We start from the raw sequence: 72,089 nt of genomic DNA, 5'->3' as shown, positions 1-72,089 counted from the left end.
AATATTAACATGAAACAAACTAAGGTCTTTATAATCTTCTCTAAATGTATCTAGGAACTCTTTAACAGTGTTTACAGTCGTGTAGTTGACAATCCCTCGATCGTCAACAACATCTATATTGTCTAATACCGTGAATTTTAATTATTAAAATTAACCACGTAATAACATAAAAGAAAGTAATGTTTACCTACTTCAAGTATTTTTAACCAGATCAGCAAGATCGCTGTCAGATCTAATCCATACAGCTTTACCTCCATCCGATTTTTTAGCTAATATTTTACCACTGTTCACCCAGACGTACTTATAAACACCTCGCAAGCGGCTTTTGGCATTCCACAGCAGAGATCGGGCAGCATGGGTCAGGTCCTCATTTATATAGATGTTGCTCTTCATAGCTCCTCCGACAACACTATCGCTCGTGACATCCTTCAGCTGCCGCCGCTGAGCCAGCCACATATCACGGCTGCGGGTCCCCGCCGACTTGAACTCTACTATAATTGGTGCTGGCTTCCTGTCGGGCTTTGGAGGGAAGGCTCGTTTTACCAGCTCGATATCTTCGCAGGTGACATTAATCTGATTGCCAATCTTGGCAACTACATTCTCGACATTTTCGCCTGGCAACTGTTCCACACCGACAATCTCGATCCTATGTTTTCGAGTTGCTTGCTCGAATTGCTCAATTTTTTGTTGCAGCGCAATATTACATTTTTCTAAGTAAATGCACTTATTTTGCGTATTAGAAGTAATTTTCTCCAACGATGCTATCTTTTCTTTAGACTTTTCCTGTTCCGCCAACAAGGTGTCGTATTTATCAGAAAGGACGCTCATGCTATGTGCAATTTTATTTAACTCCTTCTTCAAGTCCGGTAACACGCTGACCTTTTTACACGACTGCCCAAACAAAAAGAGTGTATTGTTTTCAGCGTTCATGTTTGTATGTATGTGAGTTTCTTTATTCCACCTTAACTTCTGAATGCCTTATCCGATTTAGACGTATGATACATCATTAGAATCCTTACGTCATCCCGGGTAACATAGGCTATGTGACGTCATTATAAAAACAATATGGCGGACTTAATACGCCATATTACGCAACCTTTAGAAAAAAATATCGTGCAGACCTACCTATCGAGTAGGGTATCAAAATGAAGGGCTGAAAGCCGATTGATACTATATATGCAACATGTGGGTTTAAGTTTCATTTTGAGAAAGTAAGAATTGACAAAATATGTTAAGAGAAGCTAATCTCATAAAACCAAATATTATTATTGAATGGGATACTTATTAAAATAAAAGGAAAGGGTTTGACCGCTGATCATAAAAAAATATAATTAAGTATATTATATTAGGTAGGTACATACTACTCATAGTTTTTAAAACATGTTCGTAATTGCGCTTATGGAATCGAAAAGTTTAAAATATAACTTCTATTTATTAATCGATACGATACAGAGTCCGTCTAAGCTAACTCTGCACCGACTTTGGCAGAACAAATCGTGAAAGTATCATAATAACCGTATGGTTTGATTTAATTTTAACATTTATGATGATGATGACATTTTTTTTAAGGCCGAAGGGTGAGCTCCACGTAGGGCCTACGGCTCAGAGCGTAAGAAAGATGTGCGCTTCCTGCAACTTGTCCAAGTATATGCACTCGGTCCAAAGCCAGGCGCCAAAGACGCCCCCACACTAAAAGGGTCAGGCGTAGCCCGACGTACGTGACACGCTATACGCTTACCAAAGCCGGGCGCCTTCGGCGCCCTCATACTCAAAGCATCGGCCGTAGCCCGACATACGTGGCGCGTTGTACGCGTTCCAGAGCCGGGCGCCTTCGGCGCCCTCATACTAAAAGAGTCGGGCGTAGCCCGACGTACATACGTGGCGCACTGCGCGCGGTCTAAGGCCAGGCGACTTCTACTTTCTCATACTAAAAGTGTCGGGCGTAGTCCGACGTACGTGACACGCTGTACGCATACCAAAGCCGGGCACATTCGGCGCCCTCACACTTAAAGGTTTTGGCGTAGCCCGATGTACGTGGCGCGCTGCACGCAGTCCAAAGCCAGGCACCTTCAAATCTCTCATATTAAAAGTATTGGGTGTAGCGTGACACGCTGTATGATTACCAAAGCCGGCCTCATACTCAAAGCGTCGGGCGTAGCCCGACGTACGTGGCGCGCTGTACGCGTTCCAAAGCCGGGCGCCATCGGCGCCCTCATACTAAAAGAGTCGGGCGTAGCCCGACGTACGTGGCGTGCTGCGCGCGGTCCAAAGCCAGGCAACTTCTACTTTCTCATACTAAAAATGTCGGGCGCCTTCGGCGCCCTCTTACTCAAAGCGTCGGGCGTGTACGAGGCGCGTTGTACGCGTTCTAAAGCCGGGCGCCTTCGGCGCCCTAATGGTAAAAGAGTCGGATGTAGCCCGACGTACGTGGCGCGCTGCACGCGGTCCAAAGCCAGTCCCCTCAACATTCTCATCTCTGCACCGACTTTGGCAGAACAAATCGTGAAAGTATCATTATAACCGTATGGTTTGATTTAATTTTAACATTTATGATGATGATGACATTTTTTTTAAGGCCGAAGGGTGAGCTCCACGTAGGGCCTACGGCTCAGAGCGTAAGAAAGATGTGCGCTTCCTGCAACTTGTCCAAGTATATGCACTCGGTCCAAAGCCAGGCGCCAAAGACGCCCCCACACTAAAAGGGTCAGGCGTAGCCCGACGTACGTGACACGCTATACGCTTACCAAAGCCGGGCGCCTTCGGCGCCCTCATACTCAAAGCATCGGCCGTAGCCCGACATACGTGGCGCGTTGTACGCGTTCCAGAGCCGGGCGCCTTCGGCGCCCTCATACTAAAAGAGTCGGGCGTAGCCCGACGTACATACGTGGCGCACTGCGCGCGGTCTAAGGCCAGGCGACTTCTACTTTCTCATACTAAAAGTGTCGGGCGTAGTCCGACGTACGTGACACGCTGTACGCATACCAAAGCCGGGCACATTCGGCGCCCTCACACTTAAAGGTTTTGGCGTAGCCCGATGTACGTGGCGCGCTGCACGCAGTCCAAAGCCAGGCACCTTCAAATCTCTCATATTAAAAGTATTGGGTGTAGCGTGACACGCTGTATGATTACCAAAGCCGGCCTCATACTCAAAGCGTCGGGCGTAGCCCGACGTACGTGGCGCGCTGTACGCGTTCCAAAGCCGGGCGCCATCGGCGCCCTCATACTAAAAGAGTCGGGCGTAGCCCGACGTACGTGGCGCGCTGCGCGCGGTCCAAAGCCAGGCGACTTCTACTTTCTCATACTAAAAATGTCGGGCGCCTTCGGCGCCCTCTTACTCAAAGCGTCGGGCGTGTACGAGGCGCGTTGTACGCGTTCTAAAGCCGGGCGCCTTCGGCACCCTAATGGTAAAAGAGTCGGATGTAGCCCGACGTACGTGGCGCGCTGCACGCGGTCCAAAGCCAGTCCCCTCAACATTCTCATACTAAAAGTGTCGGGCGTAGCCCGACGTACGTGACACGCTGTACGCTTACCAAAGCCGGGCGCCTTCGGCGCCCTCTTACTCAAAGCGTCGGGCGTGTACGAGGCGCGTTGTACGCGTTCTAAAGCCGGGCGCCTTCGGCGCCCTAATGGTAAAAGAGTCGGATGTAGCCCGACGTACGTGGCGCGCTGCACTCGGTCCAAAGCCAGGCGCCTTCGACTCTCTCATACTAAGTGTCGGGCGTAGGCCCACATACGAGACACGCTATACCCTTACCAAGACGCCTTCAGTGCCCTCTTGCTCAAAGCGTCGGGCGTAGCCCGACGTTCGTGGCGCACTGTACGCGTTCCAAAGTAGTCGGGCGTAGCCCGATATATGCGGCGCTCTGCGTGCCTTTCTGTACTGAGGACGCCCTCGCAAAAGTAATATAAAGTGACTTCAAATGGTTATTAACGAAATCATGACCCCAAAATTAATTAAATAAATAAAAAATTAAAAAACACGACTGCGAAAAAGCGAACTGAAAAGACAAAAATAATTTTTAGTTGTGTTAGTTACTCAACTTAATGAATGTAAAAAATTATTAGAATATGAGTGTTTGGTGAAGGTTATAAACAACAAACGCAAAAGTTTTATGCTCATTTAGGATCGTGACTGTACCTGTGTATTTTATTTCAATTGCAGTCGGGGACCTTTTAAATGGGAAAATGTCAATACATCAAGGTCCCCGACTGCAATTGAAATAAAATACACAGGTACAGTCACGATTCTAAATGAGCATAAAACTTTTGCGTTTGTTGTTTATAACCTTCACTAAACACTCATATTCTAATATTTTTTTACATTCATTAAGTTGAGTAACTAACACAACTAAAAATTATTTTTGTCTTTTCAGTTCGCTTTTTCGCAGTCGTGTTTTTTAATTTTTAATTATTTAATTTTTTCAATATATCTTTGATAGCGGCGCCCGCGTCTGCAGGCACTTCTACGCTTTCCGGCTCGTCGTCCGACTCCTCTTCGCAGTTATTACAACATGACCTGTTTCTACCGGCCCGCATATCCGCCAACAGTCCCTTCACGCAGCTTCTGTGAAAGGTGCCTTGGCAGGCCCCTTGACATATAAAATGCGATCCTTTCTTTGAAAGTACTTTTTTACATTTTTGGCACTCCATAATTACGATACCGTTCACTTAAAAATCAACAATTAGGCTCGGTTGCACCAAACTGTTCGTATCGTTAAAGAGTTCGCTAAATTTGTATGTATGGAAAGTTTCATAGTAAAGTGCCTGGGGGCGCCGGCTGCCGTTGATCAGTCTGTCAAATATGGTTGGTGCAACTGGCCCTAACATAAGCACTTCAATCGGCTACGCGTCTCGCGGCAGGCGTAGCAGGAACCGTAGCAGTCGCCTACGCAGCTCGTAGAATGTTTCCGTCCCGCTCGCGATCCCCGCTAGGGGAGCACCAGGTATCTGCGTTCCGTAGGCTAGACAAGGAGGGTCCGAAACATCCCGAAAGGTTCTTATAAGTTCCCTCAACGACCGATGCTAAATAAATAGATAACAGTTTAGCTCCTGAGAGGTGCGCGTCCGCTTTCAACGGCTACGCGCGCGAGACTGAGTGACTGAGTGAGACTGAGTATAAGTGGCAATGAGACAGCTGATGCATTAGCAAAACAGGCATGCAGCGATGGCATTGAATTTCACTTGAAACATTATATGGGGGCAATAATGACTGTTTACATTTAGTCAAATTAAAGTGTCGCGAATTGTGGAAGGAATATTTCGACGAGAGATCTAGGGACAAAGGTATTTGGTATAAGACAATACAGCCACAACCCTTTAATTCTCCTTGGATTGATAATAGTGTGTTGTGTAGGCAGGATCTAGTTTTATTATCGAGATTGCGCTCTGGACACATTCCATTGAATAAGTTCGCCTACCTCATGCGTAAAGTGAATTCGGAATTATGCACCTTATGTAATCGCGTCGAGGATGTGTATCATATTTTAATGGAGTGTGTCCGAAATGAGCGACTTAGAAGACAGATATTTCATGACAATGACAGTTCCATTGGGTTATGTAATACCTACATTTCGAACCCCATGTCTGAGGTTGTTGAAAAGGTACTAAATATTGTTAAGTGCGGTCTGAGGGACAGAAATGTGTGATGTAATTAAACTAGATGTAGCTATTTACTTTCTTTTAACTTTGTTAATTAAGTCTGTTTTTTATGGGGTGACATATTCGTTCAATCGAAAAAGCCCCTTAATAAAGGAAAAAAAAAAATGTTCCGTGACATTTCGACCTTGTAATTTTTTAAGTAAATGTTTTTGTTTATCTATGAGGATCTCACTAGAATAGTATAATCAAGGTATGTTTATATTTGATGAATGAAATAGTAACGCAAAAAAAAATATATTTGTGTCTTATATTCCTGCCGAAGACTTTTATTTTACCTTTTCCTTCTACACAAGTTTGGCCAAGTAATAAGAATTTAGGGCACTCAATTTTATTTTGACTTCTACAACAGTAAAGCTACGAGGCCATGTTTTGGTATCGTTTTCGTATAAATTCGCAGTACCAAATTTAGTTAAGGTATCACATTGACACCATTCCGAAGTAAAAACATATAAACTTATTAAAATACTTTCTTTTAAACTCCTCTTCACGCTTAAACTGCTGAACAGTTTTAATTTAAATTTGGTACACATATATTTTGAGTCCCGAGACAGGATATAATAAGTTATCTCAAAAATCACCCTTTAAAGGTGTGAAATGAGGTGTAGGGGGGAATTCAGAATTGACTTCTTGAAGTTAATACTGTTTAAGTTTAGGTTTGAAGTCATGTTTTTTCATCATTTTTAACTAAATCAAAGATGTAGACCATCCCAAATTTCATATAAATCGGTTCAGCGGTTATTGATTTCCCGTACAAATTTCCACGCCACTTTTCACACCTTCAAAAGATAATTTTGGTTATAAGATCTATCCTATGTCCTGTTCCGGGACGCAAACTATTTCTATACCAAATTTCAACGAAATCGGTTCAGCGGTTAAGCGTCAAGAAGAGTTTCAAAAAAACCGGCCATGTGCGAGTCTGACTCGCGTATTAAGGGTTCCGTACATTAAGTCCGACTCGCGCTTGACTGCACATTTCTAATAGGTTTTCCTGTCATCTATAGGTAAAGAACTATTTTGTGTATTCAGACGGACATACATACAGACGCACGAGTGATCCTATAAGGGTTCCGTTTTTTCCTTTTGAGGTACGGAACCCTAAAAAGATTTATTTTTATTTTGTGGAATGGTGTCAATGTGATATCTTAAATGGATTCAGCACCCCAGATTTATACGAAAACGATACCAAACACGGCCTAGCACCTTCACTGATATAGATATATCAAGATAAAATTGAGAGCCCTAAATAAACTTTCAAGAGCGGATATCTCAAAAACTATTCAACATATCGAAAAAATTGACGGAATAAACTTGTAACAAATTAAATTAACTTTCATTTTGTATAAGTGGCCATGTCGCTGAGATGCATAGTTTCCGAGATATAATCGAAAAACGGGAAAATGGGACCTTCAAAGCCCCCTCTCTCCCCCCCGCTCAAGGGCTACGGCCGGGGACTTTTGATATGTTCACCTCCTAACTTGTCAAACCGAGTTACGGAGTCAAAAATTGTGTTCCGAGCATTTCCCTCTACAACTTTTGGAGCATTCGTTGCCTGACCTAAGTAGCTTATTGAATTTCTTTAAAAACTTTTCTGTAAAAGGTTGACGGGTGTTGGGTGTTTATATGGTTTCGGTCGATTATTATCATTTGCATTGCCCATGATGACTTACTAGAATTACGAGCACACGAGACACTAATAGTAGTTTGACAAACCTTGGTGTTGGAACGAAACGCAAGGCTTCAGCGGGGACTGCGGCGAGACGGAGGCGACCTCGGTCTTAATTTTCGATCTAGCTAACGGTGTGAAGTTGCAATTTTGAACATGTAACAAGCAACTGATTTTTCTATTTTTTTTATATGTACTTGTGTGGCAGAATACAGTACATTTCTATTTTTAAACAATTTTTTATTCTGCCTGGTCCTTCTACAATCCTGAACATGGTCCTTCGAGCCGGATAATTATTTGAATCAGCGAGCTACGAGATATTAAGGACTAAGGACCGCCATTACGGCTGAGACAAAGAAGAAACGCAACGTGTGGAATATTTCCTGCGCATCCAACATACCGGCTTTCCAGTGAGGAGTGCAGCTTGAAACATCCCGAGGCGGCTATATCTTCATCCATCAGCTACGAATTTATCAACTGTTCTACCGTTATTCCGGAATACTACAATCCGACGACGTCGATAAGGAGTGAACAGGTTAAGAGGAGCTAAAAGTGAGTCCGTTCCTTAATATCTTGCAATCATTTACGTAAGAAGCATTAATAGCTATTTTTCAATAATAGTCCTCTATTTGACACAATTTAGAAAGAAACTTATATTTAAAACCCTATATTAGGCCTTTAAACAATAACCGTAACCTAATTTAAAAACTACGATACAAATAAATCATACTTTAAAACTCAAATATATCTCAATTACATAATTGCATAATAAGTGCATCGGTCGAGCGCTGATAAACGTTTTTTTGCCATATCTAACGGTACGCCCGGCCGACATAGGTACTTATCGCCATAACTTAGCCGGCTTGCTTATAGTAAACAACATCGGAGTAATTAACATTAAATTCGTAAGAAAGTGTTTTAGTTTACGTTCTCTCGTGGTGCTGGTGTTGTTAGTGGAACAGAGTGTTGAAAGTGCTAAGAAGGTAAATACTAAGTGCAATTTAAAATGAATGAAGCCTTGATTAAAGAGTTAGTTAAGAAGAGGGGTCATATTAAGTCGCGATTAACTAAATTTTCAGGTTATATACGCGAGTTAGCCGAAAAAGCATTGTGTGCGGCTCAGGTGACGGAACTGCAACTTCGGATTGCTAAATTAGAATGTGTTTACAACACGTATGACGAGATTCAAACCAAGTTGGAGTATATGGTTGAGGATGACGAGGCCCAATTAGACGAGAGGTCTGACTTCGAGGATTTGTACTACTCGTCAGTCGCGGCGGCTAAGGAATTGGTAACCATGCATACCAAGGTCGCGCCTAGCGATGGGGGTTCCGATAACAATACACGGCGTCATCCACATGTAAAATGTAAGTTACCTACCATTTCTTTACCCAAATTTGGAGGCTCGTATGATACATGGCTTGAGTTTCGCGACACATTTGATAGTTTGATTAATAATGACGACTCCATCGATGATGTAAACAAGTTTCATTATTTGCGGGCTTCATTAGAAGGCAGTGCCGCAGTAATTGTTCAATCATTAGCATTGTCCAGTAGTAACTATAAAATAGCTTGGCAATTATTATGCGACAGATACAATAATAAGCGGTTATTAGTAAATAATCATATTAGGGCCATATTTAATATAAACCCAATTACCAAGGAGTCATCGACAGCTATTCGGCATCTTATAGACACGATATGCAAAAATATACGTGCGTTAGCGACCCTTGATGAACCAACCACCCATTGGGATACATTATTAGTGTATATAATATGTCAAAAACTTGACAATGTTACTAGACGTGAGTGGGAGGAGTTTGTGCCTAGTTGCGAAACAATTACTTTCGATGCTATCATACATTTCCTCAGCGATCGTGCGGATCTATTGGAAACCATGGCGATGGAGGGCCCCGGACGTCGCGCGTCCTGGCCGCTCGCCGCCGGCGCCGGCGCTGTCCCTGCGGCGCACGCGCGCTCCGCCGTGCGACGGGTAAAGGAAAAATGTTTCGTAGGACTAGATGAACGTGAAACCGATACTGTGAGTAGCCCACTTTTTACATATGAATGTCCGTCATGTAAGCGTGGTCATTGGTTATTTGAGTGCCCCGACTTTCTCGCGTTATCTAATAAAGAACGTGCTGATAAGGTTCAAGGGATGAAAGTATGTTTGAATTGCTTAAAACCCGGGCACATAGCGAAGTATTGTAGGCGTGGTCCGTGCAAGTCGTGTTCATTACGTCATAGCTCGCTTATACGTGTGGATAGGTTGCCGTCGGAGGCTCCAGTAGCAATGCCGGCGATACAAGTGACTCCCAGCAGTCCAAGCGAGCACGACGAGTCCGCATCTGAACCTGGCTGCAGTGCTAACCTAGACGTCTTGTTGCCGGCCCATCCTGCTTTACAGGGTCAAGTCATACTGTCTACTGCGCTAGTAGAAGTATATGATCGAGACGGTAAACCACATATGGCACGCGCATTTTTGGACAATGGGTCATCACCTAATTTTATTAGAGCTGACTTTTGCAAAAAACTTAAGTTACCTATTAGGGAGGTAAATGCGTCTTTAATTGGCATTCAAAATATTAAGTCAAACGTACATAAATTATGTGACGCAAGGTTTTCATCGTTGTTTGACAAAAGTTTCAGCATGAAAAGGTCATTTTACGTAGTTCCACAAGCTACATGCGACTTACCTTTACAAAAGGTAAATGTATCAATGCTAGGCATACCTGAACATTTAGTCTTGGCTGATCCTCAGTTCCACTCGCCGGCACCTATCGATATTCTTCTTGGTGCCGAGGTCTTTATGGAATTATTAGGTAGCAATAAAATTAAATTGGGACGAAACAAGCCCATAGTTTATGAGACCAAGCTAGGTTGGGTAGTGTCTGGTCGTAATGCGCATAACCTTAACTCTAAAAGCATTTGTTGTAATTTCGTTCAAATTAATAATCAAGATGATGAATTGACGCGTTTTTGGAAGTTAGACGAAGCAACAATAAAACCCGCGACGGCGCATTATACCAACGATGAACGGGCTTGCGAGGAACACTTTGTTAAAAATACCTCTCGGTTACCGGACGGTAGGTTTATGGTTAGGTACCCTTTAAAGCAGCCTGTATCTTCGTTGGGCGATTCTTACGAGCGGGCAAAACAATGTTTCCTGTCGTTAGAGCGCAGACTAGAACGGCAGCCACAATTGAAGTCTATGTACAAAGATTTTATGAACGAATACGAGACTTTGGGAGACATGTCCAAGGTTACTTCCAATGAGATAGTAGGAAACTTCTTGCCTTTTCACGGCGTGTTACGGCTGTCTAGTCTCACGACAAAGCTCCGGGTCGTGTTCAATGCTAGTGCGCGCACGTCTACCGGAGTCACGCTGAACGACATTCAGTACGTAGGACCTACTATTCAGGACAATCTCATAGCTATCTTGTTACGGTTTAGGCAATACCGTTTTGTGTACACGGCTGACGTGGAAAAAATGTATAGGAGGATAGTCGTGCACCCTGACGATAGGTATTTGCAACAAATCATTTGGCGCAATGATCCATCTGAACCTCTGTGCATATACAAATTAAATACGGTCACTTACGGTACGGCCAGCGCTCCGTTCTTAGCTGTTAGGTGCCTTAAACAGTTATCAATGGACTGCTCGGACCCTCGACTTACTGAAATCATTGCCCATGACTTTTACATGGATGACTTTTTGTCCGGGGCAGATACGGAGCAAGAAGCCACCAGCATTATAACTCAGGTCAGTGCAGTACTTAAAAGTGCTGGTATGAATTTACGCAAGTGGCGTTCAAATGAACCTAGGCTCATAAATGAACATAGTGACGATTCTAGAAATCTAAATTTAGGCAACTTGGACGAAAGCAAGACCCTAGGGCTAGGTTGGAAAAGTGGAGCCGATCTCTTGTATTTTACTATCGACTTAGGAAAAAACCCTGAAAAATTAACCAAGCGGGTTATCCTCTCCACGATAGCAAAAATATTCGACCCCTTAGGTCTTTTATCGCCGGTTGTCATTCAGGGTAAAATCTTGCTTCAGCTTCTATGGCTTTCACGAGTTTCTTGGGATGATGAAGTGCCTCAAGAGATTTCTCAAAAGTGGCATAGCATAACAATGTCTTTACCGGAATTAAACCATTTATGCATTCCGCGTAGTGTCGTAGGTATCCACGCGTCGCGAGTGGAATTCCACATTTTTACGGATGCGTCTCAATCTGCGTACGGAGCTTGCTTGTACGTACGTACTATCACTAACACAGGAGTAGTTACTCGGTTACTCATGGCAAAAAGTAGGGTAGCTCCACTTCGGCCGGTAACTATTCCCCGAATGGAATTATGCGGAGCTTTGATCGGAGCACAGCTTTACCAAAAAGGAATATCATCACTTCGCATGAAAGCAGACAGTTGTACATTTTGGACCGATTCCATGATCGTGTTAGGATGGCTTAGAATGCTACCAAACCAACTCAAGGTGTTCGTACGAAATCGCGTAGCTGATATACTCGAAATCACTGGCAGTTGGCCTTGGCGACACGTACCGACTAAGGACAATCCAGCGGATCTGGTCTCACGCGGAATTGATGCGGGTTCAATTGCTGCGGCTGATATTTGGTGGAATGGTCCAGCATTCCTACGTAATGACGAAGATGACTGGCCCAAAAATCACCACGCGAGCAGGGATAGTGATGAAGTTAAGGCTGAGATAATCACTGCTAATGTAGCGACCGACGCTACAATATCCCCTCTATCAGAATTGAATCTTACGAAGTTTTCCAATTTTACTAAACTCAAACGAGTCACCGCTTACGTTCTACGGTTTATCAATAACGCACGACCGGGTAGTGTCAGAAATTCGGGATTTCTTAACACTAAAGAACTTCATGCGGCTACGAATATTTTAGTAAAATTATCGCAGATAGAATCATTTTACTCATATGATGATGTTAAAAATAAAACCTTACTCAAAGCCAAAGACCCGCTTACAAAACTGAATCCTTTCGTGGATTCTGAAGGACTTATGCGTGTAGGCGGACGACTTAGAAACGGGCCTTTTAACTTTGATAAAAAGCATCCAGCTATCTTGCCGAAAGGGCATTTTATAACGGTGACATATTTCAATTCCGTTCACCTCATTTTGTTACACGCGGGACCTCAAGCCATGCTAGCATATGTAAAGTCTACCTATTGGCCAATCGGTGGTCGTACACAAGCTAGGTCAACGTATTACAAATGCGTCTTGTGCACTCGTATGCGCGGCGCAACTATAGCGCCACTTATGGGCAACTTACCCTCACCGCGAGTAACGCCAGGCTTTCCTTTCGAGGTTGTTGGCGTAGATTATGCCGGTCCTATACTGGCTGCGTCTCGAAAGGGTCGTGGTAGTCAAACCATAAAGGTATACATCGTGATCTTTGTGTGTTTTAAAACGAAGTGTGTACACCTTGAGCTATGTAGTGACTTGTCTGCAGAAGGTTACATGGCATCGTTGAAGCGATTCGTTAGTCGCCGCGGCTTACCTTCTGATATATACTCCGACAATGGAACCCAGTTTGTCGGGGCATACAATGAATTAAAGAGATTCCTTACCAGTCATGCAAGGACGTTATCTGAGTCTGCAGCCAATGACGGCATTAGGTTTCACTTTGTTCCACCATATTCACCACACTTTGGGGGTTTGTGGGAAGCCGGGGTGAAATCCACTAAACATCACTTAATTAGAGTCTTAGGTAACTGTCATCTAACCTTTGAAGAAATTTATTGCGCACTGTGTCAAATAGAGGCAATTTTAAATTCAAGGCCTCTTACTCCTTTAACCAGCGATCCTTCTGATCTGCTACCACTTACTCCAGGCCATTTTTTAATCGGACGGCCACTCACAGCTCTTCCGACTCCCTGTCTGACAGAGATTCCTCCTTTGAGACTTACACGGTACCAGAGGATCGAACAATTGAGGCAACACTACTGGGTTCGCTGGTATAAAGAATATGTTTCTGAACTTCAGGAGCGAACCAAATGGAGGCAAGCCAAGGGTCAACTTGCAACCGATACCATGGTCGTCGTCAAAGAAGACAACCTCCCTCCAATGAAATGGAAGCTCGGCAGAATCGTTAGCGTCATCCCTGGATCTGATGGCATCAATCGTGTGGCCGACATCCGGACGTCGTCTGGGATCATCCGTCGTGCGTTCAGCAAAATATGTCCACTACCAATCGAAAAGTAAATCTATTGTTGAAAGACCAACCTTTCAACGTGGGCGGGCATGTTGGAACGAAACGCAAGGCTTCAGCGGGGACTGCGGCGAGACGGAGGCGACCTCGGTCTTAATTTTCGATCTAGCTAACGGTGTGAAGTTGCAATTTTGAACATGTAACAAGCAACTGATTTTTCTATTTTTTTTATATGTACTTGTGTGGCAGAATACAGTACATTTCTATTTTTAAACAATTTTTTATTCTGCCTGGTCCTTCTACAATCCTGAACACTTGGTTTTCAAGAGGTATTTTATATTGACATTTGCTGTCACAAATTTGCTGTCAGATTTGGTCGCAAACCACACGCAAAGTGCACACAAATGTGTCGACACCTTGTTACGGAAAAGTGTAGACACGGCGACGACACTTTGTTTCGAAACAATTCTAGACACATTGTGTGGACTCTGTTACGACACATCTGACATTTAGTTACCACTTTGTGATTCTGCGACTGGAATGGTTATATGGGGTATTCCTAGATTGGATTTTGAGGCTGTTCCCCACAGCTGGATCCCATAAGTCCATATTGGTTTTAGTATGCACTTGTAAAGTAGTAGTTTGTTGTTTAGGCTGAGTTGAGATTTGCGTTCTAAAAGCCAGTACATCTTTCGCAGCTGCTGTCCGAGGGCTTTTCGTTTTGTAAAGATGTGTTTCGTCCAAGTTAGTCTCCTGTCCAAGTAGATTCCTAGGTATCGAACGTGGTCTGATTGGGGTATACATATGTTGTTAAGTTTTACTTCCGGGCACGTTTCACGTCTTAGCGCAAATGTTACTTGCATCGATTTTGTCTCATTCGCTTTAATTTTCCAGTCTTTAAGCCATTTCGATATATCGTCGAGACTGTTTTGAAGTTTTCCTGATGCACCGGCGGGAGTGTCGGCTACTGCTAGTATAGCAGTGTCATCGGCAAAAGTTCCTGTCAGAAAATTTTCGGCACTTGGGAGATCCGAGGTAGAGTAATGGGCCCATGACACTTCCTTGCGGCACACCGGCTTCTATCCCATGTAGGTTTGTCGTGCTACTGCCATAGCTTACATAGAAGTGTCGTTCGTTAAGGTACGAAGTGATCAATTTATAATAATTGATAGGAAGGTTTTTTAATATTTTTAATAAGAGTCCTTCATGCCAAACCCGGTCGAAAGCTTGGGATATGTCCAAAAACGCTGATGACACAAAGTTTTTGTTCAAACGAAAGGTTTATTTGCTCCACTAGCCTGTGAACCTGTTCCACAGTACCATGTCCTTGCCGGAATCCGAATTGGTGTAACGGGATCAAATCAGTCTTGGTAACTTCTGCTTTTATCCGTTTCATGAACAATATTTCTAAAACTTTTGAAGGTATTGGTAGCAGGCTAATCGGACGGTACGATTTTACTTCTGTGGGTTCTTTGCCAGGTTTTGGGATTAGAATTATTTCAGCAACTTTCCATTGTGGAGGGACAAAATTTCTCCAGTTTTCAAATCAAAGAAAAATGATGGCAGCGGTTTTCAAACAGTTACGAGTAGCTAGATTTAGACTTAATTACTTACTTTAAACATTTACGAAGTAGCTAAGGTAAACTACTATTGCAAATTGCTATTCAATAAAAGTCTGAAGTATTTAATCACCACTATAGAAATAGAAATATTTATTTGCTTTAACTATGATTATTGACTGTCTGTTTCTTTAGGTATTTATATAAAAGCAAACACACAATTTGTACATTTTCGGTAAGTTAGATACTTATAACATTTATTGGTTAACCAACCAAATACAAAACCGCCTGGATCAGTCACTGACTATGTATATAGTCATTACCTGACATTAACCTACATTATTTGGTCATGTAATGTTTTCATCTACCCTCAACTGGCTTAAGGAGCCATTCGAGGGTAGATTTTGTTTACTTTTATTTAAATACCTAAAGATACAGACTTATAGTTTGACTACAATATAACTTATATAACATAATATTAGTATCACACCTATCTATATATACTTCATTGCAGCTGTTATCGTGCAATTCCACTGGGCTACATATACTGTCGAACAATGCTCTAACTGCAATAAGACCCACTCGTGCCCAAACTTTGGGGATGAACTCGCTGGACAGTTCTCAACTCACTACATTGGTTTCCGTGCAAAATTGACGTAAGTGATTTTATTAGCAATCTGAGCAATCTGATATTCGATATTTCGTAATTGGATAGGTAAGGGTTTTTTATTCGTTATTCACAAGGCAAGACAGAGGCACTGGGCTATGCATATCTGTTCTTAAAATCCAATAAAATTGGTATGTATGTCAAACTGAACCAGTTTTACTGTGGAAACAACCCCAGAATGGCAACGTATACATAAAATAAATAAATTGTAAAAAATAAATTGTAAATTAGATATGGAAGAGCGGTGCCTCCCAGCACAGGTTATTTTGTAAATAACATACAGGGAGACACCAGACATTGTTAAAAATATGTAATGGTTTTTAATGAAATAAAGAATTTTGTATTTTTTTTTTGTATACAATACAACAAAATAGTTGCTCCATATTTTCCAAATTAGATTTTGAAGTAAGAACTATCTAAAGCAAGCAAGCAAGTACATTATTTTATAAATACTAGCTTCTGCCAGCGACTTCGAAGAGATAACTTCCAGTGATAACTGTCTGTCGTATGGTCCGTTTTTCGCAGAAAAAAATGTACTGAGAGCTTCGTCTATATATATTCCGTCGCTCGACATATTAATTAGCAGCGGTTGCATCAGCGTCGCTTCAAAATGTGTCATGAATAAAGAACTTCCTCACACCACCGAATAAATAATAGTACTAGGTCCAGAAAGTTCACTCTCTAACAAAACGCGTCTATTACGACAGATATGACCGCAAGGTGGCGCAAGCGCGAGCAGGCGTCCGTTCCATAGCGGTGCGCGGCAACTACTACCGCTAGACACCAAAATTGGTGTGGCCGCATGTACTTGTAGCGACGCGAGGAAATCGCGGAGTGAGCCACGCCTGCTCACACATGTGCATGACCGAAAGAGACAAACTTTACCGACGCTGAACGTAACACAGAGAAACACAATCGGAACTCCGAAACAGTTCATTGTGCACAGTGAACTTCCAATGATGGAAGTTACTTACTATGTAATTAGTGCTCGTAACGTATGCTAAGATCGTATACAATAACATTATTTACGTCCATCCATGCAATAAAGTTAAAACCCGCATAATATAAATGCTCTTAACTATCTTGAAATCAAACAAAAGTCATGTTTGTTGACATGTTTTTTTTCAAGATAGCACCGAGATTAACCTGATTTCTAGCAATGCATACCTAAAAATAAAATTATACTTAGGTATAATGTTACTTTTATGAGCACGATCTGTGCACTGGGGGAAATAATACGGTTACAGAAAAACATAAGCAGCCTGAGTCACAAATGATTTGTTGTTCGTTAGGAAAACATGCATTTCATGGTAGGAACCGGGATTGCTTATTTTGTATTACTAAACGGCCTCGCATGCGCTTCACTGTTAACGAAAGATCGACAACTATGTGCCCTGACCCGGCTTATAAGTGAACCCCCCTTGACCATCTCTGTATGCCGGGTATGCAGACCTTGCATGCAGGGGTGGACAACTATCTTTTCACATCACCCATTTGGAAAAGGGCTTTTTCTTCCCCGCTAGGAGGGATTAAAGTGGCACTTTTCCTCCCTGCTACGAGGGATCAATGTGGCACTTTTCTGTTCTAGGACACTGTTTATGTTATTTTCTGCATTCTTTTTTTAGCTTGAATAAAATTTTGAAACATAATAATTTCCTCATAGCTTAAGATTTTTTTATTTTCCTCATAGTTGATGTGAAAAGCAGTATGTGTCACACGGTATCAAAATTATTTCGTCTTGGGCGTTAACACTTGAATCCCTCATTACGCTCAGGATTCTACTTTAGAATCCCTCACTACGTTCGGGATTCTATTGTAGAATCCATCGCTTCATTCAGGATTCAATGTACGCCCTTGACGGAAATATATCATTTTGATCCCTTGTAACACAAACTACTATTGCAGCAGATGTATTTTATTGGACCATGCAGGATTGGTCCTGAGTACCTATTCCACAAATCACAATCAGTAATTCAGCCTCAGTTATATGGATAAATATAACTTCGCTCCCTTTGTCTCCAAGGAGCCACGAACAGCTAATTTAATTATGCGTTTGAAATCTCAAACTTGCTATACCTGTCGCACGTAATAACCGACCGGGACCGCACCAGTTCTCTTTGAGGTATACTATGTCAGCTATTTACTACCGATTAGCCTGGAATTCAGGCTATACTTCTTATTTTTGGTATTAGTAAAACGATTTCACTAGGCACTTTAGGTATAAGGAACTAATGGCGATATATCACTAATTATTTACTCAAAAACTTTACCGGTACACTCTATTATCCTAAAAAATAACAAGGTATGAAGGAGAAATTGATAGCAGAGCGGTAAGGCATTTGGGTTCTCCACGCTGGAGGTCATGGGTTCGAAGCCTGGACCGTACCAATAAGTTGCTCGGAATATATTTACGAAATATCAGATACTAGTTGAATTGGATAATATTCGTTAAAAAAAACATGAATTAAGTAAACGGGAATAATTCAAACAAGACCAAGTTTGTAGTTATCCGGTATTTGGAACTTTTGGAATGTCAGATTTCAGTAGTTTTGTAAAACAGCCTCGGTGGCAGTACCTAACCGCAAAAAAAAATGAACTTATTCTAATGATCGGTATGCAAATTTTACAAATATTCCACTCCATAAGCCATTTTTTTATCAAACTCAACCTTGTAACAATACACTTTCAGTCCAAGGAAGCCATTTATCTCCAAACTCATCTCTTAAATCAACAGCCTCGGATTCTGACAGTAGCGTCACACCTTTGACACTGTCATTTGTCAGTCGTAACTGGCAAAAAATGGCCGGTCGCGGGTGAAAAACGGGCGGGACGCCAGACGCCGTGACTGCCGTGCGGGAATGTCTCGAATTCACAGCGTTGGCATAGTGGTACCCGAAGTACAGCAGGATTGATGTGGTAGGCAAGGAAAAAAACGTGTATGTGAAGTATAAAGGTAAACAGTAACAAGCAAACATAGAAGTTAGAAGCGGGTTGTGTAACGAATATAACCTTAAGTTTTAACTTTTAGCCGCCCGAAGATCTATGAAAAGGTCTCTAATTCCATTCTAATGTTTTGTTTGTTTTGTCTCTGTGTTGGCGGGAAAGTACAAACGACAGGGTTGAGTGCAGGAAAGAAGGGGAGGCCTTTGCCCAGCAGTGGGACACTAAACTAGGCTAAACTATTCTAATTTTAATTTTGACAAATCAAAATTGCAGTTGTCTTGTCATGTTTTATTGTCTGGGCGGCTAGTAAATGGACATGTCTTAAGTTACCTTTGTAGACGCATTTGATCCCTCTAAGTATCCTGAGGCTATGTGACCTTCTTACCACCAGGCAGCTAGTAGTTTGACAGTTGATGTTGATGCACACAGAGTAGTTTCTCATATTTATGACTAGACATAGAGATTTTTCTAGCACGAGCGATTGCTAGTGACTTCCCTCCGACATTTAGTTTATTCTTGTTCATATATCACATATTTCCAAATGTGGCCTTTCTATATGAAACTTATAAGAGAGGTATCGATAAACTAAATATCGGAAGGAAGTCCCTAACGTTGCCTCGTTCGTGCTAGAATAATTTCTATGTCTATTTATGACACTGCTAGAAGTCAAGATGCTATAGCTGGCCTACTGTATGTATTTTCTCCAGACGCCCGCGACGGATGTTGGCTGCTTGTCGGACTATGACTGCGATTTTTCATCGGTGAATTTTTTATGCTCTCTCCTGGATTACTTGTAATAATTTTATGGACATTTTTCCTTGAATTTTGACTGTACAGTGCCGTTGATTTTGTGTTAAAAGGTGATAATTAGACATCGGTAACTCGTGGCATTAAGGTAGCACTTAAAAGATTAGTGATGAGCACACATCGGTAACTCGAGGCACTTATGTAGCACTTGACAGTTTCTAACAGACTAGTGATGTGACAATGTTCTTCCTATACGAGTCGAGAAAAAGAAACCACTAAAAAAAGGAATTAATCTTTTAAATGCCACGAGTTACCGATGTGTAGTGATAATTCTGTTACAAATTACTATGCTACTTGTTCAAGGATAAATAATAATATGTCTATAGTGAGAGTTCTCAAAAATCAAATACTTAATTAATTTTTCAACTTTGAGAACAAATTAATTTTGTTTATTGAATATTTGGATTTATGTTTTTAAGTAGTCACACTATAATAGTGACAAACCCCTCCAGTGGCGGAGGCCCTATTATGGCTCCTCTTCACGTTGGGCCAACGCCAACGCCAACGAGGGACGCATTTATGCGTTAGAGGGAGCAAGTGATATTGCTGTCTCATTCTACCGCATGGCTGCGTCCCTCGTTGGCGTTGTCGCTGGCCGTGACGTGACAACGTGAAGAGGAGCCATTAGAACCGGTGTCTTCAGCTTACGCGGCCAACGCCCTGAACCTATAGCATACCCCGTTTTTAGGGTTCCGTACCCAAAGGGTACAAACGGGACCCTATTACTAAGACTCCACTGTCCGTCTGCACGTCTGTCACCAGGCTGAAATTTTCACAGATGATGTATTTCTGTTGCCACTACAACAACAAATACTAAAAAGTGCGGAACCCTCGGTGGGCGAATCCGACTCGCACTTTTCCGGTTTTGTCTGTAGTATATGAAATCTATTTCAGACTATACTATATTAATTATTAATTAATTTTTATAAGCATTAAAATTTATTCAGTGATCAAAGCTTACCAATGTTATACAAATTTCAATTTTCACTACGGAACCCTAAAAAATATTTTGTGTATTTTATTTCAATTGCAGTCGGGGACCTTGATGTATTGACATTTTCCCATTTAAAAGGTCCCCGACTGCAATTGAAATAAAATACACAGGTACAGTCACGATCCTAAATGAGCATAAAACTTTTGCGTTTGTTGTTTATAACCTTCACTAAACACTCATATTCTAATAATTTTTTACATTCATTAAGTTGAGTAACTAACACAACTAAAAATTATTTTTGTCTTTTCAGTTCGCTTTTTCGCAGTCGACTTTTTTAATTTTTAATTAATTTATTTTATTTTATACTTTTTAGAATTTTTACATTCATTAAGTTGAGTAACTAACACAACTAAAAAATATTTTTATCTTTTCAGTTCGCTTTTTCGCAGTCGTGTTTTTTATTTTTTTATTTATTTAATTAATTTTGGGGTCATGATTTCGTTAATAATCATTTGAAGTCACTTTATATTACTTTTGCGAGGGCGTCCTCAGTACAGAAAGGCACGCAGAGCGCCGCATATATCGGGCTACGCCCGACTACTTTGGAACGCGTACAGTGCGCCACGAACGTCGGGCTACGCCCGACGCTTTGAGCAAGAGGGCACTGAAGGCGTCTTGGTAAGGGTACAGCGTGTCACGTATGTGGGCCTACGCCCGACACTTAGTATGAGAGAGTCAAAGGCGCCTGGCTTTGGACCGAGTGCAGCGCGCCACGTACGTCGGGCTACATCCGACTCTTTTACCATTAGGGCGCCGAAGGCGCCCGGCTTTAGAACGCGTACAACGCGCCTCGTACACGCCCGACGCTTTGAGTAAGAGGGCGCCGAAGGCGCCCCGGCTTTAGTAAGCGTACAGCGTGTCACGTACGTCGGGCTACGCCCGACACTTTTAGTATAGGAATGTTGAGGGGACTGGCTTTGGACCGCGTGCAGCGCGCCACGTACGTCGGGCTACGCCCGACGCTTTGAGTATGAGGCCGGCTTTGGTAATCATACAGCGTGTCACGCTACGCCCGATACTTTTAATATGAGAGAGTCGAAGGCGCCTGGCTTTGGACCGCTTGCAGCGCGCCACGTACATCGGGCTACGCCAGAACCTTTAAGTGTGAGGGCGCCGAAGGCGCCCGGCTTTGGTATGCGTACAGCGTGTCACGTACATCGGACTACGCCCGACGCTTTGAGCAAGAGGGCACTAAAGGCGTCTTGGTAAGGGTACAGCGTGTCACGTATGTGGGCCTACGCCCGACACTTAGTATGAGAGAGTCGAAGGCGCCTGGCTTTGGACCGAGTGCAGCGCGCCACGTACGTCGGGCTACATCCGACTCTTTTACCAATAGGGCGCCGAAGGCGCCCGGCTTTAGAACGCGTATAACGCGCCTCGTACACGCCCGACGCTTTGAGTAAGAGGGCGCCTTCGGCGCCCGACACTTTTAGTATGAGAAAGTAGAAGTCGCCTGGCTTTGGACCGCGCGCAGCGCGCCACGGACGTCCGGCTACGCCCGACTCTTTTAGTATGAGGGCGCCGAAGGCGCCCGGCTTTGGAACGCGTACAGCGCGCCACGTACGTCGGGCTACGCCCGACGCTTTGAGTATGAGGCCGGCTTTGGTAATCATACAGCGTGTCACGCTACACCCAATACTTTTAATATGAGAGATTTGAAGGTGCCTGGCTCTGGACTGCGTGTAGCGCGCCACGTACATCGGGCTACGCCAAAACCTTTAAGTGTGAGGGCGCCGAAGGTGCCCGGCTTTGGTATGCGTACAGCGTGTCACGTACGTCGGACTACGCCCGACACTTTTAGTATGAGAAAGTAGAAGTCGCCTGGCCTTGGACCGCGCGCATTGCGTCACGTATGTAAGGCTTTAGAACGCGTATAACGCGCCTCGTACACGCCCGACGCTTTGAGTAAGAGGGCGCCTTCGGCGTCCGACACTTTTAGTATGAGAAAGTAGAAGTCGCCTGGCTTTGGACCGCGCGCAGCGCGCCACGTACGTCGGGCTACGCCCGACTCTTTTAGTATGAGGGCGCCGAAGGCGCCCGGCTTTGGAACGCGTACAGCGCGCCACGTACATCGGGCTACGCCCGACGCTTTGAGTATGAGGCCGGCTTTGGTAATCGTACATCGGGCTACGCCAAAACCTTTAAGTGTGAGGGCGCCGAAGGTGCCCGGCTTTGGTATGCGTACAGCGTGTCACGTACGTCGGACTACGCCCGACACTTTTAGTATGAGAAAGTAGAAGTCGCCTGGCCTTGGACCGCGCGCAGTGCGCCACGTATGTAAGTCGGGCTACGCCCGACTCTTTTAGTATGAGGGCGCCGAAGGCGCCCGGCTTTGGAACGCGTAAAACGCGCCACGTATGTCGGGCTACGGCCGATGCTTTGAGTATGAGGGCGCCAAAGGCGCCCGGCTTTGGTAAGCGTATAGCGTGTCACGTACGTCGGGCTACGCCTGACCCTTTTAGTGTGGGGGCGTCTTTGGCGCCTGGCTTTGGACCGAGTGCATATACTTGGACAAGTTGCAGGAAGCGCACATCTTTCTTACGCTCTGAGCCGTAGGCCCTACGTGGAGCTCACCCTTCGGCCTTAAAAAAAAATGTCATCATCATCATAAATGTTAAAATTAAATCAAACCATACGGTTATAATGATACTTTCACGATTTGTTCTGCCAAAGTCGGTGCAGAGTTAGCTTAGACGGACTCTGTATCGTATCAATTAATAAATAGAAGTTATATTTTAAACTTTTCGATTCCATAAGTGCAATTACGAACATGTTTTAAAAACTAGGAGTAGTATGTACCTACCTAATATAATATAATTATATTTTTATATGATCAGCGGTCAAACCCTTTCCTTTTATTTTAATAAGTATCCCATTCAATAATAATATTTGGTTTTATGAGATTAGCTTCTCTTAACATATTTTGTCAATTCTTACTTTCTCAAAATGAAACTTAAACCCACATGTTGCATATATAGTATCAATCGGCTTTCAGCCCTTCATTTTGATACCCTACTCAATAGGTTTGCACGATATTTTTTTCTAAAGGTTGCGTAATATGGCGTATTAAGTCCGCCATATTGTTTTTATAATGACGTCACATAGCCTATGTTACCCGGGATGACGTAAGGATTCTAATGATGTATCATACGTCTAAATCGGTTAAGGCATTCAGAAGTTAAGGTGGAATAAAGAAACTCACATACATACAAACATGAACGCTGAAAACAATACACTCTTTTTGTTTGGGCAGTCGTGTAAAAATACGTCACTGCCAGTCATCCATAAATTACGTCGGAATGTAGGATAATAACAATATCAGCGAGTCAGAACGGAATAAATCGATTTCAAAGAGTATGCTTGCTATGCAGAGTGGTATACTTACAAATTTGGAACGTTTTATACCTACGAGCTAACTAAAGGCACAGTGTAAAACGTAACAGTGGACCGACGCCTTTGATGTTTGCGTAAATGTCAACACCGCACAAGAACACAGGGTTGTCACAGATTTTACACAACTGTCCAAAAAACTGCACATTTCAAATAAGACACGCTAGCCCTGTAAGTAGTACCGAGCTACTAACAATGGCGATGTATGCAGCTCGGGTGCGCGCGACCCATCCCTCGCCCTTCGCACCCCGCACGATCCTGTCTAGATGGCTTCATCGACTGTGACGTTACAATGACAGCTGCATCTGTAGGGCTAAGATGGTCACCTCTTTATCGTCTGTTACCATTCCTGACACTTTCTAATAAATAAATAAAAATAAATAAAATAAATATTGGGGACATCTTACACAGATCAAACCTAGCCCCAAACTAAGCAAAGCTTGTACTATGGGTGCTAGGCGACGATATACATACTTATATAGATAAATACATACTTATATACATAGAAAACAACCATGACTCAGGAACAAATATTAGTGTTCATCACACAAATAAATGCCCTTACTGGGATTCGAACCCAGGACCATCGGTTTAGCAGACAGGGTCACTATCCACTAGGCCAGACCGGTCGTCAAAAATAAGTAATAAGTGGGTAAGTGCGAAAGTGAGGCGATAAAAACTACTACGCCGTAGCACACCGTGCTCGTAGTGGGTACGTAGTAACTGTGTAGCTTAAGGGCCAGCATAAGCTACGCGCTACGAGCGTAGCCCGCCTAGCGGGTATACTCGTAACTAAAATTTTTAACTAGAGTTAGATCAAGAAAATCTGCAGCGATTTTGATAGCCCACGCAGTGCAAGTGTTATTTACTAGGTCTTTTCTAGGTCTAACTCTAGTGTCATGTCTACATTTCAGTCATTTCATCGCTCCCAAATCCGAGCGGCTGTGTAATTAAATTGCTAAATGATTGGCCCATCGGGTATAATTGTGCGCGTAATTGTGCTCTGCTTTTTAATGTACAGATTAGGATTAGTCAGCTTTATGGCCTGGAAATGGATTGCCTATGTTCGGTAGGTAATAAGCATGGATTACTCTGCCATATTTATCACCGTGTTTTTTCGGAAACGTTCGTATTTGTCATGCTACTTCAGGCTTCAGTCAACCTCAATGTTTTGTACTGACACTGACTGAAATAACATAACACGTTGGAGTTGAAACTCTAGGTCCATGGGGTCCCAGCGCGCATAAGTTGTTCGCAGAAATCGCGAAGCGTCTGGTTGACGTAACTGGTGACCGAAGAGCTAGCGGCTACCTCGCACAACGTATCAGCATTGCGGTACAGCGAGGAAATGCCGCCAGCATCCTTGGTACAATGCCTCAAGGGCCTATTTTAGATTTAAGCTAGTTATTAATTTCGTTTAGTAGTACCAAAGACATATGTAACTTCGTATAAGACGAATAAAGTCTAAGGAAAAAACGTGCCTTGGAATTCAAGTAAAAGACATTCTCGAATAGATGCCGCACACACCTTTAGCCTATCCTCGGCTAGATGGCGTGACGACACCGTTTCATATTTAACAATTTTAACACATAGATATCAGTGAATGAACATGGATCAAAATAATAAAATCATTTATCCATATATATACATTTTTTGATCACTTTATACGTTTTTATTTTGAGTTTTAGTCGTGTGTCGATAGATGGCAGTAAATTTACAGTGACTACAAAATTTACAATGACAGGACCCCTCTATACTATCTATTCTTTTTGGTAGTACCACTGTATATATATTGTATGTAAATAAATGATTTATTGACACGTTCATGTGTTTATATGAAAATACTGTATTGTTATGTAAGATATATATAAGTAAGAAAAGGAAGAAAGTTACGCAACGTTTGCGAATATGTCAGTTTAACACTGCTAAGGCAATCGTGGTAAAGCTAGGTGAAAAATGTAGAAAGGTATTTTTATTGACATTTTGAACAAAATTCATTTAATATTTCAATTTTACACCGAGCATAAAACCAAATTTTATTCAGGCAGTGTCAATTACTGCATGTTGCATTATTTTTGTCTTATATTTACTAATAAATTACCTCAACCAATCAGGCGCGACTAAACCCGTTTTAAACCCGATCCGTGGCGCCGACAGGCCTCACTCGCGCATCGCCGGCAACCGGCTTAAAAACGTTCACGCTCAAACTAATTGAACCAATTTCGACAGTTGAGTGCGTATGCGAGATCAAGGGAAACATTCAAAGCTCACAAACCGTTGTTTATGAGTTTCGAATGTTTATACACACACACGATTAATGAATTGCGAATTTGACACGATTGACGTCACGATGCGGGGCAAAATACGTAATAGAATTGGATAAAGTTGGTTAGGTAAAGGACCGTGTCGTACCGCTTTGGACCGACCAAGGTGGAGACAACTTCATCACGCTGCACCGACAAGAGCCCAGCTCTTAAGTTGAAGAAGAGTTGGATGATACAGAGGGCCTACCGCAAACCACGTTCGACGTATTGGCTCCCTGTCACACTTACGTACGAATTTTCAAGTGCGACAGAGACGCAACACGTCGAACGTGGTTCGCGGTATAGGCCCTCACAAAGTATGGTTTTCTTTCGACATTCATCAAATCATCATCATCTTCCTGGAGTTGGCCCGGCTTTTTGCAATGGTTCATGGGAGCCTGCATGGAATCCGCTTGGCAAGTAATCCTAAGAATTGGCGTAGGCACTAGTTTATACGAAAAGGACTGTCATCCGACCTTCCAGAGGAAATACCTTCTTAAATACAACAAAATAATCCTTTATTCCTTAAAAACAAACCGGTACGAAATCACTTTTAGATAAACATCCCCAAAGGCACCAATTAGTAATGGACCCGTGTCGGATTCGAGAAAAAGGGCACAAGTGCGGGTTTAGAATTCCTCGTGTAATTGCTTCGCGTTTAGTGAGACAAAGAATAGATAGGGACAGAAGATTATCGATAAAACTAACCAAAAAGTTCACCAGTCTGACTGCAGCATGGAAGTTAATTGTGACAACGAGCATGAGCCCCGGATTGAGACGGTTATTGGGGTTAGTCCGCGGTTTCTTCACATATCACTTCACTGAAGCTGGTAAACATGATGGTAAGCTGGTGGCACAAGGGGCTGCAGACCGCAGTCTGCGCCGGTCCGTCACCGTCAACGCAAGTTCCTAATGACACTCCTCCGCTCGGTGTCAGGCCAGGGTTAGATCGGAATATTATTAGGAACTAGGGTTACAATTCATTTAGAACTTGCTCATGCCTGGGACTTTTTCTGCGTAGTATAATGATTATCATCATACTTTATTTTGTATTTCGTAGTTTCGCAATGCCTTAGTTTGCCTGTAATGCTGATGTGAATCTAAATTGCATAATTATGTATGTATTACTATTGTACTATTTATTGCATGTACCTATTTATGTCCTTCCTCGGGACTCAAACGACTTCCATATCAAATTTCATCTAAATCGGTCAGTGGTTTACCGTGAAGAGGTAACAGACAGATAAAGTTACTTACACATTCCTATAATATTATACATAGTAGGAATAATGTTAGAACGTCGTTTTGCTATAGATTATACAGGGTGGCTAAAACATAAGCGCGATTTCGAGGTTGGTCCCATAGTAAAAGTTGCTCAGTATAATCCCAAAACCTCCCTGGCAACGGGAATGCAGTTATTTGTTAGCCACCCTGTAAGATCCAAGGCAGCATTGGTGAACCGACACAATATTGCCCCATCTGTGCATTTTATTTAATCTTTACCCAATCGAAGGTTTGCTTTAAGCCTTTGTTTCTATCATAAAATAATCAAAGAGAGCAAACCCGTCAGCCAACCCTTTGAAGGCGCTCATTAAAGAAATGTTTCGTTTAGTTTTACCAGTGTAACTCTGGTTACAATTTGCGGTAGAAACTTAAGATTTTACAGATTTACTCGTACTGCTCTTGCTGGAGCCAGCAGCATTAAGGATGACTCACGTTAGACCGGGCCGTGTCCGGGCCGGATATTCCGGCGCATCATTTTCTATGGAAAGCATCACGTGATCACCTGTCATGTCATAGAAAAGGAAGCCCCGGAAGCTCCGGCCCGGATACGGCCCGGTCTAACGTGAGTCATCCTTTACTGCTGTAGCAGTATCTGTACACACCGGAAAATGGGTTCAATGTAATGAAATTATGCGAAGGATTTAACGTCTAATCGGGACAGCAAAGCGGCAACGACGGGACCACAATTTACCAAGGAAATTGTTATCCCGCGACTGCAAAGTTACACCAGCGACGCTGCAAAAGTATCGCTGCTTCAGTCGCCATCCAAATCTAACCTTAAAAGTGGAAATAACATTTTGCAAATTTCGTAAAATATTTTTTTATGTCTATATACGTCCCACTACTGGACACAGGCCTCCTCTCATGCGCGAGAGGGCTAGGGCTAATAGTCCCCACGCTAGCCCGATGCGGATTGGAGAATTCACATAGGTACACTTTTGAATTTCTTCGCAGATGTAGCTATGCAAGTTTCCTCACGATGTTTTCCTTCACCGAAAAGCTACTTCGTAGATAAATTCCGAAAAACTCATTGGTACGAGCCAGGATTTGAACCCGCGACCTCCGGATTGAAAGTCGGACGTCATATACTCAACCACTACTGCTTCATGTCTTTCATCATCATCATCATCATCATATCAGCCAGAGGACGTCCACTGCTGGACATAGGCCTCCCCCAAAGAGTGCCACAATGACCGGTCTTGCGCCACCCGCAACATCATTCATTTGCGTTCATGTCTTTAGTGACATGTTATTGTAAGAACCTAATCAAACAGTAGAAAAAGAACGTACACGTCACACTAAGACGTTAACAACCTGAATTAGCAAGGAACATGATACAATAATCACCGGACCGGAACGAACTAGAGTTAATTAGTTTTCCAAAGGGGTTTTTTCCTTTGCTTTCTTTTAAGACCTTCCGAGCGTATGTAAGTTCTTAAGGTCTATAATATGACCGTTTTTAATGGTTTAGGTCATCTGTGATTCAAAATACGTTAGTCAGAAAGAATCACAGATATTCGTTTTACTCAGGTCTGATTTGGATCCCTAGTTTTTGACACTCAAGCACAATAAAATGTACTACAACAAATGTACTCACAATTGAAACTGTCGTAAAATCTATGTTTGAATGCGGAAGGGAATCTTTGCGTCTCTTACTAACTCGTACCTACGTTTATACATTTTGGAAATCTGCATGTTTGTAAAAAAGCATATGTATTTATTTACAACAGCTGAAAGCGCCTCTACTAGAATTCAACGGGATCCTGGAAGGCTGGTTCATAACTGTGTTCCCAGGACAGCACTATATTCTAATCACTGTTTCGTTATGTGCATGAAACTTTTTAACAAGCTACCAAAAACGTTAAGAGAACTACCTGTACATAAATTTAGAAATAAATTGATAAAGCTATTGACTGATAAAAGCTATTACAGTGTAAAAGATTTCCTCTCTGAAGATATACAGCCAGATTTGTAGTAGTTTTAAGATTTTTGCATGCTAGTACAATCTGTATAGTACAAATAGCAGAATAAGCAACCAATTGTCACTTACCACCTAAGACACTATTGTACCTACTTATTCTTTGCAAATAAATACTTATATACTTATTATACTATACTATCGTAAGACCTGACTTTTTCGCTTTCTAAACTATCGGCCCGATTTGAACTTCAAGATACGTCAATTAATAGATCTAGAAACAATATGGATTAGATATTATGTCAACTTCGAGCAACACGGAAGGGAGGCGGCATTCGCACTATTTCCCCTCTGCCTAGGTACAAGATCAACTGATCTAGCGCGGGTAATAAAACTAGTTGCTCTCGGATTTATCACTAGACCGAGTCCAGACGCCCGCGTGAACACAGCCGCAGAAAAAATGCCTAATAGCTCGGTTTTTTGTTGTAATAAGAGGTCGGAGACATCAATTTACAAAAAGAAGGTGTTACATTTCACATGTAATATTATTTTTTACATATCATACGTTTAATTACCTACCTACATTTAAACACAATTATTATATTTTAGTCTCATGTAATTGTTGGATTTATCGATTTTGCTCGCCCAGTACAAATTGCGGATCGGTCGAGCGACAAATCCGACTTCTCATCTCTCAGAATACATATACGAAAACGTGTTAGTGTGCGTGTTGTGACACTTGTGACTCATCCGTACACAAAAAAAGATCGAGGTTTGCAAGATTTGTCTTTGACGTGTGTCATTTTCTATGTATTTGTGTCGTCATTACAGATTGGATATTGTATGTAAGTGTGGGAGAAGTGCGACTGTGTGCACCTTTCCCCCGCAAAAAATGGCAGAAAGATTTGTACGGTAAGATATCGTTTGGGCCCCTCCTATCCCTTCCGACGTGTCGGAAGCCGGTGTTGCTCGAAGTATGTCAGCGTCCAATGTGACGTTTCTTCAAACAATAACGTCACTTTTGACACTGACACATCTAATCCATATCGTTTCAAGATCTATTATTAAAGTTCGAATAGGGCAGTGTCTCAACTACGCTCGGAGCAGACACGAACAGAGCGCGCCAGAAAAAATAATTGATAGGTATACCATCGGTTCAAGTACCTATCATGTATGCTAAGTATCGTTGTTTTGTATCATGTATGTCATAAACAATTTTCGATGGACACAGCAGCGTTAGCTACGAAGTATATTGACGAGAACATGTCGCTAACTTTCTAAGTGCCGGCCCGGCCCATATCGGACAATGGCGATCGTTCGTCACTAGCAGACCTATGCGGTCTCCGAATAAAGTAGTATTTAGAATCATAGTAGTGTATCTGCTGCATAAAAACTAGAAATGCGTAAATAATTTGCAACTGATCGAGGAAATTTGATTGGGTTGGATTATTTTGATTTTATTTTTTATTTTATTTTTTGCATGCATTTTATTTTTAAGTGACATTTATTGTAAATTTCGTTTTTTTTTTCTTTTTGAGTATGCGACAAGAAAGTCAGTCAAGCGCAGGTCGGCCCAAAAATATTTTGTCAAAAAATTGGAGGAATACATCGTTTGTCATTGAAAATTAAAACTGCAATCATTTAACTGAAACGATGTGTAATATCTTCAACATATTCTCCTTTAGCTTTAATAAACAAACGCAAAAGTTTGTTAAAATAACAAAAATATGCCGCAGTAAAAATTATTTCAAATATTTTCGTACATTATCAAAAAAGTGGCCCAACCAGACATAATCTTGATGAATATATAAATCACTGTGCCAATATAATTATAATCGTTGCTTTTTTATCAATCGCGAGGTTACAGTAAGGTAGAAGTACTAGTGCTCGACGTTGCACTAGTATTGGACATGGGCACTTTATGTCAAAGTAATATAGGTTAAATTTGAACGGCGAAGATTTTTCTGTATTCAAATTTAATCCTTGTCACTTTGACATAAAGTGCCCATGTCGAAAACTAGTGCAGCGTCGAGCACTAGTACTTTTACCTTAATACTGGTTTTCCTCGGTCGCGGTGTTGTTAGTATACTCGACGTGAATAACAGCCAAGTGCAAGGTAACTAGATTATTGCCCCGCATCCGGCGAGCCTACGAAGTTAGCCCTTTGCCATTTTGCCGATACTATCAAAAAGTATTAGTAGCAAGTCGGTAGGAAGTTAATTATGGTTTTATTTGAAACAAACATACACAAGAATATGTATAACGTTAGTTAAATATAGTGGCGGATTTGTCCTAAAGCCAAGTAGGCTCGGGCCTAATAGAGCGGCAAGATATTAGGGGCGGCCACAAGGCGGCAGTCTATAATAGATGGGTGCTGAGAAAGGGGCGGCTAGTAGTTACTACAGGGCCTGGGGCCTAGGGCGGCCAACACTGCAAATCCGCCACTGTGCGTTAAATATCTAACTATCAAACTTAAAATCTTAATCAAAAGAAAATTTGCATTGGATAGAGAAAGTAAAATATAAAAGATGTTTGACAGACTATAGATATTTACGTGTAAAGCAGGTACCAAGTTTCAAAAATTTCTAAATCATAGGTACCCTTGAAGCAGTTGTCCATCGCGGTTTAACGTGGCAAGACGGCGATCGTTATGGGCACCTTTGCGTCTGTAGGGGTGCGGGGTGGGTTTTGCGTACCTAGTTAGTTAATGTTTGGATATTAGTTTATTTACATAGGTTATAAATACTTCATAATGTAGAGAAGATTCCACATTTTTATTTTTATTTTAGACGATCTATTCCCTGCATATCTTTCTCAACTGCAGAATATTTTAAAGTGAAAACAAACGCACCCGCGTAAATTTACGAGTAGTATATCTCCTTCCACGCTTTCAATTTTCTCCCGCGCATATTTCACAGGCTAACAAGGCAGAGGGATTGGTTAAAAATTGCCTGCATGTTCGCTATAAATTAAGAGCTTTGGGCTTGCTGCGTTAGATGGACTTTGCGTGTTACTCTGGCCGGGGGGTGTTTTGAGTTAATGTTAATTAAATCAAAACTATAAGGGCGACCGTTTCTTAAACTAACTAACTTCTAGCCTAGCGTTATCCCGGCCTTTGCCAGGGTCCGCTTTCCTACTTCCTTTCCTCCACTTGGCGCGATCCTGGGCGTCGTCTCGTGTGAGCCCGTTCACGCTCATATCTGCTTTCACGACATCAAGCCATCGCTTTTTTGGTCTGCCTTGGGGTCGGGGGCCGTCAACTAACTAACTAACTATTTTGGCTCAGCGATCCAAAGAGAATCTTGGCCTCCGAAATGAGAGCATGCCACCTGCCCCGATCCTGCACAACTTACTACCAGTTACTGATGCGAAACTGAAGCAGATCTGCCGTCACACTGTCTCCCCAGCGATACCTGGGCCGACCCACCGGACGGTCGTCCCAAGAACGCCCTCTTGACAGCCCGATCCTCTCCCATTCTGAGTAGGTGACCGAACCAGCGAAATCTATGCACTTTCCTTTCGCCGACGATATTGAGTTCGGCCACTAACTCCTCGATCTTTCATAAACTACTGTGTCATAATTCTCAATGTCGATTTATCAAAATGATATCAAAAACGTATTGATTTCATCTACAGCAGCCACTTGTTTGCAAGCGCGAAGCACTGATACCATATTGAATTTGCGTTGAATTTCCGTTTCTGAATACCCCTGGATACGTTTCATTTCCGGCCCAGCACACAACGGATATTATGGAAATGCAACCGATATCGTCATGCTAGGAGGGATATTCTGGTTTTACAATTTGATTTGATATTGTTTTGGGAAATATAATTGGCGAGATCAAAGCCACACGACTCCGCTGGCTTGGTCACCTGGAGAGGATGGGAGAGGATCGTGCTGCGAGAAGAGCGTATGTGGGGCACCCGGGCGGAAAACGTTCGTCTGGGCGCCCCAGATATCGCTGGAGTGACGAAGCCCTAAAAAAACCTGTCCGCCCTGTAACATGGCAAACCTGCATGTACAGCCACCGCGCGCACTGGCCGGTTGGAAATAAAAAACTAAGGGTTTCGCCGTCTTTTGTTTTTTCTTCGTAAATTTTTCCTTTGGAGATGTTGTCGGATATAGCACAATTCTGTAATTATTATTTTAATGCGACTGTAATGGTTATAATTAGTGATAAAGTTTAATACTAGGGCTGCCACTAATGCAGGTAAAGTTTGTATAATTGTATATATAGCATTAAGTTTAGGTTTATGTTGAAATTAAACCTAATCCAAGTCTTATTTGTACGAAATGTACGTCACTGGTTCTCGTAACGGAATAAGGCTTGGGTTAGGTTTCGACTACAAGTCTAAGAACGTACGATTGTTCCAGCCCTTCCTTCTACCTTTAAATTGAAGAGCTACTTATTACTGTTGCTGCTTATTATTTGGACGTTTGCTGCTGAAGCTTTTCTTTACCCACGGACCTCGCTGAGCCTGCGTTGCCAAAGCTGATTCCCGCACCCGCGGCCTAAGTTGATCGTACGGTTCGACAAAAAATGGGATTCAAGAACGTTAAGGCCAGTGACGATATTTTATTGGTTTAGATTCAAGTACTGACAGAAATTAGTTTATTTTATTGTACATATTTTCATATTATATTATTTACTATAAAGAACCTAGTTTTCATTTACCGCTCTAGCTAGCCGGTTACAGCCCTTGGAATGCCAAACTGGCGTGAAGTGGCGCAGAATAGGGCAGCGTGGCGCTCTCTTGTGTCTGAGGCCAAGATCCTTTTTGGGTCTCTGAGCCAGTGAAGAAGAAGATTGTTAGATTAGATATAGATGGAATGACTAAAAGTTAGTTCGCTAAATACGAAAAATCCCGCCCACTCGCACAGTGTCATTGACCGCCCGCATCATCGGCGGGACAACAATATACTCGTATAATTATGCGAGTGCGATAAAGATATGAGATGGCGGGCGGGTCAAGGTACGAAATAATTCGTGCTTAGCATCCTTACTTTCATAGTGCATCTCACGGACACCATAAGTTTTAAGATATATTCTATAATAAGTATGCTAGTTTTAAGGTATTAATCTATGGGCCAATAGTTGCCTGAAAATAAATATTTTCATTAATTTCATAGGTAGGTACATAAATGCTAGCCAGATGATTAACTCCATCACAAAATTCGGTACATCATGAAATTTGCATGTGAAATGCAATAAATAAATACAATACAATACATTAATAAGCGCGAGCGATCATTTCAATATCAAATTCATAACAGATTTTAAATTTTAAATACCGCTCTAGGACGCCGTGGAATCATTTATTTAGTTTTATTTCAGGATGTGGGTACTGGTGTAACGGGCGCCATGTTTAAATTTGTTATTTGTTTAGTTTTTGGACGTGCATTCAGAATTCAATTCAGTAGAAGGTGGTTTTTACTCAAATCATTAATGTTTTAAATAATAATTGATTTATTCATCATCATTGGGCACATCATCTGTTGTAGATGCTTGTTGTGGCTCTTATGGGGTCCCGCATCGCCGTTGATGGCTACATGTAAAGTCCTATAGCAGCGCGGCATTTCTTGCCACATCGAACGCACACAAAACGCGAATCCGAAGGAGGTGGTAGAGCACGACGAAGACTTTTCTGCTTTTCCTATTCTAACGTAGGCGATTCACACACCTAAAGGGAAGTGCCATATGTAGGAAGGAACTACGTACCCTGATATCGCGATTTGCCACAGTGAGTGGCGCAATAGATTTAATAAAAAAAACTGCCACATCAATTTGTCATAATGCTTCATGCAGCGAAGCATCTCGTGATCGCCTGTCATGTAATAGAAAAGTAAACGCCGTAATCTCCGACCTGTACGGTTACCATCAGTTTGTCACTGACATAAACGCCGTCGAGAACGTAATTTACTTTCTATACATCCCGTTTGCACTAATATGCGAGTGCGAGCGAGATGTATAGAAAGTAAATTACGTTCTCGACGGCGTTTATGTCAGTGACAAACTGATGGTAACCGTACTGGACACGGCCCGGTCTATCGTGAGTCATCCTTTCTCAGCTCAGCTCTATCTCCTGTAACTCAGCCTTTGGCCTGGCACGGAAGTGTAAGCTGTTCAAGTGTTCATGTAGGCGGACTGAAGCGCGGGCTGGTAGCATGGCATCATCTCTCTCTCGTGGTAGTTTAACCCTTAAACAGGCCTGACGCATTTTTTACTTTTGATTACTGATTGGAGTAGGTAATAGCTTAAAATGAAAAGTAATTTCTTGATTTTTTCTTATTACTTCTAATTCGATAAAAAAAAACCCGGTGGTTTTTATATGCCCACTGCTCGTCACCAATGGTGCTACGTGGTCCTTATATGGCCACTGCCTTGTTAGCCATACAGAGTAGTTTTAAGGGCAAGTCATGTGCACATCACATTTACATTTGCGTCACAAAATGCACTAACTGCCGGCACTTTCCTGGCTCGCATGGATGTCGTGGCTCGTAAGATTGACCGTTGAATAAATATTTAATTTAAAAACCAAAGGAAAATATATTACTTTTGTACTATGAGGGTTCATTCATAATAATTAATCTTACCCTTAAATGTCATGTAAACTCCCTGCAGGGCAGAGGCCACTTATAAACCACTCGAACGTGCCCCAGACGGGCAGAGGGTTCATACGAACCACAAACTTTTAGATCGAATATTTTATCAGAAAACAATAACTAAGGTAAGTTATGACTTACTACACATACATTATCTAATAATCTACCATAAAAATACAAAACAAAATACTTACAGTACTTTTTTACGGCGTAGCGCACTTATACAGCGGGAGAAACGTACAAAAACTGCCATTTGCTGTCGATTTGAACTTGACAACTAAATTTTCAAAGAAATTTGTTTTGACACCTGTCATTTTTAGGGTTCCGTACCCAAAGGGTAAAACGGGACCCTATTACTAAGACTTCGCTGTCCGTCCGTCCGTCCGTCCGTCTGTCACCAGGCTGTATCTCACGAACCGTGATAGCTAGACAGTTGAAATTTTCACAGATGATGTATTTCTGTTGCCGCTATAACAACAAATACTAAAAACAGAATAAAATAAAGATTTAAATGTGGCTCCCATACAACAAACGTGATTTTTGACCAAAGTTAAGCAACGTCGGGAGTGGTCAGTACTTGGATGGGTGACCGTTTTTTTTTTGCTTTTTTTTCGTTTTTGTTTTTGCATTATGGTACGGAACCCTTCGTGCGCGAGTCCGACTCGCACTTGCCCGGTTTTATTTTACGTTGCGATATAACCCACTTAATAGACTTTACGGCAATGACATTTTGCGGTCCTTGTATTTACTCAGCTCGCCAAAAAAAATCTTTTGCTATGTGGTACTTATAGATACACAACCTGTTTAAGGGTTAAGTAAAAGTTTTTTTCTTCTAAACAATGATATCAAAATAGCACACATAGTCACCTAGACACCAACGAACTGATAGGATTTAATTAATATACATTAAACAGACATTTCTAAAACAGACAGACCCATGTAAGAACCGTGCGTGGAAACAGAGGAAACAACAGAATACATTTTTCTGGACTTTAAGTAGGTAGAAGTTAGTATGTATATAGAAACAGGTACTAGGGTCTCCACTAAGTTTCGTGGAGGAGCTGGGATGGGTAGATTAGCGCTACCTCGTTTTTCACGCAAAATAGGCACAATGCCCCAGTAGAGTCTGTGCGGAAAGAGAAGAGTCGTGGAATGTATTGGTTCCCAATGTTCCCATACATTTCACGATTCTTCTCTTTCCGCGCGGACTCTAAAACGAACAAATTATAACCAATATATTAAATTATTTTATTTTATTTTATTAACCAATACCTAAACATACTAAATCATTAAATTAATAAATTACATTAAAATTAACTTGAAACTAAACTAAATTTTAACTATGTTAACAACGTCACAACTAAGAACTTAGTCAAAGAACCCGTCCCACGCCCTTCCAGACGCAAAGGTGCCCATCACGCTCGCCGCGTTGCCACGCTGGACCGCGATAGACAGCCTCTGCATCAGGAATAACCCGGAACGAGGGTCATGACATCCCTTCCTCAAACGCTGCCCCAATTCGCTGAAGAAAATATATTAACCAATTACCACAAACCCGGGGTTATCCGGTTAAACCTGGAGTTAACGGTTTAACCGGCAAACCCTGGGTTAGTGGGATCGTGCAAGTGGCGCTTATAAGTCCGAATCTGCAAAATGTACCTACTTCTTTACCACCTCGCCATAAAAAAGCCCTGCAAGCCGATGAAGTCCGGTTCGATTTCCGCCGGACGTCGCGCCTCCACCCGCATCGATAAATATTTAGCCCCCAACATAAATAACTCTAATGGATTCCTTTGCAAAGCCATTTTCAGCTCCGGAATGTAAGATTGGCTAGCTAATGTTTCATAAAAATTATAGACATATTTATAGTAGCCACTAACGCTGTTTCCCCATAAAATAATTCCGTAGTGCAACTTAGAATACGCATATGCGTAGTATAATAATACAATATGAATACAATGCTGTTTAATTAAGTCTCCGATCTTCGCCACGTAAAAGGGTAACTACCCTAGAGTATACTTTGGTTGTACATTATAAATGAACGTGTTGTCATTTCATTAATATCATACTTCAGAACTACTATAATGTTTTGTAACGAATTCACACAAACGGAATGCTTTTGATAGATTATAATGCGCGGGATATTGAATGACTGAAGCGGGTTCGTTGGAGCGAATCGTCCGCTATTGTATCATTTTCATTTGTATCTATTTTCAGTCTGAATTTCAGCGACCTATTATTTATTGTTTCCCGCTGCAAAGTCAATGTGTGAAGTCAATTTGATACATTTTATATCCGAAAGTGACGTCTTTGAAAAGCATTGTTCTTTGTCCCTCTGATTGCACATTTCGCTAACGCGAAATTTAAGACAGCCATGTTTTTTTTTATTCATTTTCAAACGTCAATCCCAGGGTCGTTTGGCTATCTACTCCCAAGGACTCCCCTCTCCCCCCCCAAATGTCTAACCATTAATGAATAGGTGCCTACTTTAATTTCAATTTACTTAACGCATTCACTGCTGTGCATTGCTAGCGCGAGTTACACGCGCGATACGATTGTTACCGATATATGTAGGTACGATTGTTACGATATAGGTACTATGCGTTTTTTCCGCTTTGTAGCGAAAAGCGCCTACAAACGGAGAACCCGCCAGGGGTAGCTGTTAGTGAATGTGTTCTATCAAATACTACGAGTTATTATTTCAACACTACATGTCATACATTTTTAATAAAGACAATACCTACCATTACTCTAAAATTCATCACACATTGTCATTTATATTAATCCATCCAATAAAGTCCTAATAAGCACAAAAATCTCTTTCAAACTCCCATATTAAACTCCCGTCCCTGTCAGAACATCCCCAATCTACAGACGGCACGGAATAGTGTGAAAATTAAAAAGATAAAAAATGAATCCAGATTCCCGGTTGATTCAGACGACGAGATGAAAATTGGATTTGCCCCTGATTGGTTTTTTATTTACTTAAGACAAGAAAAATTCTCCAGGCGACGTCTTTATAAATGATTTACTGGGACCCCTTCGTAACTGTGAACGCTGGAACTCTATAGTCGATTTCACAAGCATACTATCCCTTTCTCTCTACGGTTATGAATGAAGAGTGGGAATAGGACAGGGTTAGATGGTTTCGATGCCCGCTTTGGTGAGGATAAACTCAAGACTGATTAACGAATGGGTTTTAGAGTGATCAAATAAAAGTTCGAGCTGTGAGATAAAGGAGCGTCGGAAGACGTTGTCAGTATTACAATCTACTCCAGTGGAATAATGTAGGTATTTTCAGTCTCTTTGAAAGTCTGATCGTAGGTAGTTTGGTTACATTTTTTAACTTGGTTAACGTAGGTAAGTTGAACGCGTTAATAAATTCGATAAAATCGTTATTTACGTATCATACTGCTGAGCAAAAACCTCTCCTCTTCCGACGTTCGTTACGAAACCGTGATTCCAACTCATAGCAAAAAAAATTGTTCGATGAATTACTTAAATAAGTTTTTAGTTGCATTAGGGATGAAGATGGAAACTGACTGGCATATGACTCGAATATGACCGAACATGTACATATTATTTGTGGTGTCTTAGTTACAAAAAACAAAAACATCATTATCTACACACTACGAAATTCTTACATTCAACTTGGAACACACCTTGTCTGCTGGCTAGCGGAACATTCCGACATTTCGAGGTTTTTTTCGATTTTCGATAGTTTTTTCCTACAACCTACATACCTCACATTGAGTTAAGGATGACTAACGCTAGACTGGGCCGCGCCCGGGCTGATGCGTCTAACACGTCATTTTCTATGACGGCTGATTGGTGATCACGCAGTGCTTTCAATAGAAAACGAAGCGCCGGAAGCTCCGGCCTGGCCCCGGCCCGGTCTAGCGTAAGTCATCCTTAAGCATAGTTCAGGTACATTAATGGTCATGTTTTAAGTTCTAACATCAGCAGTTTCGAGGTATACACAAATACAACCTACCTCCATGAGTTAAACACAAAAAATATCTGCATAAAAATCTGCGCGTAACTCCGCAAATGACCCGGTCTCTAGGGCAAGAGTTGGCAGCACATTTCAATTGAGCGTACCGAAGTGCATTCTGGGGCCACAGTACACTGAATTCAAAAGTTTGTTTACACTTTTTCATTACTGAAGTTATGTCTTACTGGTATTTCAAAAGTATAAGTTAGATTCTGATAAGTAGGAGGAAAGTAGTTTAATTCCTTTCATGCAGTCAGTTATATTTAGCTTAGCATATTTGCAAAGGCGTTTCTAAATAAGTTTGAGTAGGGGCAGCAACGCGCGTGTAACTCCATTAGAGTTGCAAGCGCCTATAGGCTGCGGTGACTGCTTAACATCAGGCGGGCCGCATGCCTATTTGCCACTGTCTTGATATAAAAAAGAAGTCAGTAGTCACCCTGCCTACGAAGTAGGAGGTCCCGGGTTCGAATCCCTATAGCTATGGATGTTTTCTATGTATATAATTTAAATATATGTATATCGTCGTCTACTACCCAGAACACAAGCCTCATTGAGCTTATTGAGGGACTAGTTCGATCTGTTTAAAATTGTCCTAAAATATTTATCATAGTGTATTCAGTAAGTAACTACCGTCAAGATGATATTTCCATATTACAATACTTTAATTATTGTTTACAAACTGTCTACTACGCAATGACCCGCGGGATCCCGGACCACGTCACGTCAAATTTAATAACCATAACTTGCTCTTAAGCCCAAGTCGGGCAAAATGTTTAGACGGGCTGGACCAAACATTTTAAGTGACGTCACAACAGATAAGTGACATTATTTGAACGACGCCCATGGCCGATCTAGGTAGAATGACGCTTAAGGTGACAGTCCATTTCCAACGACAGCAGCACTACCATTCATTTTACTATGGAAATTGACAATAACACTGATGAGTTCGTACTAATAGTGCAGCTGCGGTCAGAAATGGAATGTTACCCTTAAGGTGACAGTCAATTTCCAACGACATCAGCACTACCATTCATTTTACTATGGAAATTGACAATAACACTGACGCGTTCGTACTAGTAGTGCAGCTGCGGTCAGAAATGGAATGTTACCCTTACGTTTCATAAATTTTATTGATGTGTGCAAAAGGGATTAAAGTGAGCAAAGTGCAAAGGGGAATTTTTAAGCACTTATCATTCTAGATCTGTGCCAATGGCACATAAAGGAAAAACCATTTTATTGAGCTTATTTTGTCAGTGTAAAGTACCTAATTATTTCTTGTTTACCACATAAAAACTGGATAAAAAAACTACTTTGATCTCTTCGTATCACCAAAGAAACATTTTTTTGTATTTTCATGGTGCAATAAAAGTCACATTTAAAAAGTGTCCAATAAAATCGAGGTACGAAAAAAAAATACGAGGAGCGTTAGGAGCGTATCAATATCAGAAGATTAGCCGTGTTTCAGCAGACCCGTCAAAAGGGTGGAAAATGCGCGTGAATTTGTTGAAAATTTCAGTACTTATCTTTCCTACCTCGTATCTCACAAAGTTTTCACGGAAAAACGAACTCTTTCTCATTAACTCCAAGGACGTTATTTGCAGAAAACACTACAGAGAAATACGCGTTTGTGTGAATGGATAGTCGATATTCTCCCCGACTTCTGAATTCTATGAATACATTGCGGACGAATAAAACGTGAGGTTAATCATGGTTTGAATATATTTTGTGAGGGATTAAAAGTGTTTTTCGTGGTTCGTTACCTCGGATGTTACTTTGTTGGCGTACGTAAGGGTGCATTTTAAAAGCCTTCGTAAATGTTTAATACAAAGTCTACTATTATTTATTTTCAATCAAATGATACATTTTGTGTGTATAATCATTAAGAAATTGTAAGGTAAATCACATTTTAAGTTTCGTTCCTATTCACCCCAGCTATCCCTATTCATCCCGGTTGACGGTAACTACAAAGCTGAAGCTGTTACAAGTCCTTATTTTTGAGTTCATGTAAAATACTTTGCCCTTGAATTGTTTCGAGCGATATGTACGCAACCCTTCGGCAACGTCCAAAATTCTGGACATAGCCTTTGGCTCTCTTTTTAACCGACTTCAATTTCATAGAAGGAGGAGGTTCTGTATTCGGTTGTGGCTATTTTTTTTTCTATGTACGTTCACCGATTACTCCGACATCCGTAGTCCGATTTGAGTAATTCTTTTTTTGTTTGAAAGGAGCTACCTCCGAGTTGGTCCCATTTTAATTTGGTTCTGTTCTGATGATGGGATCCATGAGGAATTGAGGGAACTCCTCAATTTTTAAAGGCACATGCATGGTGTTTTGGGCGTTTTCTTAAGCAACTCGAGCATTTTCTCCCGAAAACCACTAATTTGATGAAGTAGACCTGATGATGATGATTATTTTGATGATAATGATGATGATTTCCTTAAATGTAAGTATGTTCACCGATTACTCCGGCACCTGTGATCCGATTTGAGTAATTATTTTTTTGTTTGGAAGAAGTTACCTCCAAGGTGTTTCCGTATTATTTTTGGTTCTGGTCTGATGATGGAATCCATGAGGAATTGAGGGAACTCCTCAATTTTTAAAGGCACGTGTTAAGTGATTTCGGGGTTTTCTAAAGTAACTCGAGCATTTGCTTCCGAAAACCACCAATTTGATGTACTGCAACTGTAGCCTTACCACGAGTTTGACATTGACATATTCGCTAACGTCTTATGCATCTAAATGTAACTTTTTATGCATCTCGCTCACACTAAGGTTAGTACGAGCGAGATGCATAGGAAGTAAGTTACACACATGCTAGCGAATATATCAATGTCAAACTCGTGGTAAGCTGGTAAGGCTACTGATCGGGGGTTAGGGTTAGGAGTTAAGGGGTCAGAGATTAACGGGTCGGGGAATGGCGGTTGAAGGGTTGCTGGTTCAGGATCGAGGGGTTCCTGGATCAGGGGTTGATGTGCTGTGAGGTTGAGTGATCGGGGGGCTGAGGGATTGGGTCAGTGGCGGGGCGGGCGGATGGATTTAGTTGACAGGAATTATAATTTCCCAGACGGACTCGAGAAAATTCCTGGTTCAGGGTCGAGGGGTTCCTGGATCAGGGGTTGATGCGCTGTGAGGTTGAGTGATCGGGGCGTTGAGGGATTGGGCCAGTGGCGGGGCGGAGGATGGATTTAGTGTAGTAGTGACAGGAATTATAATTTCCCAGACGGACTCGAGAAAATTCCTGATTACATACATATTTATTAAAGTAATAGGTACACGAATTTAGTGTTAAACATGATCTTGTTTTTCATTCATGCGTCGCGCTCTTAACAATGCGTTAAAACTAAAAATGGAAAAATAAAAACTTTTTACAAAAAAAAGCAAACCGACTTCAAAAAGGATGAAATAAAATATTATCCTTTTTGAAGTCTATGCGTTACCAACTGATATGTTTGAAGTCGGTGCCAAGCCAAGTAGTAACAATACCAGTCAAAATAATCAGCTTTATGGCTATAAATCCCATTAGAACTGCACTAATAACTATTACAAATGTGTAAGTAATTTTGTCTGCCTCTTTGTCGCCTTTTCAAGGCTAAACAACTGAACCGCTTTAGGTGAAATTTGGCAAGAAGGTAAATTTCTTAAATTGTTTTATATTTTGAAATGTGGACTACATTTCAAAATATAAAACAATTTCATCTGGATAAGGGACGGGAAATTACTCAGTCCCAATCTCACACTTGCGTGCTATAGACTGTTCGAGCATTAGTAAGAAATGCTCTTTAAAAAATACGACGAAAAAAAATGCATTGGATTTCCACTAATGTGCCGACAAACATGGTACAGACTGCGCCAAGAAGGTTTGATCGTGTGTTCTGAGGTGTGTTCTTAAGCCTCCTCCACACTCGTGCGCGAATCCTGAACGCAGACCTGCGAAATCGACTCCACACTCGCGTTCGCGGCTTCGCCCGCGATTCACGCGCATAGTCTGGAGGGGGCTTTAGATACAATCGACGTCAAAGATATATTTACATTTTTGCACCTTACTCCTTTGTAATAAGGCGAAAAGTGTAAACATATTTTTAACGTCGACTGTACCTACAGAAAGTACGTTCATTGTCGTCGTGTAAGGCAATCCAACGGAGGTACATCCTTATCGAATCGCACCAAAATCATGGTATGCTTCAAAATTTGGCTTGGCACCGACTTCAAACATATCAGTTGGTAACGCATAGACTTCAAAAAGGATAATATTTTATTTCATCCTTTTTGAAGTCGGTTTGCTTTTTTTTGTAAAAAGTTTTTATTAACCGACTTCAATTTCATAGAAGGAGGAGGTTCTGTATTCGGTTGTGGCTATTTTTTTTTTCTATGTACGTTCACCGATTACTCCGACATCCGTAGTCCGATTTGAGTAATTCTTTTTTTGTATGAAAGGAGCTACCTCCGAGTTGGTCCCATTTTAATTTGGTTCTGTTCTGATGATGGGATCCATGAGGAATTGAGGGAACTCCTCAATTTTTAAAGGCACATGCATGGTGTTTTGGGCGTTTTCTTAAGCAACTCGAGCATTTTCTCCCGAAAACCACCAATTTGATGAAGTAGACCTGATGATGATTATTATTTTGATGATAATGATGATGATTTCTTTAAATGTAAGTATGTTCAGCGATTACTCCGGCACCTGTGATCCGATTTGAGTCATTATTTTTTTGTTTGGAAGAAGTTACCTCCAAGGTGTTTCCGTATTATTTTTGGTTCTGGTCTGATGATGGAATCCATGAGGAATTGAGGGAACTCCTCAATTTTTAAAGGCACGTGTTAAGTGATTTCGGGGTTTTCTAAAGTAACTCGAGCATTTGCTTCCGAAAACCATCAATTTGATGTACTGCAACTGTAGCCTTACCACGAGTTTGACATTGACATATTCGCTAACGTCTTATGCATCTAACTGTAACTTTTTATGCATCTCGCTCACACTAAGGTTAGTACGAGCGAGATGCATAAGAAGTAAGTTATACACATGCTAGCGAATATATCAATGTCAAAATCGTGGTAAGCTGGTAAGGCTACTGATCGGGGGTTAGCGTTAGGAGTTAAGGGGTCAGGGACCCCTTAGGTCGGGGAATGGCGGTTGAAGGGTTGCTGGTTCAGGATCGAGGGGTTCCTGGATCAGGGGTTGATGTGCTGTGAGTTTGAGTGATCGGGGGGCTGAGGGATTGGGTCAGTGGCGGGGCGGGCGGATGGATTTAGTTGACAGGAATTATAATTTCCCAGACGGACTCGAGAAAATTCCTGGTTCAGGGTCGAGGGGTTCCTAGATCAGGGGTTGATGCGCTGTGAGGATGAGTGATCGGGGCGTTGAGGGATTGGGTCAGTGGCGGGGCGGAAGATGGAGGCGGATTTAGTGTAGTAGTGACAGGAATTATAATTTCCCAGACGGACTCGAGAAAATTCCTGATTACATATTTATTAAATTAATAGGTACACGAATTTAGTGTTAAACATGATCTTGTTTTTCATTCATGCGTCGCGCTCTTAACAATGCGTTAAAACTAAAAATGGAAAAATACAAACTTTTTACAAAAAAAAACCAAACCGACTTCAAAAAGGATGAAATAAAATATTATCCTCTTTGAAGTCTATGCGTTACCAATTGATATGTTTGAAGTCGGTGCCAAGCCAAGTAGTAACAATACCAGTCAAAAATAATCAGCTTTATTGGTATAAATCCCATTAGAACTGTACTAATAACTATTACAAATGTGTAAGTAATTCTGTCTGCCTCTTTGTCGCCTTTTCATGGCTAAACAACTGAACCGCTTTTGGTGAAATTTGGCAAGAAGGTAAATTTCTTGAATTGTTCTATATTTTGAAATGTAGTCCTCTGGATAAGGGACGGGAAATTACTCAGTCCCAATCTCACACTTGCGTGCTATAGACTGTTCGAGCATGTAAGAAATGCTCTTTAAAATATACGACGGAAAAAAAATGCATTGGATTTCCACTAATGTGCCGACAAACATGGTACCTACAGACTGCGCCAAGAAGGTTTGATCGTATGTTCTGAGGTGTGTTCTTAGATACAATCGACGTCAAAGATATGTTTACACTTTTGCACCTTACTCCTTTGTAATAAGGCGAAAAGTGTAAACATATTTTTTTTAACGTCGACTGTACCTATAGAAAGTACGTTCATTGTCGTCGTGTAAGGCAATCCAACGTAGGTACATCCTTATCGAATCGCACCGAAATCATGGTATGCTTCAAAATTTGACTTGGCACCGACTTCAAACGCATAGACTTAAAAAAGGATAATATTTTATTTCATCCTTTTTGAAGTCGGTTTGCTTTTTTTTGTAAAAAGTTTTTATTGTATTTATGAACCAGAATCATTGCTACTATTGTAAATCCTTGCTACATCAGTCCACGCAGACGAAGTTAGTATTAAGAAGCTAGTAGGAAATAAAACACAATATATTTTAGTTATAAAATCTATAATACCACGTCACAATTAACTTGTTGAAATTGTATTGGAACAATATCAAGCCAAAGCAAGCTTTATGCCAAAATCGCAGATAACTTTTTGTATGAAGACCGTCGAAAAGAACTGAGACTGTGTGAGCAGAGCTTCGGTGGCGAAAGTTGCCAAATTGGCCCTCATGAAGGCAAAAGTGTTCGGCACCACTGGATCTGAAACCATAATATTGTAAATCAGTTAGTTACCTACTCAAAATATTAGGGCGAGTACGGGAGACTTGCTCAGGTGAGTGACTTGAACCATGTTTTTAAAAAGTTTTAAAATCAAAATAAATATTTTCACCACACCTGCTGATAAAGGCTCTCTTGATTGTTCAACAACTGATAAGAAAGTTGCATTTTATTCACATGTGAAGCAAAGTAATCAAATGCAAATTTTGAGTTGTTCTCGTATGTTTGCTGGTAGAAGTGACTTTTAAATGATAAATATTTAATAACGTTCACTTTGAATCGTATTGCTTTGATTTTGTTTGATATATTCTGCCCTCTTAAGCTAAAAAGCCGTATTTGCATTCAGTTTTCATACAAATTGACTGCAAATACGGTTTTTTAGCTTAGGAGGGCAGTATTACAGTTAGTATTTTCCTTGTGTTGGTGTGGTGAAAAAATTTGTTTGTCACTCGGTGACAAAATTTGTTTAACCCTCGTGCCTTAAACCCTCGCAACGCTCAAAATTCCATTTTTCGAACCACTCGCTAATACCCTCGTGGTTTTGGAGTATTTCGCTTGCTCGGGTATGAGCACGAAAGGTTAAACAATAACTTTGCCCCCTTTTAAATCAAATAACTATTTTATCAGCGCTCCAATATGACCTAACGTAAAATCATAAAGCGGCCCGGTCTAGCGTGAGTCATCCTTAAGCCTGACGATATAAAGACGCCAGCATCTTCCAGAAACGGGTGACTTTGGTTAGGTATTTTATATTTAGTTGAGTGTATGTGCAGTCGCCATCAGATATATCGGAGCGGTCAAGGCGCTCATAAATATCTGAACACGCCTGTGTTGTCAAGGCGTTAGAGTGCGTGTTCAGATATTGTAAACACCTTACCTTGGCGACTGTACCTATAAGTTGGGCGTATAATTAACCTATTGTTTTTCCAGGGTCTTACCTGAGCTCTCTCCCAATCTAGGGTCCATATCAACATTAGGTATTGCGTTAGCGTAGGCGAAGTTGTCCGACTTCTCAAACAGAAGGTCGTTCACTTGGGGTATTGTCACGGTCAGGAAGATGGACGCTAAAAAAAACAAATGTATGATACGAGTAAGGTTGACGAAATATAAAGTGAGCCGATCTCTCGAACAAGTTTGAACAAGATCGGCTCACTTTATATTTCGTCAAGATAAGTTACCTAAGCTATCATTAGAGTCTGACCACGGATCTAGATTCTAGAATAACGCTTATGCTTAAAGATAATCGAAGTGTGCAAAAGGAAAGCCATCAAGTATATGAACATTTCATGAGTGTGAAAGGCAGACTACAAATGAAACAATACACGTTTTGCACGGAACACTAAAAACGTAAAAACCACTTCTGAGCTTCATAGCGGCCGCTAACGGCCGCTTGAATGTACAAAAACGTAGGGTACATTGAATTCCGTTTTGGGCGAGGTGGAGCATGTCCATTTATTTCTTTGACAAAAGCTTGTAAAACCGGACAAGTGCGAGTCGGCCTGGTGACAGACAGACGGACAGGAGTCCTAGTTGGTACGGAACCCGAAGTCCCCTTTGGGTACGGAACCCTAAAAATTACATACGGTATTGTATCACGGTGTATCCATAGGTGATGATCGGTTCCCTGGCCCTCCTGTGGTACCTCAGGAATGTGTCTCTGGATTTCACCGTCAAGTTGGTGAACTCTATAGTGACGACAACCTTGTCTGTTTGTCTGTTAACACTGAAATCATAGTTTACATTATTCGCCGTCAACCATAATAGGAGGCTCCTATTATGCAGCCTCCTATAGTTCATGCACGCCCTCTATTGACTTAAAACTAGTAATATACCCATATATACTGTTCTACTGCTGGGCAAAGGCCTCCCGCCTAAACTTCCAATCCTCTCGATTGAGTGCAACTTCTGGCGAGTCAATAACAAAAAAATAAATCTATAATCTAAACATCTAATCTTTTTATTTGCATTGTTTTTTTATATACTATATAACCACCCAACTATAGCCCATAAGCTCCCAACTGGGTTCTTCGTTCAGGTGAGACTATTATTTCAATGAAGTTCTTTAAAACTCAGACAAAACTAAAATAAAAAATAACCTTGGTGTTTAGACTTAATTAAATAAATAAATAATAAATATTATAGGACATTTTTACGCAAATTGACTAAGCCCCACGGTAAGCTCAAGAAAGCTTGTGTTGTGGGTACTCAGACAATATATATAATATATAAATACTTAAATACATAGAAAACAACCATGACTCAGGAACAAATATCTGCATCATCATACAAATAAATGCCCTTACCAGGATTCGAACCAGGGACCATCGGCTTCATAGGCAGGGTCACTACCCACTAGGCCAGACCGGTCGACAAAGTATTGTATTAAGTATTGTATAATTATCATTGTATAATTTATTAGTAGGTACTGGGCTATAGTTTGATAGTTTTATTAACATAGCCATAAACAATTATTCTACTTACTAGAGGTCCTGTACCCTTCCCGTATTGAATCCAGTATAGTAACCGTTCACAGTAGTCAGCGTAGTGTTGAAAGCTGGGAAGAACGTGTTGGAAAGGGGATGCAAGTAAGGTTCAGGGACTTTCCCCAGTGGCTTCTTGCAGTGGGAGTGGTCCTTGAAGAAGTAGCGGACGCATTGTAAGTCGTAACGGCGACAAGGGCGGTTCACGTTGTTAGGAGGACCTGCAATAATACTTGACATTCAATTCACTATAGGCACAGCGTCCTGAGTAGCGCATGAGAAAGTGCGCGATTTCGAGAAGCAACGTAAAATTGACCTCGACGCTAAACGCGACGAGCTGAAAGCACGCCAGCCTGCTTCCTTTCACTACCACTATGTGGCTGGTGTTCTCACGTGCCCTCAATGTGCGCGGGGGTTCACCTTAAAGATCGGCTACGTTAGCCATATTCGGGCGCACGAGCGCCGAGTTAACTAGGAGTCGAAGTGGTCGTCTTGGTCGAAATCGGCCGAAAAGAGTATAGAAATGACTTAGAGCCGTAACGCACTGTCGACTAGTCGCCGGCGACTTGGTCTCTCGGCGACCAAAACATAGGCAACTAGGGCCAGGAAACCAAGCCGAGCGCAGGCATCACTAAAACATGTGTTCTTCACAACTATGTTCGAGAGAGAGGCGGAGACAAATTTGTCGCCTCGACAGTTGCTCGCAGTGTGAACGCTTCCATCTGAACCCTTGTTCTTAGTGGTCGCCGGCAACCAGCAGCAGTGGCTTGTGCGTCGCCACTACGCAGCGAGTCGCCGAGTTGGCCGGGCGACCGGCGACTAAAAGTGCGTAAACACTTTTTTACCTAAACTATAAAAAGTCACAGTCGCCGGCGACTGAAATATCAAAAATACTCCAAATTTTCTCATAAATCTTCCAAAATTACTGCTACCATATACAAAACCTGGATAAGTGAGACTTCAAGGGACGAGCAGAGTTGTCTCACTTAAAGAGGTATTCCACTTATCCAGGCTCTCAGTTAGCCAGGTACAAATAAATTTCTGTCTCATTTACAGAGGGTCCCATTAATAGAGGTGAGAGTAGAGGATATATCTCAGTTATAGAAGTGGTTAATAAGGTATTTTGTAATTATCTTTAAATGTTTAGGTAAAGTAATCCTTGTCCCTAAATATTTTTTAAGTCTGTTTAAATATTTATTTGAGTTTATTTTGAATGATTTTCCAAAGGATAGATTCTTTTAATTAAATTTGATACGGACTTCATTGCGTCTTAGAAATTTATTAAATGAAAATTTGTTTATGTTGATGTTTGATGTTTAGACACAATTAAGCAAATGCGGAATTTGTGAATAGACTAAGAGTTAGTAAGAATACGGAAATAGATCAATAAAGTCCAAGTTAGAGAGGTTATAGATTGACGTTATCTCAGATACAGAGGTAATTCGTATAAAATTCTAAAAAAACAATTAGGGATATGTAAATCTTATAAATATAGTCTCAGTAAAAGAGGTAAAATACACTCTCTGTCTCAATTATAGAGGTAAATGTGACTATAAAATCACAACAACTAATCCCAGTTATAGAGGTTCGTTTTATCTCACTAACAGAGGTAATTCAGTGCCAAAGTGTCGAGACCGCACCATGAGTCCCAGCTATAGAGGTTTCTCACTTATCCAGGTCCCACTTAACCAGGTTTCACGGTATATTAAATATGCTTATGTAATCCGTGGTCTCTGCCTACCCCTCCGGGAAATAGGTGTGATTATATGTATGTATGTATGTACTTACCAGCAGGATTCCCGAGGGGTATCTCGGTTGGATTTGGAGTACCACCTTCACCACCCGTTGATGGATCTGTTACCCCAGTCGCAGGGGTACTTGGCGTTACGTTTTGTGGTTGCTGTGGTAGGTTGGTGCATTGTCCATTTGGACATGGTAGACCAGGCATTCCTCCTGGACCAGAATTGGGAGGTAATTGGGCTAAGCCGCTAGCGACTAAAAATAACACACACAACTCCTTCATTATGGTCTATTGTCTTCAATAATCTTTGTATTAAGACCAGCAAGAATCAGCGAAACGCATACTTTATACCGACAAACGTAATTATATTTAAATCGGTACTTAAGGAATTCTAATATCGATTTTAGTTTCGTGTATAGTTTGACCTTCTAATGTATTGCGCAATTATTGCATTTATGGGTGATTCTTATTTTGTTATTCTTTTTTTATGACTCTTAAGAATAGCATAATGTTTTCTAAAAAAAACAAACAGTAAAGTCTATACAAATTTACTAAATACAAAGAGAATAAAGTCTATAGAGACGGATTGTCAAAGTAAATTATGTAGCCACTGTAAATTTACTGCCATCTTTCGACAGAACATAAAACTGTTAGAACGCCATTTGACTTTGATCCTTATTCTTTCAGTGATATGTGTTAACTTATAAATATTAATATTCACGCCATCTACTCGACTATAGGCCAAAGGTATAGTTCCATGTTTTCGAGCGATGGCGCCACAACCTTCAGCCTATGCTCGAGTAGATGGCGTGAATATTAATATTTAAAAAGTTAACACATATCAGTTAAAGAATAAGTATCAAAATCAAATGGCGTTCAAACAGGTTTAATCTTCTGTCGAAAGATGGCAGTAAATGAACTGTAGCTACATAATTTACCATGACAGTAACTCTCTTCTTCAAATCCTCTTTGCTAAATATAAATGAATTACGAGTACCACTATTTATATATCCATGCTCGTAATAGTTAAGTAAATCCCTTTTAATAATAAGTAATACTCATAATAAATAAACGTCTACGTCTGGGAGGACATCATCATCATCATATATCCAAACAGTGTTCTTAGGATGATTATTAATAAAATATATTTTAAAAACATTACAAAATAATGTCACAGCCCGTGTAGTAAGTAGTGTACACTGAGAGAAAAAACTAACAAAAACACACTTAGAATTACAAAAATAAAACTTAATCCGGGGACAAGGAGAGTCAACTAATAGGAACAAATTGACTTTTGCAATTTCCATTTAGTAGGAAATACAACTTCTATATTTGTAATTTGAAGTATGCCAGAGTAATTTCAGAAATTTGGTTTTGTTATTCCGAGAGGTGCTTTAGCAATATCGGAGGTGATGACGTCATGGGTGAAAACTAACCGTTTTGTAATTCTAAGCGTGCTTTAGCAATATCGGAGACGATGACGTCATAGGTTTTACTAAACTGTACTGCGATTCCAAGCTAGCTGTTGTTATTCTAGAGATAATGACGTCACAGGCAAAAACTAAACTGTTTGCAATTCCTCCGCCCCTAGCAAACGGGCGCCGCGAGAGCATGTCGCGCGCGTGGTAGCTACCCATCTCTATTTCTGTCTGTATGAATAAAAAAGCATTTGGTAGTATATCTCTGTACTAAAGAGGCACTATAAAAGCCTGTCGAGATATTCTACCCATTCCTTTCTTATTCATACAGTCAGAAAGAGACTAGTAGTTATTACGCGCGCAACATGCTCTCGCGGCGCACCTGTGCTAGGGAGGTTGGAATTGCAAACAGTTTAGATTTACCTTTGATGTCATTATCACTAGAATAACAACAGCTAGCTCGAAGTTGCAGAACAATATATTCCTGTAGACCCCAACTACACAGTAGGTCGCGGGTTAATATGTCCATGGCCCACAATATATCCTAAATTTATTATTTAACTTAAGTATGTTTTAAACAAAGAAGACACGAGACACGCCCGCCCGACATCCGACACAATACTAACTCTAACCAAATGAACGTAGCAAGTAGCTGTGTTGGTATTACAAAACTCGTTTAGTGATTGGTACAACAATGAACATAAACACAACAAGTCTATCTACTAAATACCAGTAAACTTTGTAATGTCGCTATAGTAACAACTGAATTGTTATTTTAAATGGGGTAATGTTATTCCCGCGAACTCGTTTTTTAGATATTACAAAACTATGTAAGTGAGACATTTACTAAAATCATAACTTGAAATCACAGATGCTTTTTTCCAAAAATCACAAACTTTACTAGTTTTTATTATCGGAGAATTTTAGTAGTAATAAAAATGGATTGTAACAAATACTGAACTTTGTTTAATGCTCCATTTACTAAAGTCTGTTTGCTGAAATTAGATTTAGTATTACTGAGCTGTTTGTAGAAATAAATAAATTTTACAGAAATAGTGAAACTTCCATGATTACTACTAAAACTTCATTTTTTCCCCCAGTACAGAACTGTTTATTAATTCCTGGTGGTGATTTTTCTCTCAGTGTACCTACCTTGCCGCGTATGTTTGTCTCATGTGTTTTTTTGATGGTAGGTAACCTGTATACAAACACGACATACACATTTATCATTGGTACAGTCAGTCGCGGACGGTCTAGAACGCAAAATGACTAGTGTAATATTTTGCCTATATCCCTTTTAGTCTACATCGCGAACGGTCTAGAACGCAAAATGACCACTTGTTTATATCACTAGGGTAGGTTAGGTTCGTTAGTTATCTTCAAATGGCCGAAGGCCAAACAGCACAGAATAGGAGCCCCGCGATAGCGGGGCTCCGTCGACATCGCTAACGTAAATAAAACGACTAGGCATTTTGCGTTCTGGACCGTTCGCGATGTAGACTAAAAGTGATATGTGACGTTCCACGGGAAAAGGTACCTTATGAGGGTTTCTAGTTTCGGAGATATTAAATGTTTTGTAAAGAGGTGAAAAAATGCTCAATTTTTTTTTATTGTGTGATCTGAAACCTTAATGCCTAACGTTTGTTTACCTGTTTTTATTTTTGTTATAAGTTAGTTATAAGCCTAGTAATGTCGTCTCAGAGTTTAGTAGAAAAGGTACCTTATGGAAAAAAGATTGAAAATTCCCAAAAAAACTAGTCAATACGGGAAAAGAAGTTTGGTAGAGAACTGTATTAGCATTCTGCAAAACTAATTTGATAATTTCAGTTCTGGTTGGGGCGCCTCGCAAATATTATAACCGTACATAGACCGACATCACAAATCCAAGTAGACTGCTATTATACCAAAGTTACTCTCGTCAAGTCTTTCTTAACTAGAATAATCTTCATTTGGTTTGGTCGCATGCAGTAAATCAGCCATTGGTTTGCTGAAAAATGCCAATACCCGACGCATTACCTTATGGAATATCTGAGGTCATTGAACCTCAATGCCGCTTATCTTCAATAGCAACCGAAATATATTATTGATAAGAAATAGACGATTTATACCATCTTAACCCCAAAATATTATTAGTTTATCCTAACTGTTCCATCATCATCATGCCTCATCATGTAACTTGACCACAAGGTACCTTTTCGTTACATACAAATTATTGGTCTTTTTTAAGATTATTATGACGAAGAACTAATTAAATTGGGGGCAGTTTAATGTAAATTAATATTTTCTATTCATAAAAGATAAACTATAATATGATTGATATTTTGTAGTGATGTATTATTAGATTTATTTCCATAAGGTACCTTTTCGTAAATGTATGGAGCAAATACTGTTATTGTTATGTAAGTTTAAAGTGGCATAAGGGGTTAAATATAGTATTTAGTTGGGGTTTTAGGATTTATTTCATTTGAATGACAGAATTTCTTTCATATGTGCTCAGAAAAATTGATTGTGTGTCACATTAAAAGTAAAAATATTCAATTTTGTGATTTTATATGAAAAAGTCAGAAAATACATTTTCACCTCTAAATCGGTATTGTTTTTTGCTTAAATTGTCTGTCAGTGTCGTTTTCTAATAGATAAAATTTAAATCTTGAGAGCTCATTGCAATCAATCGTGAAAATGAAATAAAACTTTATTTTCAAGAGATTGGTTAGTATACACATAAATCAGTCGATATCAAAAGTTTATATTTGCATTACAGAACAAGTCGCAATATTTTTTTAATCTCAGATATATAAGGCATTATTATTTGTAGTCAACTATGTAACTTACTTCAGGAACATAGTTTTTTAGGCGGCTAAACTTAAAACTTCTCTATCGTAAAGTTGCTCATTTCACAACATTATTTTCAAAAAATCATATCTCTGTAACTACGCAACCTAGAAGGTTGATCTTTTGTGTTATCGATAGCTTATTTATTGTAGATTACTGGGGTATGCATAACTCCATACCCGCCATAAGGTACCTTTGACCGTGGGACGTCACATATAGGCAAAATATTACACTAGTCATTTTGCGTTCTAGACCATCCGCGAATAACTCTTACCTATCATTCTCGTAGGTAGTCTGCTAAAAACATAGGAATCTTAGTTTTTTCTAAGTACCATATGAAATTTGTTAAAACAATATTTAATATACCTTAGGCGTAAAAAGGACAGACAGACACAAATTTAGAAATGTATGAAACATTAGTAGGCATAAATCATGGTATAATAATATACTCCGCCTGGTACTCCATTCCCGTCTTTTCTAGGTCACCTAACTGACACGGGCTTACGTCATCATGCGACAGCGCTATATGATAATATGCGATAGCGCTATATATAGCGGCCATGTTGTTGTGACGTAGCCCCGTGTCACTCTGGGAATGGAAGACCATGTTTTATTAGACTATGGGCATAAATGAACTAGATAACATTAAAACATCTTAGTACTTGAAATTGACCATCAATAATTTTGTAGGTACACGCAAACATGCTTACAGCACGAAATCTATAAAGTAAACTAGTCATACGTGCCAATAATCTGCAGTGCCTACCTACAGTTTATTATGAATGAAGAATGTCCCTATTTACATATAAAGACCTTCAAACTAGCAAAAGTACATAATCTTAAAACTAAAAAGTACAAAACGTTATGGCTGTGCTGTGATGCATTACGCAACCCCGCAGTGTCAGGGAGCCGTAGCTAGACACGACCCTTCGGCCAAAACTAGGGCATTGGTGGCATAGGACATTCTGTTATGTTGGGATACTTTTGTTATGTAGATCGAACGCATAGTGCTGGAATATGCCCTCATAGGCCATGTGAACAGTTCCAAATCAACGTCTCAATTCTCGAAGAACTTGGTATTAAAAAGCGTCTTTTTTCCGTCGTCAAGTGTCATATTCTCACTTTCTGTGGACATATTACACGTCGAGACGATACATCTATGGAACGACTTGTAGTGCAAGGAAAAGTCGAAGACACAAGGCGCGGTAGGTCTTCAATGTGTTAGTCAGACCTAGTCAAAAATGCATTGTGAAGCTTGCCACCGGCCCTGATTTGACGACCACGACCACTCTGACAAGAGTGTGACGACAAAGAAGAAGAAGGCCATGTAAATGAGTAGTAATTTTTTTAGGAGTTACACAGTCAGTTACTGAGCTATTGTAGTAAACTGATTCGATCCAGCCATTTTTTTTAGTAAACAGGTGATGGGGTAAGATTGATAATCGACAAGCCGACGACGACAATACCACATATCAGGCCAATTCTAATGTAATTACACTGACATCATAATGATATAATTTAGTTATCGTGCGTTTCGCTCTCACTAAGACACTTACGAACGAAATTATGTAGGAACATCATATAGATATAATTCTGATGTCAGTGTACGTTTGGATTGACCTGTATGACAAATTTGCTTGAAGCACACGACTACGTATGTCAAATGGGGTTGACCACCGAGCGACGGAGCACAATTAAGTGACAGTTGGGAAAATATTGTCAGCGTTAAAAGTATTATCTGAGCGTTTTCCAAAAAAAGTGTACATTTCATTCATGTCTTCAAAATATTGACTTAATGGGCTCATTTTACTCAGAATCATTTGTAATACATTCACGCCTCATACATGAAAAAATGTGTCCAAAGATTTCCTTTCCAGATCGTCACATTCTTGTATGAAATTTTTTTTTATTTGTATGAACGTGACGCACTGGAAAAACATTTTTTCATACAAAATTCTGGAAAACATTTTTTCAGGTATGAGACGTGAATGTACAAATGATTCTGAGTAAAATGAGCCCAAGAAGTCAATATTTTGAAGACATGAATGAAATGTACACTTTTTTTGGAAAACGCTCATCTACACGTGTTTCAGAATTATTAAGGACTTTCTGCCTTGCCTTCCCATGTTTCCATCTTACCCCAACGTACCTTATAACGTATTGTCAATTATAATCTCTTTATATTTATAATTCATGTTGTCATATCTTCGGAACCCTTAAATAACTAAGTACCGTAAAACGGGGTCAACAGAAATCGCGGGGTGAATAGAGAAATTTTGAACTTTTTCTTTCAAGTTGTTATATTTAAAAACGTACATCTCTAAAATTAGATTTTTTGGAATGCGTATATAGTAGACTATTTATTCTCTACATTGATACGAAAAGAACTTAATCAAACTGCCTAAAAGTTAGATTTTTTTGACTCTAAAGTAAGGTCCGAGGTAAGAAATGAAGCCTGTCTGAACTTTGTTCTAGCGCTAAATGTTTTGACATTAACTAAGTAAAAGTTAGCTAACCTGGTAATATAGTATCTGTAGTACCTAAATAATAAATAATATCACTAATTTTCTCTATAATAAAGCATTTTTTTGCATAAAACCAATAACAAGCAAATTTACGTGATAAAGGGGTCAGTGGACACGCATATGGGGTGAACAGTTACGCCATAGGGGGTGATTAGATACAACAAAGGGGTGTAAAGACACGCCATGGGGGTTAAAAGACACGAAAAAATATTTTGTGTCAAATAGCTGTTTAACAGATATATACCTATACCAATAGAGTATCCACATAATAATGACCAAATTCGATGCCTATGACAACTAAAACTTAATATTTCTATTCACCCCTTTCTTGTGTCTATCGACCCCGTTTTAAGGATACGGAGAAAACAGGTAGTTTTCTTTGATTTTCTCTGAATTGGGTTGGTAAAAATTTATTTCACAAATGCAAAATTGAAGAACTAACCAAGACTCAAAAATGATATCAAAATTATTACTTTTATCATTTGGATTATTGGCGAAAATCGTCCTTGAAGTTGAAAATCGTGTCTTTTCACCCCGTTTTACGGTACCTACGAGTATTTAATAATGAGAAAATACTTTGCTGCTACAAAGTATGTTATTCATGAATGGCGTCGTAAAATAAATTGTGGCGTGCATGGATGTAGGCCAGAGATAATTTTACAAGATCGATCAGACATTTAACTACGAATCCATCACTGCATAAGACCACTATACTGCCAGTGTAGGCACTTTAACCTTCTTACGACCGACGTCCTACACGTAATACATAAGCCCCAAGTTACTTTTGACCTCTGTCATCAATTTGATAGAGTTACATTTAAGCTGGCAAATTTTGAAACCCGGTCGGCTTTAGGATATTTTTAAAATGAAGAATTTTCTTTGTTTCATCATTCTTATAGTGATCTATTATAGTCGTTCTGTTGTTGGTTCAGATAACGTCTTCGAAAGCAATTCTAAGAAATTAGATTTTCCTAAAGTTTTTTACAAAGAGAATCGTGGAAGCATTGGTGATATTTTGCTAAACAGTAGATTTGACCATGGTTACGACGATGGCCAGGGGATATTTGGAAAGGGTAATTATAAGTTTGCATTTGACGAAGGAAATCCTGGTAAGTTTTTTTTTGTAAAATTTAGATTTCTTACAATGAAATAATTAGTCCACTATGGTCCACAATTTAATTTGGTAATTACTAGGAAGTAACAATAATAATATGATCTTGGACTCAGGGTACACATAGTCCGCCGATTCCTCTCTCTGCAGCCCTGACCACCGGCAGCTTGGGCCTTGCCCCGCTGCTGGTGACACCTAGGTTAGGTTTTTTATAAGGTGTTTATATGTATTTATTATTGTTTTGTAAGTGTTTTTATACTTTACTTTTATATTCATATTATAAATCACCTAGCCAGCTAGCTAGCTAGTTGAAATAAATAAAGAGATAATAATATGATAATCTTCTTTTTGATTTTGTTCGAGTTGTTTCTTCTATGAAAATATCTATACATACAAGAACGATATGTAAATAATTGTCACGACTAAAAAAGGATATTCGAGTTACTTTTAGACTATATGGGTCGTGGTTTTCCGGTACTAACGATTTCTGAAAGCATATTACCTAAGTTTTTTTTTCAGATATCCACGGAATTATAGAACGTCCATGCCAAGTATACGACACCTTCTGTATTCGCAAGTTCTTCGCAGAACACTCCAAGTGCAAGATATCGGGAAGGAGACTCCCTGATCCATTTTTCCGGGCACAAGCTGGTTATCAGTATGCGAGTGCTAATATATCAGTTACTGCTGTTAACGGAATATATAATGGCATAAGTAATGCTAGAGTGGAAGAATTTTAGTAAGTTTATTATGATTGTATCTTTGTAATACCAGTAATACCTTTAAACGAGCAATTCTTGTTTATTTATTTAAGAATATATATATGTATATATATGTATATATATATATATATATATATATTTCAGGGATCTCGAAAACGGCTCTAACTATTTCGATGGAATTTGCTATATGGGGGTTTTCGGGGGCGATAAATGGATCTTAGGTCTTACCAGGTACCTCTTACCTATCACTGGGAAAACGCGCATTTTTGAGTTTTTGTATGTTTTCCGAGCAAAGCTCCGTTCCAGAAATTGGTATTTATGAGATATTTTATGACAGATAGATACATGTTGGTCCAAAATTACGTTGACATTTTTATTCAAAGTACATAGTGTTGATCCTTTTAACAAGACGTTACGCATTTAATCTCATTTGATTTACTTATTTTGAAGGTACTCGGACTAATCACATTTTTTATTTCAGTATCAACAAAGTAACAGACAACTTGGTTATTGCTTTCTTTTTCGACGATGTCTCAATAATATCCAACAACACAAACGCAAAATTTTACCTGAGAGGACGAGAACCGGAAGTTCACACAGACTTCGCTAGTTTGGATTTTAGTAATATTTTTTTATTATATTTAAAAATCACTATTTACTGTATTACTGCTTCAAAGTAAAGATACCGTTCGGTTTGAGACTGCACCAGCAATACTGCTGCAGTCGACTGCATTACTGCAAGAATTGTCAAAAAGGTAATGCTATCGAGAAATTTACCTACATATAGAGCTAGACCAAGAAAAGTCTGCAACGATTTTTATAGCACACGCAGTACAAGTGTTATTTTAAACGTCAAACTTCTATGAAATGACGACGTATAAATAACACTTGCACTGCGAGTGCTATCAAAATTGTTGCAGACTTTTCTTGGTCTAACTATTAAATTTGAAGTTTTGCAGCGGTAGCGCTGCAAGGTGGTATGTAGATTACTGCCGCAAGTGTTAAAATCGATGTTGCTGTACGGATTTTTGACATAATTTGGAGCAGTAATGTCGCGCTGCAATACTGCAGTAGTACTGATGCAGTCTGAATTTGAACGGTACCTTTAGTCAAATTTTATAGGAAACGACAGTTAAATAAACTTTTTTGAGGTTCCGTACCCAAAGGGTAAAAACGGGACCCTATTACTAAGACTCCGCTGCCCGTCTGTTCGTCTGTCTGTCACCAGGCTGTATCTCATGAACCGTGATAGCTAGGCAGTTGAAATTTTCACAAATGATGTACATTTTGCTGTTGCCGCTATAACAACAAATACTAAAAACAGAATATAATAAATATTTAAGTGGGGCTCCTATATAACAAGCGTGATGTTTTTGCCGTTTTTGCGTAATGGTACGAAACCCTTCGTGCGCGAGTCCGACTCGCACTTGGCCGGTTCTTTTAGGGTTAATATTACGCACATTAAACTTTTGCTTTTAAGACAATGGATTTAATTTGTGATATTTTTAGGGGAAACATCCGTTACGATGATCATACCGGGAATAAAAAATCTAAGGTTGGACAGAGCCGAGATATTCTCAGTAAATCTTATTGCTCCGTTTACAGCTGGACCGCGTATAGGTTTGAGTTCAGGTTGGTTAACTTTGAGGTCGATTCTTATTATAATTTGTTTTGATACGACCACGGCTTACAGTGCACCTCACTAGGGAATGTAAACCGGTTTTTAATTGTATGTAAAACCGGTTATTAACAGAAATTTCATACAAATAAAAACCGGTTTACATTCCATACATCTCACGCGCACCAATAGCGAAATGCCCAATGACACGAGTCCATGACACGCGCTCGCGATTCAGCGTGAGCGATTCCAAACCGCGTATCAAAACCTTTTTGATTAATGTGTGACGACGTGTCTGGCCTAGTGGGTAGTGAACCTGCCTATGAAGCCGATAATCCCGGGTTCAAATCCTGGTAAGGGCATTTATTTGTACAATGAGCACAGATATTTGTTCCTGAGTCTTGGCTGTTTTCCATGTATTTATAATATTTATATATTAGGTAAGTATATCGTTGTCTAAGTAGGGACCCACAACACGAGCCTGAGTTTACTGTGGGGCTTACTGCCTGATTCGAGCTTTAAGATACGTTAAAAATTTGTTAAGTCAATTGACGAACCGGGAAGTTGACATACTGGGAAACGGACGAACAGAGACTGACTAGAGGAACGGGTAATAGGACGAACTGAGCAATTGACGAAATGGGAATTAGACGAACGGAGCAACTGACGAACCATGATATTGACGAACTGAGAAATGGACGAACGCAGACCGACTAGACGAACGGAGAATCGGACGAATGGTGCAGAATTGGATACGACATGGGTCGGATACCTATGTCAGTGTCAAAAGTGACGTTTCTTCAAAAAAGTTCGAATCAGGCCGTTAGGTAGTCAATTTGTGTGATTATTATGTCTTATAATATTTATTTATTATTTATATGTTACAAATTTGTTACTTATCAATCTAGATAGAAAAATTAGGTAGTGTTTAAGTTAAATGTTTTTTTTTAATCTTATTTGAATGTTTTCAGATCCTGAAGTTGTAGCCATGTTTTTATATTTGGGGACTGTGGGCATTCCAGTAGAAATATTCGAGGAAATAAGCACGGAAGGCGTGTTCTTCGCCACTACCTACTTGCAATACAACATTTGCGATTTCGGTCTTAAAGTTTTGTAATTTTCTTTTTATTACAAACTTGTCATTCTGGTAGAGAATGCCGTGTAGCATTAAGTCCGCCTTTTGTCATTGTATATTTTTTTACTGTGCAATAAAGTTTAAATAAAATTAATTAATTATTTAGTTTAAAATAATTTATTTTTCCAATTTTAACTTTCCTAATAATAATTTTAATTTTCTTAGAGTAGAGTACTGGATCCCCGTTCCGGGTCATTTTTGGTGCAGAGGTCCATCGAGATTCAGCGCGGTAATGCGGCGAGCGTTTTGGGCACCTTTGCGCCTGGGATGACGCGGGTGGGATTTTTGACTGACTGCTTGTTTTTGATTTGTGTTTGTGTTTTTTATAATATTTTTTTCTGTTAAGTAATTTGTAGAAAAGTAGTTATTATGTGATGTTTTTTTTTATAATTAATGTAATGTTTTAAATTGAATCTTTAATTCTATTTTAATTTTTGACAATGTTCTTAACATGCTTTATTAATTCATCTTATACTGTGTTTATTTGTTAATCACCACGCCTTACACGTTGAAACAAGCAAGTATAGCTTGTATTGTATACGTCCATGTTTTCGTGATACGCGACTACGTCTAGTTATGTACATGCTACCGACAGCTACATCAAAACAACAAGACATCGTCACCTAACCTGGACAATTGTACGGTGATAACAACGGACGTACACAAGCGACCTAATGATCTTATAGTAGATATCTTATAGGCAATAGAGAGTACTCTCTCCAGGTAGGTGTTATGCCTGGGGACAGAAGTCCACTGAGAGGTACCTAGTCAGAAGGAGTATATATAGTAATTGACATTAGAAACTCCGTAAGCGCGATGTAGGTTTCAAACTAATTCCATTGTAGCTCCTTATCGCCATCTATTAGATTATTGTGGCACGACGTCGATCACAATCTCGTTGAACCACCCTTAAATTGCAAAGTGAGATTGGTCAACCCTACCGAAGACAAGCAAAATGAAGAATTTACACACACGTTGCCGTACCTAGCAATTCTTTTGCAATTATTCGCGAAAGGAATGCTGGTAATGCATTTGTAAGATTTGGACGCAGCTGATATTTTATGCATCATATTATCTCGAATTTGTTCAGATCATTTTTATGGCCTTTCGGCCAAATAATATTGCGCATGAATAATCATATTTCGCTTCTATTATCTTTTCGTGATTAATCCTATATTCCTCATGAATTACGTATCTTCATCAGCAACATTGTTGCATTTATTTATTTTAATTGAGTCGCTTAACTTCAAACTCGGGTAAATCCATCTGTCAGATTATGCGATGGTAATAGGATATATATCATATACCAGAGTTTGTAGTTAAGCGACACAATTGTAAAACATTGCTATTAGAGTTACATAGTCAGCTAGAACGCTTCTTTTTTTAGGGTTTCGTATTCACCTAGAAACCCTTATAGTTTCGCCATGTCTGTCTGTATGTCTGTCCAAGGCTTGGCTCCGTGATCGTTAGTGCTAAAAAGCTGTAATTTGGCATGGATACATAAATCGTGCATTGCGACAGTACGGTAAATAAAAACTACAAAAAGATTTTTTAGTGTAACTCCCATACAAAATGATTTTTATTGAAACTTTTTCGCTTTGTCTGAATAGTGTGGGGGTAGTTTTTGGCGTGGCCTATTGACGCTTTCAAAACCAGAGGAGTCACATGCGTACAGCTGGACTGGACCTTAAATGCCAGGACACACCAGAGGGCCACGTCAATCGTGCTAGGTACGAGTATGCAACTGATTCTAGTACGAGTGACAGAGAGAGGAAGCGTTCTGCCTCACTACGGATAAATAAATAGTTTTACAACACACCAGCTGGTAAAGGCTCTCTTGATTCTTCAAAAACTGATAATAAAATTGCATTTTATTCACATGTTAGGCAATACTTTGACTCCCACCAAATGCAAATTTTGAGTTCTTTTTTTATGTTTGCCGGTAGAATTGACTTTTAAATGATGATTTTGAATGATAAACATTAATTTAGAATCAATCGATTCTTTTTTCTAGTCTCGAATCTCGAATCTGTTTAGATTTTGTTTGATATTTTACTGTTAGTATTTTCCTTGTGTTGGTGTGGTGAAAAATTTGTATTTTACTCAGTGGCAAAATTTGTGTCACCCTCGTACCCTACCTTGAAACCATCGCAATGCTCAGGATTCCACTTTTCGAACTTTCAGTTTTTTAATCTTTCGCTTGGTCGGGTACCAATATTAGCACGAGAGGTTAAACAATAACTTTGCCCCCTTGTAAAACAAATAACTATTTTTTATTAAAATTATTAATATTTCAAAAAAATTAATAGGCTTTAAGGTTAAATATTGAAAATAATAATGATAGAACTACGACCAATAAAACGAAGCACAAAAAACATGTTTTGATTTATCTTTTTGACGTGATGACGTCTTATAAATCGATGAACACCGGTAGCATGCACGAAAAAGTGTCACGTTGTGGACAGATCTCCATGGTAACGTTGTGGATAGATCTCCATGGTAACTTTACGTAATGTACTTAATGGTAATGTTTTCTTATGAAGTTATTACGCAAAATTATGCTCCGTAAACCGACATTACAGACAACCATTTTTTTGAAGTGAAAACTTCTATAGCGGCGCTGGGCACTTTTTGAGGTGGGGAAAAAATTATGAACTCGAGACAGCGTAAGGCGATCACGTGACCGTAAGATTTAGATGGCCACTCATTTAGATGGCATTTAAATCAATAAAGAAAACTCAATGACTTTACATGAAAAAGGTTCTAATCTTGTACGGGTTGAAATACGAGGATCTCACAGTTACATTCTAACTTTATATCACTCAAATATAATTCAATAAAGCTACATCTTGATGAAATCGCTAATAAAAGTGAACTCTAGTACTGGTGAATAAAACTCAAAATATCATGACCAAATATATTTAGATGCGAGGTCTGCAAGGTAGCTTTACAATTTCTATTCGAATTTTAAACAATTAACGCTACAAATTTGAATTTCGAATTTTAAACAAGCTCACTGACCAGCAATTTCGGAACTTAAGTTTTTCAATAGAAAGGAGGATGGGTCAATTATATATAGTGCTGCAGACATTTTGGACTAGTCATTGAGTTTTCACTTCTGTCGGCATTCCCGGAGTGCAACCCGTTGTTTTTTTTTTATTATATTCGTTGAAACCGAATGCGTTACCTCTATTTATCGGCTCAGTCTTCAAACGATATAATTATGTTGTAATCAAAATGCCTTACGTTACTTTGTTGTAGTATCATGAATTATCTTTTTTGGTCAGAAATTAAATGCACGCCAGATTGTTTACGAATAGAGTAGATAACTACAAATAGTTCAGTACATAAATCACTCTGCCTCCGTAGGAAGTGGACACTTAGTTTTAAAATGAAGCATTTTCTTAGTTTCATTTTTGTTATTTATTTTACTCAAAATCCTGTTCTTGGTTCAGACGATGTATTTGATTTAAATTTAAAGGAATTAAATTTTCCTGAAGGATTTTACATAAATGAGAATCCTGGTAACATAGGTGATGTTTTGCTTAACAAGAAATTTGACAATAGACAAAACGAAGGTCGAGGCATATTTGGAAGAAATGAACACAAGTTTGAATTTGACGAAGGAAATCCTGGTAAGTTTTTCTCGACCGTCCAGTGGCGCCCTCTTTAGGGAATTGTCGTTTCTAATATACCAATTAATTTATGTAAAAGTAACTATAATTATTACTATTGTTATGTAATGATTCCCCAATGTTTGCTATATAATTGATAAAGCCCAAAATCTGAGAAAGCGGAATTGGATTCGGTGTAACTTTGTGTATATGATAATTTTAGCAAACACGTTCACAGCTGGACATGTTAAAGAGAATTTTATTTTAATATTCCAGATATCCATGGAATTATAGAGCGTCCATGCCAAGTATACGACACTTTCTGTATTCGCAAGTTCTTCGCAGAACACTCCAAGTGCAAGATCTCGGGAAGGAGACTCCCAGACCCATTTTTCCGGGCACAATCTAGTTTTCAGTACCCTAGTGCCAATATTTCAGTCACTAACCATAACTTCATGTATGGAGGACTAAATAATGCGAGAGTGGAAGAATTTTAGTACGTTTAGTAAGATCATAGTAAATTTTGTAGTCACAATAAATTTACTGCCATCTATCGACAAACGATTAAAACTCAAAAGGAAAATGTATACAACTATCAAAAAAATTTACATATATGGATAAATGATTTTTGTTATTTTTATATAATTTAGACCCATGTTCTTTCACTGATATATATGTGTTAAAATTGTTAAATATGAAACGGTGTCAAGCTATCTAGCCGAGCATAGGCTAAAGGTGTGTGCGCCATCTATCCGAGAATGACTTTTTATTGATTTCCGCGGCACGTCTTTTCCTTATACTTTATTCATCTTATACGAAGTTACATATGTCTTTGGTAAGATTTAATAGTGTTTTCGTAAGGACGTAACTTAAAATTCTTGGGTGCGCTCAGAATTCCATTATAGAATCCTTCGCTTCGTTCAGGATTCAATGTATGCCCACGCCGTAAATATGTCATTTTGCTCTCTTGTGACACAATCTACTAGAGTCAGACCAAGAATAGTCTGCAGTAGATTTGATAGCCCACGCAGTGAAAGTGTTATTCTAAACGCCAAACTTCTATGAAATTATGACGTATAAATGACACTTGCACTGCGTAGGCTATCAAATCCGCTGCAGACTTTTTTTGGTCCGACTCTATTTCGGGCTAATCATATTTTTTATTTATTTCAGTATCAATAAAGTTACAGACAACTTGGTTATTACTATCTATTTTGATGCTGTCTCAACACAATCGAACGACACAAACATTAAATATTACCTGAGAGGACGAGAACCAGAAGTTAATACAGACACCGGTAACTTGATTTTTCGTAAGTATTTCAAGATTTATTACCTATTCAACCCTTTTCAATTATCAAATTAAAGCGAAGAAGAAAATTTTGTCCAAAAAATAAACGAATAAAAAAGCGAAGCGAAGTTTTACTACATTCAACTTCATATCTAAGGGCAATGGCCGGCATTTGAAGTTTATTTTTATTTTTTATAGTTTGTTCCGCGATAATTTTTAAGAGAATCCCTTTGTTTGACATAAAGTTTTAAGTGATAATGTACTGTTTGTCATATTACTTATTATAGTCCTAAAACTGAAACCATTAACTTTTTAGGATTTTCGTAAGGTTATCATATAGATAGGTTAGGTTAGGTTATGTTTGATTTATGGCAATCCTGAAAAGTTACGATTTTCGACACCAAACAAATTATGACTGACGAAAATGCGGACAAACATTAAAACTTTTTGGGAAACAATAGAGACCCTTTCAAGAGCGGACTACTATTTGCATTATATTTTCAGTACAATTAAGCATCACATCGATTATACCTGGATTGGACGATCTAAGATTGGACAGAGCTGAGATATATACGTACGGGGAAAATCCTATTCTTCCATTTGTGGTTGGCCCACGTTTAGGCATAAGTTCAGGTCAGTAGATTTTATATGATGTTTCTTAATGCATGATTTTATCGCACTGACTTCAACAACTTGACAGGGCACATCATACACATAGAAGGGCTCTCGTACAAATTGGGAAGCCCGACCGCTTATTTTAGACTAGACGGGCCCGCAGCTCCGCTCGCGTAAATGAAATAAAGAGTTTGTCTTAAGTTTAGTAAAATTCCGACATTATTATGTATTCAACCCTGCCAGGGTTTATAACTGTGATAGGGATTTCTTATTTGTCGCTGTTATTTAGATAACTTAATTCGCAAATTTCTCATTGCGAAAAGGCAAGATGGTATTTTTTCATCTACGTAGGTATTTATTTAAAACTTGGTTCAACAAAAATATATTATTTATTTTTATAAGCCTAGTTGCAAAAACGTTCATTACTTAGATTAATTTCCGCCTTAAGACGAATATGGACGACCACCGCCCATAAATCGCCTTTTCATACAAACGTAGGTAGTCCCCATTTCCTTATCTGGATATTAACATTACTTACTACGGCTACGGTGACGCAACGACCCAAAGTGAGTCCTGGCCTCCGACACCAGGCGGCTTAGCACGGTCGCGTTTTTATCCCTTGTCACCATGCCTGTCACGTTCTAACAAGTATGTAAGTGCGAAAGGGACGCGCATAGTGATAGTCGATAAAAATGGAACCGTGCTGAGCCCGCAGATCACGCCATGTTTCTCGGTCTTGCGATCTCTCGCCAGTCGCCATGGCCGAGGTTGAGCAGGTCTTGAGCAACTACGTCGTTTCAGCGGTACCTAGGACGTCCACTCGGGCGTCTCCCATTTTGTTGTCCCAAATAGGTACGCTCCCCTCACGGCACGGTCCTCTCCCATTATCTCTAAGTGTTCGAGCCACTGAAACTTAGCCGCTTTGGTCTCTCAATATTTCGCCACTATATCGTAACACATCCTTATTTCTATGACAAGAAAGTTATATTACGATATTTGGCTGACTGCTGACTGTACATTGGCTTATTATCATCAGGTCGCTCAAAAATATCTGAACATGCAGTCATGCACTTTATCTACCTACATTCATTATAACTTACTATCCACTTACAGCCCGTTCCCCGGACATGGCAATGTTTGCCGAAGCCGTGAAAGTCAATCTGAATAATATAACTCAAAAAGAAATTTAAAACAACAAAATACAAATAAAATTATAAATAATATGATCATATTAATTTGAGTCACTCGTATGGGCAGACTAAGGTCGAGGTTGACAGCACTTTATATTTTACTTCGTGTAAAAAAACGACGAAATAACTGTATACCAACATGACAAACATAATTTAGGTTACTTTAGCTTACGAATAATTTGGTCTAGTCTGTGGCACCGCCGAAACGAAAACAACCGAATGTTGCCGAGAGATGGCCGATCGTCGTCAAATAAAGATTGTTATGAAAATTTATTTTGCTTATTGTAAATTAAATACGCATCGAAAGCGATAGCTTTTATGCTCTAGTCTATTCTCATATTTAGATAATAGATTGGAACAGTTTTTTCTTATCATACGTGTGTTGTATTTGAGAAACGTGTCAAAAACTTTTTTAGAAATTTGTAAGGCGCCATCTCGCTTCTTCTCTCGTTTTTTATCCCGTTCTGGTTTTTCAATTTTATATATATGATAGGTACCAATTACGATTAGCACTTGTCAACAAAACAACAGTTCTGTTGCGTCCCTCTCATAATAAGTTAAATAATGTAATAGTTTTTACAGTACATCTGGTGCTCTATTACGACACCCCGTGCTATAATAAGCACATTGCGTAACTAAATCGAAAATTTAAAGGGCCACTCCCAACTCGTGTCAATTTAAAACACTCCATTTCCTCCAATTTCCTATTTTTCGCACGTGCATTGTAAATAACTAGTTATTTCATTATTATTTTATTGCTTTCATGTTTTCAGATCCTGAAGTGGTAGCCATGTTTTCATATTTTGCCACGGCGGGCGTTCCAATAGAGAACTTGGAACAAATGAGCACGGATGGCATTTTTTATGCCATTAACTACTTGCAATACAACATTTGTGATTTTGGTGTTAAAGCTTTGTAATTTTGTTTTATTAAAAGCTTGCAATGTTACTCTATATTTTTATTAATCTGTCTGTGGTATCATTACCTAACCTTAACCTTAACCTTTAAATAAATAATAAAGCAACTTTGAAAAGAATGAAACGAAAAATAGTCGGTGCCAAGTTTATCTTAAAAGTATTTTCATACACTGTCGAAACAAACGCAGACGGCTAATGTTGCTATCTATAATGCTGGCAGGTACCTAAGTGCAAAAATTTTATAATAAAAAAACAGACAATTCAATAACATAATCTTTTAATAGCAAAGTCACATATTAATATTGAAAATAAGAATGATAGAACTTTGACCAATAAAACAAAGCACAAAAAGCATGTTTTACTTTATTTTTTTAGGGTTCCGTACCCAAAGGGTAAAAACGGGACCCTATTACTAAGACTCCGCTGTCCGTCCGTCCGTCCGTCCGTCTGTCACCAGGCTGTATCTCATGAACCGTGATAGTTAGCTAGGCAGTTGAAATTTTCACAGATGATGTATTTCTGTTGCCGCTATAACAACAAATACTAAAAAGCACGGAACCCTCGGTGGGCGAGTCCGTCTCGCACTTGTCCGGTTTTTTTTTAAATTATACTCATTGAAACCGGATGCGTTACCTCTATTTATCGACTCAGTCTTCAAACTGTAATATATAATTATTTTGTAATCAAAATGTATTACGTTCCTTTGTTGTAGTATCGTGTATTATCTTTTTTGGCCAGAAATTAAATGCACGCCAGATTGTTTAAAAATAAAGTGGATAACTACAAATACTTCAGTGCATAAATCACTCTGCCTCCGTAGGAAGTCAGTTACTTTGTTCTATAAAATGAAGCATTTTCTTAGTTTATGTTTTCTTATAGTTATTTATTTTATTCAAAATCCTGTTCTTGGCTCAGACAATGTCTTAGATTTAAATTTAAAGGAATTAAGTTTTCCTGAAGGATTTTACAAAAATGAGAATCTGGATAACATAGGTGATGTTTTGCTTAACAAGAAATTTGACAATAGTCAAAACCAAGATCGAGGCATATTTGGAAGACATGAACAAAAGTTTGAATTTGACGAAGGAAATCCTGGTAAGTTTCTTATAGTCGCACCAATAAAAGTCTGCAGCGGATTTGATAGCCCACGCAGTGGAAGTGTTATTTATACGTCATAATTTCATAGAAGTTTGACGTTTAGAATGACACTTGCACTGCGTGGGCTATCAAAATCGCTGCAGACTTTTTACGGTCTAACTCTAACACTGCGTCGACCGTTCAGTGGCGTCCTCGTTGGGGAGTTGTATTTTCTAATAAATCAACTAATTTATGTAGAAATCAGTATATTACTATTGTTGTCCTATAGGCTCCCCAACTTTTGGTCTTTGTCTATAGTTTTAAATTTACTTTATCAACATAACGGAAGAATGGCCACCATTTGGCGTATAACTGATAAACTGCCCCATTCAAATGTTAAGATACGGCAATTAATCGATCTAGAAACGATATGGATTAGAGGTGTCAGTGTCAAAAGCGACGTTTTTGTTTCATATCTAATCCATATCGTTTCTAGATCTATTAACTGACGCATCTTAAAGTTCGAATCCGGCTGAAAGTGCAAAAACTGAGGAAGCTGAAATGGACTGGCTGTAATTTTGTGTTTATGATGATTTCAGCAAACATGTTAACATTCCTTATGCACGTGATATATGTACAAGTTAAAGATATTTTTATTAATATTCCAGATATCCACGGAATTATAGAGCGTCCATGCCAAGTATACGACACTTTCTGTATCCGCAAGTTTTTCGCAGAACACTCCAAGTGCAAGATCTCGGGAAGGAGACTCCCTGACCCCTTTTTCCGGGCACAATCGAATTATAACTTCCCTAGTGCCAATATTTCAATCGCCAACCTTAACTTCATGTATGGAGGACTAAATAATGCGAGAGTGGAAGAATTTTAGTAAGTTTAATACTTCAGATTTCCCCGTCCCCCGTTTTAAATACCATTATGGCTAACGAAAAAAAAATACTTTTTATATTGAATTTTTACACGTTTTAATTATAATAACCAGGAATAATAGACTATATTTGCGAGGACAAACTCCAAGCAAAACTTGAAAAGCTTAAAGTTGTTAATTTTCAATAATCTAATTTTCAATTCTTAAGATCCTTGGGAACACATTTCTATTTCTTG

At 39.8% G+C, this 72,089-nt stretch overlaps 3 protein-coding genes across 3 annotated transcripts; 2 read left to right on the top strand and 1 right to left on the bottom strand.

Moving 5' to 3' along the window:
- The first annotated feature begins 7,969 nt into the window (after positions 1–7,969).
- Positions 7,970–13,619, top strand: LOC134794828 (uncharacterized). The gene is made up of 2 exons (XM_063766628.1): positions 7,970–9,362; positions 13,344–13,619. The coding sequence occupies exons 1-2, from the start codon at positions 8,328–8,330 to the stop codon at positions 13,560–13,562; spliced, it is 1,254 nt and encodes a 417-aa protein (XP_063622698.1). The 5' UTR covers positions 7,970–8,327; the 3' UTR covers positions 13,563–13,619.
- A 32,861-nt stretch (positions 13,620–46,480) lies between these two features.
- Positions 46,481–51,109, bottom strand: LOC134795163 (fibrohexamerin-like). The gene is made up of 5 exons (XM_063766994.1): positions 50,950–51,109; positions 49,163–49,382; positions 48,265–48,404; positions 47,620–47,745; positions 46,481–46,663 (listed from the first exon to the last, which is right to left on the bottom strand). Exons 1-5 carry the CDS (start codon positions 51,107–51,109, stop codon positions 46,515–46,517), a joined length of 795 nt encoding a protein of 264 aa, XP_063623064.1. The 3' UTR covers positions 46,481–46,514.
- A 4,447-nt stretch (positions 51,110–55,556) lies between these two features.
- On the top strand, positions 55,557–62,248 carry LOC134795162 (uncharacterized). The gene is made up of 6 exons (XM_063766993.1): positions 55,557–55,587; positions 58,610–58,786; positions 59,308–59,527; positions 59,992–60,131; positions 61,020–61,142; positions 62,100–62,248. Exons 1-6 carry the CDS (start codon positions 55,557–55,559, stop codon positions 62,243–62,245), a joined length of 837 nt encoding a protein of 278 aa, XP_063623063.1. The 3' UTR covers positions 62,246–62,248.
- Positions 62,249–72,089: the final 9,841 nt, after the last annotated feature.

The sequence above is a fragment of the Cydia splendana genome, chromosome 11, assembly GCF_910591565.1.
Source record: "Cydia splendana chromosome 11, ilCydSple1.2, whole genome shotgun sequence".
In the NCBI taxonomy this organism is placed as follows: Eukaryota; Metazoa; Arthropoda; class Insecta; order Lepidoptera; family Tortricidae; genus Cydia; species Cydia splendana.
Note: the sequence above shows the minus strand (reverse complement) of the source record. Positions and strands in the feature narration are given on the sequence as shown.

Bases quoted from the DNA above. Each gene is read 5' to 3' on its own strand.
- LOC134794828 (XM_063766628.1), top strand. From the start codon at position 8,328: ATGAATGAAGCCTTGATTAAAGAGTTAGTTAAGAAGAGGGGTCATATT. The intron at 9,363-13,343 runs GTGAGTAGCCCA...TCTGAACTTCAG, and splicing joins ATGAACGTGAAACCGATACT to GAGCGAACCAAATGGAGGCA.
- LOC134795163 (XM_063766994.1), bottom strand. From the start codon at position 51,109: ATGCCTGGTCTACCATGTCCAAATGGACAATGCACCAACCTACCACAG. The intron at 49,383-50,949 runs GTAAGTACATAC...GTATTATTGCAG, and splicing joins ACCCCTCGGGAATCCTGCTG to GTCCTCCTAACAACGTGAAC. The intron at 48,405-49,162 runs GTAAGTAGAATA...CTATGATTTCAG, and splicing joins GGAAGGGTACAGGACCTCTA to TGTTAACAGACAAACAGACA.
- LOC134795162 (XM_063766993.1), top strand. From the start codon at position 55,557: ATGTATGAAACATTAGTAGGCATAAATCATG. The intron at 58,787-59,307 runs GTAAGTTTTTTT...TTTTTTTTTCAG, and splicing joins ATTTGACGAAGGAAATCCTG to ATATCCACGGAATTATAGAA. The intron at 61,143-62,099 runs GTTGGTTAACTT...GAATGTTTTCAG, and splicing joins GCGTATAGGTTTGAGTTCAG to ATCCTGAAGTTGTAGCCATG.